Source organism: Berghia stephanieae, chromosome 11 (genome assembly GCF_034508935.2).
Source record: "Berghia stephanieae isolate SIO BIC M18660-M18661 chromosome 11, UCSD_Bste_1.3, whole genome shotgun sequence".
In the NCBI taxonomy this organism is placed as follows: domain Eukaryota; kingdom Metazoa; phylum Mollusca; class Gastropoda; order Nudibranchia; family Aeolidiidae; genus Berghia; species Berghia stephanieae.
In genome coordinates, this window is record NC_088370.1 from 25,560,129 (window position 1) to 25,632,217 (window position 72,089).

The 72,089-nt window shown below is 36.4% G+C and overlaps 2 protein-coding genes across 2 annotated transcripts; both read right to left on the reverse strand.

Moving 5' to 3' along the window:
- Positions 1 to 40,811: 40,811 nt before the first annotated feature.
- On the reverse strand, positions 40,812 to 59,040 carry LOC144957320 (uncharacterized). Its single transcript, XM_078888459.1, has 3 exons — positions 58,770 to 59,040; positions 48,977 to 49,133; positions 40,812 to 41,279 (listed from the first exon to the last, which is right to left on the reverse strand). The coding sequence occupies exons 1-3, from the start codon at positions 58,848 to 58,850 to the stop codon at positions 41,188 to 41,190; spliced, it is 330 nt and encodes a 109-aa protein (XP_078744585.1). The 5' UTR covers positions 58,851 to 59,040; the 3' UTR covers positions 40,812 to 41,187.
- An 8,128-nt stretch (positions 59,041 to 67,168) lies between these two features.
- Positions 67,169 to 67,495, reverse strand: LOC144956368 (uncharacterized). Its single transcript, XM_078886865.1, has one exon. The coding sequence runs from the start codon at positions 67,493 to 67,495 to the stop codon at positions 67,169 to 67,171; it is 327 nt and encodes a 108-aa protein (XP_078742991.1).
- Positions 67,496 to 72,089: the final 4,594 nt, after the last annotated feature.

Below are 72,089 nucleotides of genomic sequence, written 5' to 3' on the forward strand. Positions count from 1 at the left end.
AAAGAAGAAAAAGAACGTTGTTAGTCTATAGACAGTATGCGCTTGGATCTGAAGCTCACAACATTGTCATCCGGAAGTATAACGGACCAACACACAAAACTATGTGTAACCATGAACTTTTATAGTTTGGATCATACAGTTAAGTGAGAATTACTCATAAACGAGGATGGCAAAAAAAAAACAATATGAAAGATCCGAGTGAAGTCAACTTCATTCTCTCCATACACAACTATTTATGTGTTATAACTGTAAGCATTAGAACAGGGGGTATTTTATTTTTACACATACCAACAATAGTAAATCTGTCTCGTTTGCGATGTTTACCAATCATTTCCATTGTTTACCTAATGACGGTTCTCTACACGTCTACTGATTTGGTTTACAACAATGCTCTGCATGACAAGATTAAAAAAAAAAAACATCTCACAAAACAAGGCACAAAAACACAACATAAATTTACAAGCCACTGAAACATAATAACACACACACACATACACAAACTACATACATTCTACACACACACGCAACACACATGTAACTCACACTCCACACAGATACGCGACACACACTTCAAACACACGCAACACACATACACACTACACACACACACACACACTCCACACACACACGCAATACATACACACATTTCACACACAAGCAACAGGCAAACATCACAATTTGTACATAAAAACTTACTGGGAATTCCATTGCAAAAGTTAGCGAAGACACTCAGGTAGACTAGCCGGAGAACGAATACGTCAGCCATTGTTGATAGAGCTACAATCTTATCTCTCTTCCGGTAGAAAAAAACAACAAAACTTTTTATGGCAAGCATAAATAACAAATAATAAATAAAATACCCAATATATCAATATAATTGATGCTACGTATTTTGAAAAAAATACTCACAACATTGGCCAGGCGGATCTGAATTAACAACACACACAACTGTGTGTAACCTTAAACATTGGTAGTCCAAGATTGATATAAATCTAGTGAGATGTGACACCAAAATGGCTGTCTAAAAACAATAATAAAGAGGTCAGTGACGTCAATTTCGTTCCCTCTATATATAGTATGCGCTTGGCTAAGGATCTCAAAACATTGCCATCCGGAAGTAAAACAGACCCACACACAATATTATGTGTAATCTTGAACATTTACAAAGTCAGGTTAATACAGTTTAATGAGAATTACTCATAAACATTGATGGCAGAAAACAATAACAAAGACCTGAGGGACATCATCTTCATTCTACCTATAGATAGTTCAAAGATAACGTCACTCAGGTCTTTGTTATTGTTTTTTTTTGCCATCCGCGTTTATGAGTAATGCTCACTGAACTGTATTAACCTGACTATAAACGTTCATTGATACACACAGATTTGTGTGTTGGTTGAGCTTTATATATAGCGCAATATCCACTAAATGTGCTCAACACGTTTTGCGTTGGTTCGTTATACTTCCGGATGGCAATGTTATGAGCTTCTCACACACACGCACATACTGTACATCGCAGTGGTTCGGCAAATTGAAGTGTCTGGCCACTGCTGTGTCTGCACAGTTCGATATGTCGCCCAAGTGCTGCTCTAATCTGTCACCCAGCCTCTTTCCAGTCTCCCAACGTAAGCAATCCCACACAGGGAGCACGTAATGGCATAGACCAGATTACACTCAATGCAAGTAAACGGCTGCCTGATGTCCCAAATCTTGTCTGGAAAACTGACTCTGTCGGTGCCCACAAGTCTTGCATCGGGATCGCTTGCATGAATTGGCTTTAGGCCCATCCGTGGGTTTGGGCTCAAGGCGGCTTCTGACAAGGAGATCCCTCAGGTTACGATCCTGTCGGTATGCTACCAATAGGGGTTCTGAGAAAACTTTGTGAGGGTCTTCGCCCGCCTGGAGGATCCCATAATTTTCCTAACCTGATCAGAATGGGGATATTCCCGTGCCCTAAAGAAATCGAGCATTCGATCAAGTTGAAGCGCAAATTCTTCATATTCCTCACAAAGTCTCCGCAAGCGGAGTATCTGACTGAATGGGATGTGCGGCTATGTGGTCTAGTGGTAGGACACTCGGTTTCGGATCGGAAGGTCCTGGGTTCGAGCCTCGCACTCGGTGCATATTTGAGTCCTTAGAAAAGGCTCTTTACTCACATTCTCTCACCGTACTCAGGTGTAAAATGAGTACCTGGCCGTTAACAACAGTGTCTTTGTCCGAAAAATTGTAATATCGCCTTACAGGCGGCATGTCTCGTCCTACATGTTAAATGTTGCTGTTGACCATGGACCCCTTGTAAAGCGCTTTGAGCACATTTAGTGGATATCGCGCTATATAAAGCTCAATTTTATTAATTTATTTAATTTTATGGAGTCTTTACACTTCACCGGATGAGATGATTGATAGAGCAGGTAGCTGTGACTGTCCGTTTCCATGTTGTGTACAATGGTCCGCACTCCCGTGCTGCTCAATACAGCCTTGATGTCCAAAAAGACACTTCAGAGGTTGAAATCTCATGTGCACTCTATGGACGGGTGGAAGGAGTCCATGGCTAGGATGAACCCTTTCAACTGGCTGAGGGCCTAGGACGTAATGCCGAAACATTCGTCAATGTACCTTTTGAACAGCTCAGGTGCAGGTCCACTGTACTGACGGAAGAATGTTTCCTCAAGGTAGCCCATGAAGAGGTTAGCATATTAGGGACCCATCGCAACACCTGAGATCTGATGGAAGAATACATAATTGAACTCAAAAGTGTTGAGTGTGAGCACAAGTTCGGTGAGCCGCACAATGTTGTTGCTGGAGATGCCTGGTAAGGGATGACGATCGACAAAATGTCTGATGGCACGCAGTCCATCAGGATGCGGTATGGATGTGTACAGTGCCTTCACATCCATGGTGAAAATCAGCCGTGGACGTTCATCCTGGAAGCGAATTTCGTCAAGGACACCAAGAGCATGGTTAGTGTCCTTATTATACGATGGTAGGGTAAGAACTATACGCTGAAATACCGCATCGAGGAACTGCGATACCTTCTCGGTGGGGCACGACACAAAGGGCCTTCTAGGTGAAGTGTCAGACAATTCCCGGATCTTGTGTATCTTAGGGAGCATGTAAAAACATGGATTACCTAGGTCGCTGGGGGAGTGTTAAAGAACCTCTGCTCTACTAGGTTTACAACTAGTTCCCTGAGATACCAAAGATTGGATTGTCTGGTGGACTCTGGTGTTGTTAGCAAGTGTAGGGTCCGAAGCCACTTTCTCATAAAAGACCTGGTCACTCAATTGCCTGTGGCCCTCAGCTCTCTAGAGCTCGGCGTCCCAAACAACTACGGCCCCTCCTTTATCAGCCGCTTCGATTACTATGTCTCGACGTGATCTAAGTGATCGTACGGCAGCCCATTCAAGACGGGTGAGGTTAGACCTCTTGATAGGTATGGATTGTAGTGCCTTGATCTGCCTAAGACAGGTCTGGATAAACAGGTCGAGTGTTGGGGACTTGCCAGGACTAGGAGTCCAGTTTCTTTTATGTCATGAAAAAGTGGCAAACGGGTCCTCAGGGTCACGGTCATAGTCATGGTCACGTTCATCGTCTGAGAAGTGATACTTCATGCGTAAAATACGAATGAAATGACGTACATCCGACTCAATGCGGGCTGGTCGGACGTTCTTCATAGGTTTTTTGCATTATATTTCATTTGTTTTCCACGTTAATTTGTGTATTGTTGTGCTGACGAAGGATTTGCACCCGAAACGTCCATTGTCTGTTTTGTTCTCATACGAAGCCTCTCCATTTTCACTCTTTCGTTAGTATTTTACGATCACCGGCTTCAGGCAGCCCTACCATTTTCTACCTCAACATTTTTATCAATTTTATTTATGATATATGAGCTAAAACACTCACAACGTCCGGTAGCCGAATATAACGTATGTACAAGTAAAAGAACCGTAAAAGAACCCCACAAAAAAAAAACAACAAAAAAAAGCTATGTATGAGCTAAAACGTTTAGACTATATTATTCTGATTGATATAATTCAGTGAGAAGTAATCAGAAAAATGGCTGGCTGGCAACATTCAGAAAGAACTGAGTGACGTCAATGTCAACCTTTGTATAGATAGTATGCGCTTGGCTAAGAAGTTCACAACATTGCCATCCGGAAGTGTAACGGACCAACACACAAAACTATGTGTAATCATGAACGTTTATAGTCAAGTTAATACAGTTTAGTGAGAATTACTCACAAACGCGGATGGCAACGAGCAATAACAAAAACCTAAATGACGTCAACTTCATCTATAAGGGCTAACCCACACCGACGACCCGGTACTGCCGTCTTCTGCCTTCTTCCGGATAATGACGTCGAAAAAAGACGACAGAGGACGCTGGGTGCTTGGTACGTGTAAGTTTAGCGGCTCTTCTCTTTATTCTTAGTATTTTGTCTGTGCTGACTTCTTTATCCGGAAGCCGGCAGAGGACGGCAGCTTTGTTTTTGTTTGTTTGTTTTTAGGTGTTTAACGGCGCTTTCGACACTATTTAGGTCATTTAAGCGCCCGTTTCTGTCTTTTATCAATCTTTTATCGGCCCTGAGGGGCCATAGCTGATCAAAACGTGTACTGTTGTAATAAAATCTTTAGAAAATCATAATAGTTACATGTTTGTTAAGTAAAAATATCTATTTACAATTTCTGCAGGAGTTCACATTCCTGCAGATACTTTAAAATTGTAAGCGGATCGACCGACTGGAACAGAGACTTCAAGACGCCCTGCTGACGATATTCCATATTTTCCGACTGAGACAACGAGCACCTGAGTAAGAGACGAAATTTGCCAATAATAATAATAATATATAATAATAATAATAATAATAATATAAAATAATAATAATAATAATAATAATAATAATAATAATAATAATAAATAATAATAATAATAATAATAATAATAATGATAATAATAATAATAATAATAATAATAATAATAATAATAATAACAACAACAACAAATAATAAAATAATAATAATAATAATAATAATAATAATAATAATAATAATAATAATAATAATAATAATAATAATAATAATAATAATAATAATAATAGTCGCAAGTCGCAGTCCACAGTCACCTCCGGTTATTTCTTGATTTCTTGTTTGTAAAAATATGGATAGACGGTCGACTTCAAACTTTTAGGGGGGCAAAATTCTCATCAAGCGATGAGTTCCTTGAAAGCATCAAGGAATTAGAGGATGAAATTCATTGTTCTGTTGTTTTTTTTTTTATTTCGACGAAAACAGAAACGGACAAGACGCGAAAGCGGCCTATCGACAACAAGAAATCAGCAAGATATGAAGTGAGTAGAAAAGTGCCAGAAGACAATAGAGAATAAAAATTATTTTCGCGGCGGTGGTGGGGTTTGAACCTGCGACCTTATTGGTACGACAACTCCGCCTGGCAGGTGAGAGCGTGGCTCTACCGTGTGAGCTATCCACGAACACAAAATATTCGTTTCAAACCCAAAGTCATTTCTAGATCCCTCTCTCACCCACTTCTTGAGATCGCCGATTCGTTCGCCACCATCGCGAAGTAATTTTGACCAGCAGTTAAGCTTAATAGCCAATATTCTCATCACAAACATATAACATAGAAACGATTGAGACATTGAGTATGCTCCGGTGTATGGGGTGAATTTTTAATTCAGAAAAGTGAGTGGAGCAGGCACTTATGTTGGTAACAACAAGATATGAAGTGAGTAGAAAAGTGCCAGAAGACAATAGAGAATAAAAATTATTTTCGCGGCGGTGGTGGGGTTTGAACCTGCGACCTTATTGGTACGACAACTCCGCCTGGCAGGTGAGAGCGTGGCTCTACCGTGTGAGCTATCCACGAACACAAAATATTCGTTTCAAACCCAAAGTCATTTCTAGATCCCTCTCTCACCCACTTCTTGAGATCGCCGATTCGTTCGCCACCATCGCGAAGTAATTTTGACCAGCAGTTAAGCTTAATAGCCAATATTCTCATCACAAACATATAACATAGAAACGATTGAGACATTGAGTATGCTCCGGTGTATGGGGTGAATTTTTAATTCAGAAAAGTGAGTGGAGCAGGCACTTATGTTGGTAACAACAAGATATGAAGTGAGTAGAAAAGTGCCAGAAGACAATAGAGAATAAAAATTATTTTCGCGGCGGTGGTGGGGTTTGAACCTGCGACCTTATTGGTACGACAACTCCGCCTGGCAGGTGAGAGCGTGGCTCTACCGTGTGAGCTATCCACGAACACAAAATATTCGTTTCAAACCCAAAGTCATTTCTAGATCCCTCTCTCACCCACTTCTTGAGATCGCCGATTCGTTCGCCACCATCGCGAAGTAATTTTGACCAGCAGTTAAGCTTAATAGCCAATATTCTCATCACAAACATATAACATAGAAACGATTGAGACATTGAGTATGCTCCGGTGTATGGGGTGAATTTTTAATTCAGAAAAGTGAGTGGAGCAGGCACTTATGTTGGTAACAACAAGATATGAAGTGAGTAGAAAAGTGCCAGAAGACAATAGAGAATAAAAATTATTTTCGCGGCGGTGGTGGGGTTTGAACCTGCGACCTTATTGGTACGACAACTCCGCCTGGCAGGTGAGAGCGTGGCTCTACCGTGTGAGCTATCCACGAACACAAAATATTCGTTTCAAACCCAAAGTCATTTCTAGATCCCTCTCTCACCCACTTCTTGAGATCGCCGATTCGTTCGCAAGAAATCAGCAAGACTTCGAGGTTATTAAAAAAAAGAGTCAATGCAACCGGTGCCGTGAATTATAGGGAATAGCGTCTATATGTGGACGTTTTCAAATTAGATTCTCGATGGACGGAAGATCGGAAGAAATCAAATCATAAATTACACAAGCAATGCAAGCTTAGAGAAATTTACATAGTAACAACCCAATGCCTATGGTGTTGTATGACTGAAAGAGAAAATTTGGTGTTTGCGAAAAATGAAAATTCCAACACCGTACATAATACTCCCAAAGGGTCTCCCGAATGCTTAGATGCCTCTCAACAACAACAAAATGTTACAAGGAATTCAGGGTATTCTCTATTTGTTCTACTTTATTATCTTTATTCATCCCATAGGGGAAATTCGTCACAAGGATCTATTTCAAGGGAAGACTAGAATAACCCAGGCGTCAGGATGGGGTGGGGTGGGGTGTTGATGTGTCTCAACTGTGTAATCCTTGGTTCAATAGATAGCGGTAGGGGATAAGTGTGATCAATGTTTTCTTGCGCGAGAGTGCGTATGTGTATGTGCGTGTGTGTGTGTGTGTGTGTGTGTGTGTGTGTTTGTGACAGAAAGAAAGAAAGCAAGAGAGAGAGAGAGAGAGAGAGAGAGAGAGAGAGAGAGAGAGAGAGATGGTCTTGCACTTGATGGTTTGTGTGTATGCAAAGACGAACAATTGTAGAATTTTGTCAGCGCCCCCCCCCCCACCCACATCCAGAAAACAACAACAATATATTTTACGAAAAAAAATAATTCTATCCTGCTTGGGATGCCGAACTCGGGTGTCGAATTATCCTGTGACAAAATACACCCCAATTTCGGGTGTCGAGTTATCCTGTGACAAAATACGCCCTAAATTCGGGTGTCGAATTATACTGTGACAAAATACACCCCAAATTCGGGTGTCGAATTATCCTGTGACAAAATACACCCCATATTCGGGTGTCGAATCATCCTGTGACAAAATACAACCCATATTCGGGTGTCGAATTATCCTGTGACAAAATACACCCCAAATTCGGGTGTCGAATTATCCTGTGACAAAATACACCCCAAATTCGGGTGTCGAATTATCCTGTGACAAAATACACCCCAAATTCGGGTGTCGAATTATCCAGTGACAAAATACACCCGAAACTCGGGTGTCGAATTATCCTGTGACAAAATACACCCCATATTCGGGTGTCGAATTATCCTGTGACAAAATACACCCCAAATTCGGGTGTCGAATTATCCTGTGACAAAATACACCGCAAATTCGGGTGTCGAATTATCCAGTGACAAAATACACCCGAAACTCGGGTGTCGAATTATTCTGTGACAAAATACACCCAAAACTCGGGTGTCGAATTATCCTGTGACAGAATACACCCAAAACTCGGGTGTCGAATTATTCTGTGACAATATACACCCGAAAGTCGGGTGTCGAATGACGCTCTCTAATAATAATAATAATAATAATAATAATAATAATAATAATAATAATAATAATAATAATAATAATAATAATAATAATAATAATAATAATAATAATAATAATAATAATAATAATAATAATAATAATGATGATAACAAATTTTTCTCTCCTTTTTTTTCTATTATTTAAATCTTCATCAGAGGAATCTACGATGAAGAGAGAAAGTGTGTTGTTTACTTCGTGGCGCGTCTATCGATGCCGTTCCGTGGATGCTGTGCGTCGATTCCGGGTATCCTATGTGTCACAAAAGGTCCCCACAAAAGTATACTTTGAAATTATTAAACAAATCTCGTGGGAAGGTGTGTCAAATCCGATATGTGTCCTTTGAAATTTGGTGTTCCGCAGGGCTCGGTACTTGAACCAGTCCTTTTTACTACATATATATATATATATATATATTTATACATATATATATATATATATATATATATATATATATATATATATATATATATATATATATATATATATATATATTTATAAGATAAGATATACTTTATTCATTCAAAAAAATGGCAATTCATTTACAGTCGTCGCATGCATGGAAATGTATAAACATAAAGTTGAGAATCTAAGGCGACACTGTATATATATATATATATATATATATATATATATATATATATATATATATATATATTATATATATATGATATAATGCACAAAAATGTAAAAATATACAAACAAGAACCAATAGCAACACTTTATATATTAATTTGATAAATTGAGATAGGCCATACCTCTGGCCTTTAGTCCGAACTTGTGTGTGTATATTTAAAAGATAGTATTTAACACCATGTGGCAAACATGAATTAAGGTGACGTGTTGTCTTTGTTTTTATAGATATAAGGCGACGGCTCCTCATGTAAAACATAATATATTTGTGAAGGGGGTGATCGCCATCCTTCATAACTTTCTCCATTTTACTTAGACAAAATCACTTGAACAGTTCTTCCGCATTGGAAATTGGGTGAGTATAACTCCTGGCTTTATTAATTATCCGATCAATTTTCTTAATGTCGCAAATACTGGCCTTTCCACACCATACTGTAATACAAAAAGTAATAACGGTCTCCAAAACGGCTCTATAAAAAAGGGTGCATAACGTTTTGTCTATGTCAAATTATGAAAGTTTCCGAATAAAATACATTCTTTTGTTCAATTTAGAGATTATAGCATCGGTTTGTAAATGCAATTTATTGTCAATCAAGATACCCAAATATTTGTAAACCGAAACTTGCTCAACAGCTTGATTGTTAATTATGAGCGGACTGATGGACTCTGTGTTCTTTCTAAAATCAAAAATCGTTTCTTTCTTTTTTCCTACATTTAATTCCAGGGATTTATCTTCACACCAACCAACAAATCTGTCGATCTCAGATCTGTATGCCGTTTCATCATCTTTAAATATTAACCCTTGAAGGGCGGTGTCGTCAGAAAATTTTAAAATTGGGACCAAGTCTCTTGTTCAGTCATTTGTTTAAACCGTAAAGAGGCGAGGAGAGAGAACACGCCCTTGAGGGGCTCCTGTATTAGTAATTATCTTATGAGGATTGTTTCCATTAATTTCTACAAATTGTGCTCTCTCTAAAAGACAGTCTAGAACCCAGGAAATCACATGGGGATTTATATTCAAGCATTTCATCTTTTCAACAATTAAATGGGGCCGAATCGTGTTGAATGCTGAAGAAAAATCAATAAAAATAATTCCGCAATATGCCTTTGGTTTATCTAAATGACTGTAAATATCATTCAACAAAAGGTTAATGGCATCATCAACACTTCTATTTGGTTGATATGCAAATTGTAAGGGGTCAGATTGGGGACCAAACTGGAGATTAATCTTGTTCAGCACAAGTCGTTCGAAACATTTCATAACAATAGATGTCAGGGCGATAGGTCAGAGATCATTCATACAAGAGACCTTGTCTTTCTTGGGGACAGGAACAATTTTCGATATTTTCCGAATGGCCAGGATTGTTGGATTGACATATTTAAAATAATGGTAAAAATATAATACAATTGCTCGGCACACACTTTCAATTAATGGCCTCTAATGCTATCTGGCCCACACGCTTTCCGTATATGTAGTCTCTCAAACTCTCTCCTCACTCGCCGTTCATCAAACACAATCTCATCTTCTTCTGTCACGTCATTTAATAATGTTGATCTAATTCTATTAATTTCATTTTCAAAATTACCGTCATCAAAACGTGCTTAAAAATTGTTTAATTCATTGACGTCAACGTCACTCAATGAGTTTGACTTCCTTTATTGTTGTTATGGTTGACGATCGTCTTCATTCCCTTCCATGTACGAGTATCCTTAATATTTCCAAATCTTAAATCATTCTCTAATTTAACTTATAACTAGTCTTGCATCTCTTTATTTCTCTCTTTATTTCCTCTTGTTTCGTTTTCAAACCTTTCCTACCTCCCTTGGTGTATAAATACTTCTTTTCATTCAAAAGTAATTTCATTCTTTTTGTGACCCAGGGTTTGTTGATAGCATACATCATTATTTCTTTCTTTTCACAAACCTTCTGCACACAAAACTCAATATAATCTGATACACATTCATTCGATCCATTCACGTCACAGCATGTATCAACAAACACAAGAAATCAGTACATTCAAAACAACCCTGTAATTTATATATATATATTGCCAAATGTCAACTGTTATTAAGAAATTTAATCTTTATTAATCAAGTAGGTGATTCTCAAAAATTTAATTCTTCTCTTTCTGATGAAATTGAAAGTTTGTTTCGACAATTTGGGCCCTGTTTAAAGATTGGATGGGAAGAAACAAACTAATGTTGAATGATGAAAAGTTAGAAATTTTAATCCGTGGGAGGCAAAATAGCCTTAAAATAGCAAATGCTTTCTTTCGGGGATCACTTTATTTCTTTTTCTGTATGCATAAAAAACCTTCGAGTGTTGATTGACGCTGATCTTTCAATTTCTAGTCAGGTCATTAACATTATAAAAACAATGTCCCTTAAATCAGAAGAAGTAGTACAATTAGAAACCTTATCCCAAGAAAAGTAGCAGCCGTTTTTACAAATCCTTTGGTACTTTCAAAGTTAGATTACTTCAATTTTTAACTGGTAAATGTGACAAAAGAATAAAAAACCCAGATAGCCTTCAGGTAGTACAGAATAATGCCGCTAGGATTGTTTTAAAACAATTGAAACTCTTCTCATTCAAGAGCTTTATTATCTTCGTGTTGAGAAAAGATCGATGAAATTGCAACCCTGGTTTATAAATCTTTACACCCTGGTTCCTCGTTGTATATTAACAATATTTTAAAAGATTATACTCCAACAAGAACCTTCAGATCGAGTGATGATAAACCCAAATTGACGAGGCCAAAGACATTTCGTAAGGTTGCCACTTAATCGTTTCCATTTGCCACCAATCAATGTTGGATTCCCTACCAGCATATTTTAACCATCTCCTTACCGTGCACAGGAAAATCGTCACAAATGTTACGATGCAACCAACATTTATCTCATTCTAATTTATTTTGTGCATCACAAATTAGAAAGAAAATGATTTGTTATCGCTATGAAACTGGAATGTACTCGTACTTGTTGTTTTTCTGTCTGAGTAGGAAAATGTTTTTGTGTTGGATGGGTGGGGAATTTCAGGGACAAATCTGAAATTGGCAGGTAAGGAGAAGGTTAAGCCATTGTCATATGTAAAAAAAACTGAACTTAAAACCCACTTGTTTCAAATGTAATTAATTGATAATCTGTTTGTTTGTGTATTTGTATATTTAAATATTGATGTGAATGTAAAATTCTTGGTGCCTGTTTAGACAGGGTAAAGCGTTATAATATTTGCTAATTATTATTCTTATCATTATTATGATTCAATATGTAACCTTTTCATTATAAGTCATCCCAAGGACTGGTTACATACACATTTCCAAGGGTTGTGGAACCAAAATAATTAGAATGTGTTACGTCACGACTTTTCGTCCCTATTTACCTTGATAAAGGCTGTACCATTTTGATAGGTAAACAATAATATCATGAGGCTTTGTGGTCTTGTGTGGGATGACAGTCGCTTTCGGACCCGAAGGCCCAGATTTTGAGTCCCACGCTGAACGGCGCATAGATGTTGCATTGGAGATGGCTTTTTTATTAACATCCTCCACTGTATTCAGATGTAAAGTGAGTACCCGTCGTCAATAGTTTTCTCTCTCTCTCTCTCTCTCTCTCTCTCTCTCTCCCTCTCTCTCTCCCTCTCTCTCTCTCTCCCTCTCTCTCTCCCTCTCTCTCTCTCTCTCCCTCTCTTTTTCCCTCTCTCTCTCTCCCTCTCCCTCTCTCTCCCTCTCTCTCTCCCTTTCTCTCTCCCTCTCTCTCCCCCTCTCTCTCCCTCTCCCTCTCCCTCTCCCTCTCTCTCCATCTCTCTTTCCTTCTCTCTCTCCCCCTCTCTCTCCCTCTCTCTCTCTCTCACACATACACACTCTCTTTCTCTCTCTCTCTCTCTCTCTCTCTCTCTCTCTCTCTCTTTCTTTCTCTCTCTCCCCCTCTCTCTCCCTCTCTCTCTCCCTCTCCCTCTCTCTCCCTCTCTCTCTCCCTTTCTCTCTCCCTCTCTCTCTCCCTCTCTCTCCCCCTCTCTCTCCCTCTCCCTATCTCTCTCCCCCTCTCTCTCTCCTTCTCTCTCTCCTCCTCTCTCTCTCCCTCTCTCTCACACACATACACACTCTCTTTTTCTCTCTCTCTCTCTTTCTCTCTCTCTCTCTCTCTCTCTCTCTCTCTCTTTCTTTCTCTTTATCTCTCACTCTCTCTCCCCCACTCTCTCTGGGACAAAAGTGCAATATCGCTTAACAACACAGGTGTAAAATGAGATATTTGTCGTTAACAGCGTTGTCTCTATCCGAAAATAAGTGTGCTTTCGCCTAAAGGACGTTATGTGACGTCCATCATGTTAAGTGCTGTTAGCCAGGGACACTTGTATAGCGTATTGAACATGTTTAGTGGATATAATTCAAAGTTTGTATGTTTGTTGGGGGGGGGGGGGGGGGGGGTTATGGTATTTTTTGCATGAAGCTATAGGTGGTTAACTCTCTCCGTAGCAGCATTTTGAGGATTTTCCTCAAAACTTCACACTCAACTATCCCAACAATAGATGTTTTATCACTCAAACACAATAGCACTAAGTTCTAGCCATAAATAATTACTTTAGCAAAACATGCTCTACAGCAAACTGCTCATTTTCTTTACATTTTATGTTGTACAAGAGAAATTCGAATAAGAAAGATGTGCATCGCAACGAATGTGACGAGTTTCCTATCGTTGGTAAGGAGGTTAAGTTATGACCAGTTATTATTGACGCTCATTATAGTAAAGTATAGCCATCACGCCCATGTACAGGGACCTTATTCCGTTTTCTATTGCGTGAGACGGCAATTGCGCAATTCTCTTGGGATAATAGGTTATTATATTGCAAAGTACTTTCCATCAGATGTAACACATCCATCAACCTAATCCAATCATGGCTGGGTTGCGTGACGCATCGGAGGGGATCAGGTAGAAATTCTCTACTTCGCCAAGAATTGATCTCAGTACCTTGCCGACTGAACCAAGCGCTCTACCAACTGAGCTATCAGGATTTTCGATATAAATGTTTTAATGACTTAAAACATGAGTTTTTAAATGTGCTTACTTTAAAAAGAAACTGCTCATTGTCTTCAGTAAAAAAAATGTACTGATCTCAAGTTCCATTTTTACACCACAAATTCAATGTTTACATCCAGATCATCACCACACAACAATAAGAGCATTTGTATAGAGCAATTTCCACTAAATGCGCTCAAAGCGCTTTACAAACTGGTCCCTGACAAATAATAACACTCGAAATGGAGGACGAAAGTTAACGCCTTTTAAGTGATTTTACAATATTTGTTTCCAAACCGAGAAATAGCCATTAGCAACCAGGTACTCATTATGCGCAAAAGTACGATGAGCAATGATAGTAAATAGTCGAGATATTCCATAATATAGTGAAAATACACTGTTTAGTTCAAAATATTGAGATTTAATGTTAATTCATTGTGTCTCAAATGGAAGAGAAAAAAAACACGTATGTAACTCGTCAATCACTCAGATGTCAAATTTTAATGTTCTCGTTATTTTTACTTTGTATACAATATTCAAAATCTGTTTTATTAATTTCTGCTTAATACGGATTACACTGGTTAGTTGTCAAGACATTTGCTGGTGTCACGGTTAAACACTTCCTCGTCAATGGAACCAACTTGAAGATTTTTCCAGTCGATAAGATTTGGTGAGTTACCTGGAAATATTTCCTTTGACATTAAAGGATGATAGTTCTTGTCCAATGTCAAATGTAACGTCTCTCCTTTCACCGTGTATTTCCATGTCGTAACACCCTGCGTGAGGACACAAAACAAGGAATAAATGAGTTATATAAATTGATTGAAAAAATGATATAGTCATGTGCAAAAGTAAATTCACACGCATGTGAATCCTTGTAAGTTGGAGAACGAAACAGTTATTATCGACGTGCATTTATTTGCAGATCTAATTACCCAATTCCTTATGGGCTCATTCTTGTAATGGAAATCTCAAAAACTGACTCAATATGTTGTACATTACACAACGCATAATTGTGTTCGGATGTCAACCAAGCATATATGTAGTCGTCGATTAAAAGACAAAAGACGAATCTTTCCAAATTTGTAATTCCAAAATTCCAAGTTTTAAAAATAAAAATCTATAGAGATGGATAGATGTGTGCATTAACGGACAAGAAACTATTACATTGTTTTCTCTCTTTGTTTCTCCTGTTAAATAATACCGCAGTCTTAAGGACAACTATCATCATTATGGATTTTTTCTGATGACAATGAATCGTTTTTAATAAATGTGCATCAGGTTTGATAGTATAGTACGAGTTTCTTATTCTAGCTGATATAGAGATCAGTTATTTGACATTAATTTTGTCTTTAATCAAAACAAACTGGAAGATACTGAATGTGCCATATCACACTTGTTTATAGAGTGTCTGGTCCACATGAAAGTAAGTTACATGAAGTTTATCTAGATTTAAACCCAAAACCTTGACACGGATAACCGGAGTCGGAGATCCAATCTAAAATGAGGACAATCTCAGCAAACCTAAATAATTTTGATAGAATTGGAATACTGAACCACTAACGAAATCCAGTATTCACCAAGAGACATTTCTTTTGATAAATAGAAACAATCGGTGAGACATTTTTCATAAGCAAAATATTGTGTACAACCGTCATGTGTTCCCCTGGCTCAGTGATCTGCACACCTGCTCACCATTTCACTGCCGATGACGATGCCGATGCACACTCGTGTGCGAATCGTTCTATTTTGTATTGTTTATTGTATGTTTTGTTAAATTGAAAAGAAAATATAACATATTGTGCGGCTATATGGTCTTGTGGAATGACACCCACCGTCGGATCGGAAAGTCCCGGGTTCGAGCCTCGTTGAGCGCATAGATGAGTCCATGGAAAAGTCTCTTTATTCACATACTTTCACTGTACTCAAGTGTAAAATGACTACCTGACCGTTAATAGTGTTATCCCTGTCGGAAAAAATCGCAATATCACCTAACAGGCGACATGTCTCGTTCTACAAGTTGTATGTTGCTGTGGTCAAAGATCCTTTGTAAAGGGCTGTCAGCATGTTTAGTGGATACTGCGCTGTTTAAAAGCTCAGATTTTTGGTTTTATTTAATTGTGGGGACGATTGAATTCGATGACTTAGCAAGTTGTATTTATTTAAAAGCGACTATGAATGTCATCAATGATCTGTAAAACATGTTTGCTTGCTCTTATTGTTGTTGTTGTTGTTGTTGTTGTTGTTGTTGTTGTTGTGTGTTTGGGTTGGGTATTTTCTTGGAGGGTTGATTCATTCGATTTTTTGTGGGTTTTTTTGTCGTGGAAGGGGGGGGGGGTTACTTTGCTTGTATTGTTTTTCTTGTTGATGTTGTTAAATGTTCAATTTGCCTACCATTTGATTTTGGAATCTACTTGGATTCGCTTCTTGAGTAGCATTTGTAGGGATGCATTGATGATAGAATGAAAAAATTCTTTTACTCTGCTTGTCGCATGTAACATCATTATTAGTTTTACTAAACGTGTACTGATGATTCTTTTTAATAAGGACGTCAAACAATGTGGACTGCGAATAGACGCGATCATGCTTAAAATCAACTGTTGTTGTAGTGGTATAATCAGCTTTGTTAGTATAAACGCCTGTCACGTTGAACTGATCGGGCATGCAGATCTTCTTGGTGAGTTGGGCAACGGGCATAGATGCCATGATAGTTGCAACGACGACGACGACAACAAATTGCTGCATTTTCCCTCCTTTACTCTTGAGACTTGGAGATGGAGCTGTAAGAATTGTAAACAAAAAGGAAATGAATTGAGACATGGAGATGGAGCTGTAAGAATTGTAAACAAAATGTAATGTAAATGTTGCTGCTCGATGCTCGAGGAAATAGATAATAATGTGAAATTGAATGTAAGCTTCAATTTAATTACAAAAACATATCAAATGAAAGTTTCGGGTTTCCCCTTTATAAACAAAACAGGATGAATGAAACGCCACAGATGAATGAGATAATGTTGTAGTGGCGTAATTAAGATGAATAAACAAAACATTGGTTGGCAGGAAATAGTAGATCTATGCTCCTTTGTAAGGAAGCACGAATTAAAATAGAATGTTAGATATTTCTAAAAGGTACGCAATTAATTAAGTGAAAAGAGGGGAGGCGGGGAGGAACTGTGTAATGCAGTTTACAAAGTCAAATATAAAAACGTGTTGACTGATGTTGGAAAATAAATACAATGGGATTGAAAATAAATACAAAAAATAATAAATAAGGGATGTCGGTAATAATCATTAGTGACAGCAGCAGCAGCAGCATAATAAATATTAAGTACTTTTAACAGTAGTAGTAGTAGTAGTAGTAGTAGTCGTAGTAGTAGTAGTAGTAGTAGTAGTAGTAGTAGTAGTAGTAGTAGTAGTAGTAGTAGTAGTAGTAGTAGTAGTAGTAGAAGTAGTAGTAGTAGTAGGATGAGGAGGAGGAGGAGGAGGAGGAGGAGGAGGAGGAGGAGGAGGAGGAGGAGTAGTAGGAGTATTGGTAGTAGAAGTAGCAGTGGTAGTAGTTGTTGTAGTCAAGATAATTGATGCTCTTTTGTGAGTACGTCTCGTTAATATTCTAACACACACACACACACACACACATACACGCACACACAAATACACGCACATATATGCAAACAATTGCAATACCGCCCTCCACACACACACATACACACACACACACACACACACACACATAAAAGTAGGTCAAATTAAGTTAAATTAACTAGACCAATAAAATTTGATTCTGTATTTCGGATTTGTGCCGCCTTAAATACAATGTGACCAACCGCCCCTGAAACCTTTATCTGCTAAAATTAAATCTCCAAGGCTTAAAATTAAAAGTTTTAGTAATCCACAATTTTGTACAATGACATTATCCGAGACAGCCCCTGGATAAAGTTTAGAAATAAAATTTATCACACCATTTGACTCACACCAACAAGAGCTTTAACAGAATTCATGGACCTATAAGAAGAATAAGTTAACCGTTGTTTATCCATTTCTTTAGGAATAGCAATTTGGTCATCTGTACAATTTAGAAATATTAAAAATGATGATGGAGCTGATAGTTTATTTTTATGTCTAGAAGGGCATGTAACCTTCATTACATTTTCAAAGAGAAGCTTATGGCTTATGTAAAACATGAATAAAAGTTTGTATAATATTTGTTATAGTACTTTCACTAACGCTAAACAATTGTGAAATATGAAGGTTAGTGTAGTTCTGTCTAAGTTTCATAAGTGTAATGAACATTTTGTCTTTTAATGCAACTGTCTCTTCCTGAACTTCCCATCCACTATAATAAATAATGTTATCTCTAAAGCACTCAACTTATTGAACAATAATATTAAATATTTTAAAAGAATGTACACCTGTCTCCATTCGAAGAACTTTTTCTGTAAGGCTTGAAACAGTGTAAGTGCATTGGATCTACTAAGTTTTTTTTTAAGCTAGCTATTCCCTTATGTTTTGTCTATAATTTCTTGTTCTTGAATTAAATTTATTGTTCTATTTAAAATATCCTCACTTGTTCTACAATCTGTTTTTTTAAAGATGGAATCCTGTGATGATGGTGACGAGAGTTGAGATGATGATGAGGGAGAAGATAATGATGCTGAGGATGATGATGAGGAGGAAAATAATGATGATGAGGAATCTAGTTTTTTTAAAGGTGGGACTTTGTGATGATGATGAAGAGAGTTGAGCTGATGATGATGATGATAATGATGATGGTGGTGGTGGTGGTGGTGGTCTTCTTGATGTCGGTGCTAATTGAGATGGGGTGGAAATTCCTTGTGTCACTTTTCTTTTCTTTCTTTCTGGCTCTGATTGAAATAATTTATTTTTATTTCTGTCAAACAATTCAGGGAGGTTGGCTTTGTCACCATCTCTGAAGTGACAAAAACACACTCTTGATGATGATGTTGGATCTTTTGTCCTTTCTCCTGAAAAGAAAAGATTTTAAAAAAAACAATAATTCTGTTGGGCATATTGATAATATTTAATTTGATAAGTACTTTGTTTTAGACTATCTTGTTTGACACCAGCTCAATGCATGATAAATCAATGGTGTGCAAGAGACTAGGTTACTGGTGGGTCTCTTGCCTGTCTTTTATGAAATCGCACATTCAGCAAAATGTCGCCCTTCCTCATTACTTCTTTTGATGATTTTGACTAGGTATATAAAATATGAATTCTTAAATTTACACATTTAAAGTTGATCTTGGGGTTGAGTGGGGCAAGACTGGCGTTTTCTATTTATTTCAGTCAGTACTGTACTGGCCAGTGCGGTGATGAAAACGTTGGAGTGTCGACAATCGGGCATTGGTAAAGGAGAGAGGTCCCTGCCGCCATCTTGCTTTGTTCACACAGAGTTGCCACCTCGGCTGTCGGGGAGGGGAGGCATGGCAGAGAATCAGAGAAACTTTCCAAAAAAGAGGAAATTGTGTGTGTGTGTGTGTGTGTGTGTGTGTGTGTGAGAGAGAGAGAGAGAGAGAGAGAGAGAGAGAGAGAGAGAAATATCTGCGTGAGGGGGGGGGGGGGGTTTCCGTTATTTTATTTATTTATTTTCATTTTGCCATAAAGGTATCGAGTTTAAAGTAAGATTTTAACAAATATTTTCTTCTCTTTCTTCTATTTTTCTACTTTAAAAAAAATTATCACTTATCAGTAGAACTGAACTCTCATTCAGTTTATAGTTTATCTATCAGCCTCAGCATCAAAACGTGTAGATTGAGATATCATTTTTGCTTCAACTTCAATAAAAACCTAGTTTGGAATGTATTTTTATTTATAATTTTGTGCAATTGTACACTTTAATTATAAAATATAGGTCTACGTAAGCTAGAACTTGAACTAGATCTGGAGTACGAACTCTATCAAATGTTCGACGAGGCGTGCGTGCTTACCTGACTAAAGTGATCCACTTTTTCCTCAATTTTTTATCTGCCTCTCCATTTGGAAATCTGTAAAACTTGCAGGAGTGACTCTCTGACTGGTGCAGACAATCTGGTACAAAACACTGGACCATATTTAAGATAAACATTGTTTGTTGAGCGATTTTCCAATTATTCCTTTCCCGGACCAAGCACGGATTTTTTTTTTTGTTTAGAGCCAGCCGGTTCGTTGCTTGGCGGACGTGACGTCAGACTGTGGAATCCTATTATTAACTATCAGACATTTATAACTATCAGTACACATTACTGGTGAGTACAAACGAATGGGAATATGAAGCGCTTCCAATTTAATTTTGATTGCAAAAGTTTGAGAAATATCTTATGTTTATGACAAAGAGAATTACATAAATTTATGTAGACTGGTCAAAAGTAAAAATTCATCAATTATGAGACAGTGTCTCCACAAATATGTGTTCAACAATAACAACAACAACAACAACAACAACTACAATAATAACAACAACAACCAAGAAATACTGAACACATCAATCAGCAGACATCTGATGACGAGGATGATGAAAAGGAGAAATGAAACGACTACAGAAAGATTCCGAGCTTCACTCTATCCAATGAAATATAATTTTCCCTCTAGTTTGCGTAGGTTGGGACATGCCTATTCTCAGTCTACTCTTTATCATTTATTGCCTTGTTGGTGGGAGTAAATTTGGTGTTCCTCCTCTCAATCTTTCCCTTTACTTAGGCCCAATGACCATGATTGGATTGTGCTCACAGTGATAAGGGGGAAGTCGCGCAACCTCGTGTCAAAACTCCCTGATTAGACAGTCTGCTTTTAAAGTTTTTTCTTTTTTTTTTACGAAGGAGTATACTGAGCATTTGGATAAATGGTCAGAATATGTAGTACTGTCTGATTGAAACCATGAAATCATGTCAGCTTTTATATTTGCCAAACTTGGATCCTTAAAGTGACCATGGGCCAACGGATGGTAGCGTTGTCCAATACAATACAGCTGGGTGCTTCAATGGAGGGCAGCTAACGATATTTAGTCAGTCTTAAAACACATTTGCATTGATCCCAGAATAATATTCCAGATGATGCAGAAAAGAAAAAATGGCTTGGCATCCTTTTAAATATTCAGTATCATCACCACCTGAAAGAATAACAATGATTCTCTTTCCAGAACCCATGGGCCTTTTTCTGCTTGAATAATCAGACGTCCAATATTGTTTCGGATGTAAATTTACGCTTACCCATACATCTTTGTATGATATCCATATCAAAGTTATCTATGATCCTTTTCCTGCCACGTCGTTCTACACTGGTGATCTCTCTGTCGTATTTCGATAACGATCATCTCAAGGTTGATTGTGAAATTCCAAAACCATTGCCGTCCTGTTTAATAACTTATCGATAGATACAAGAAGACTTCTTTTCCGAGTTTACGAGAGTGGAACCCATACAGATCCGTATCGTATCGTGTTGTTTAAGAGCCTAATATGTTTTTAAAACCTTTAAAGGCCATGTGAAACATTCATGTATAGACAAAAATTTGTCAAAGTTATATTAACAGTGTTTGTTAATTTGACAATATTGAGTAAACAATCACTATTTCAAATGATTTAAAGCGAGATATTTCATATTCGCCTTTGGTAATTGCGACATGATGTAGATAATATGTCATAAATGATAAATTCAAAATTTAATGCACAATAAATAAGTGGTATGTTTATAACACTTAAAGCGAAATGTTATTATTTGGAAAGAAGTATGACGTGAACGTATAATCACTACGTCAGCACAAGATTTTTTGGAAATACGATAAATTCATTCATACTTTGTGGTGCGTAACTCGTTTTCATTTTTTACTGTGTAAAATCACTAATTTTATGCCAGCTGTTTTAAAGTAGTTTTTTATAGGTCATACAGAAGAAAACTTTTTAATTTGGCATCAATATGGTCCAAAATCTAGATTCAGTTAAGACAAATTGATTCTGAGGTTGTCACAAATTTTTACAACTTTTGATAGAGGGACAGCTGAGAAAAACCAGAAAAACATGCGCTATTAAAAAAAAATCTGACTATATATGTTTATGCATCTTACAAACGCCACTACCCCATTATCTCATTCGTCTGTAGTGTTTCATTCATCCTGTTTTGTTGATAAAGTCTGAAACGTCAATTTTATCTGTTTTCGAAGCTTTCATTCAATTTCGCGAGGTGACTTGCTCAAGGCCATACAGCGCAGTGATCGAACCTGGAACATTTCGGGAACGAAGCAAAGACCGTACCGCCGAGTAATGTATATGAGACGGGGGGATATATATAAATATATATATATATATATATATATAATTAAATTTTATAATTTTTTATATATAGTATATTATGTTTTCATCCTTTAATTTCCAACACTTCTTTTTGTGTCTTAATTCCACTTCTCGAATTCAATCACACTTCTTCAGTCGGCATAATCCATTCTCAGAATGGATTATGCCGACTGAAGAAGTGTGAATTAAAGGAAAAACACAGAAACGAGTCGTCTCGGCAAAAAATGTGAGTGAAATTTTACATTATATATTAGCTCTAACCACCATTATCGAGCACTTTCGTACCTACAAGTACCCACCAACACTCATAAATATATATACATATATATATATATATATATATATATATATATATATATGTGTGTGTGTGTGTGTGTGTGTGTTGGTAAGGGGGATGTATGTGTGTGAGTATGAGTGTGTGGTAGAGGTGTGTGTGTGTGTGTGTGTTTGTGTTTGTTTGGGAAGGAGGGATGTATGTGTGTCTGTATGTGTGTGTGGAAAGGGTACGTATGTGTGTTATTATGAGAGTGTGGAGGTGGGTGTATATGAGTGTGTGAAGGGGGTATGGATGTGGGTGTGAATATGAGTGGTTCAGAGAGCGGGATATATATGTGTGTGAGTATGGAAAGGGGATGTATGTGTGTGTGTGTGTGTGTGTCGGTATGTGTTTGTGTGGAAGAGGATGATGTGTTCTGTGTGTGAGTATGTGTGCATGGAAGGGGGATATGTGTGTGTGTGTGTGTGTGTGTGTGTGTGTGTATGCGTGTGTTGAACTGGGAATGTATGTGTGTGAGCAATTATTGTCATTTCAACAGAGTCATTGGAGTGGTTAACAGAAGATGGAATTGTCTCCATGACGAGCTCAGAATGACGCCTGACAGAGTCTTCAAGGTTATTTAAGTTTGCTTTTGGCTCCACAACTTTGCTGTTGATGCTGGCCTACCCAGAAAGTAACCGTAATGATGATGATGACAGCAATCATAACTTTTCTCCTATTGCGACTCAAGAAAGAGCATCTGAACGGAATAGTCTTGATGCTGGCAAGGCAACCAGGCTGGCCTTGATCAATTGTCATTTTAGAAATATAGTTGAACATCTCTAATCAGGAAATAAATGTAATCATTTATGAAGTACATCACCACAAGAATACTGTGTGCAGTATTCTTGTTGTGATGCACTACATAAATGTCACAATTTTTTTAAATTATTGTGCCATCTGGTCATATGGAAACAAATTTCTATATCATTACCTACAAGTCGTCTATCAGGCATTTATTACTCTTTTGATTATCCCATTTTACTCCTTTTTACTGGCGCTGATATGACTTAAATTGATCTGACTTAAATGCGTTGCAAGTGCTGTAAAACCATTAAAAACAAAAACAAGCCTCTTTTGCAATTTTAAATTTTATACCACTTGAAAAAAGAAGTATTGAAGTGCATTCACCGTATTTTTTCTGGAATGGGCCTGATATAAATTTGAAAACTGAATAGAAAACAAAGGCGCATTAAACGTTTTTTTTTTTAAGGTCATCAAAATTCTGAGTTGAGCAATCACATTTTTAACTGCCCTATTGTACGACAATTACATATTGTAAGGCCTTTTGTAAAAATCATATTAATAAAACTTTAAGGTACCATCCTATATTCGTCTCTCCTTCAAACTGTGGGAGCTATTCCCCTTCCTATTCTGTTCACCTCCGTTCCCTAACGATAATCTATCGGGACTAGTGACCTGGTGCACGAATGATACTGGATTAGTGCATGCGTGTTATTATCTTCCCAATTAAACCAATTGGACATTAAAAGTGACCCTACTGTCCTTGCACCATCAGACTTCAATTCGGCTTTAGTAAATAGTTTTTTGGATTAGTGTATGCGTGTTATTATCTTCCCAATTAAACCAATTGGACAATAAAAGTGACCCTACTGTCCTTGCACCATCAGACTTCAATTCGGCTTTAGTAAATAGTTTTTCCAAATAAATTTTATTTCTCCAAATGAATGACCCCACAGGAGGCAGTTCTAAGTTTGCCACATACGCGTGTTTTCTTTGGTGGTCTGTTGCCACGTCCTAAACTCTATCTGAAATTGTTCATCCTTCCATCTATCATTCCTCGGCATTGGTACCAAAAATTCTCCCCAATAGTTCTTGTTCATTCTTTTTTCTAATATCAGTGTTAACTCAATTTGAAATTTTCTGTCGGCCCATTTCTTTTTTCCAACAGCAGGCAGTATCATGTCCTGAATGCAAATTCTCAAAATAGAGAAGAAAAAATATTTGGCATAATAATTTATTCATTTGTTTATTTTTATTGAATTTAAAAGTAATTTCTCGATTATTAAATGTATTAGTTACGTATATATATAATTTTTTTTTCTAGAACTTTTTCTTTTTCACATGATGTCGTCAAGCATCATTCATAATTGTTGGGTATATTGCCTTTAATGGGTCCCTTTCCGAACCCATTGCTTCAACTACATTGTTTCTTCCTGACTTCAATGGATATTCTTCAGGTTCAGGCTTAGCTACACCCTGTCCAATTTTTTATCCAATTTGGTGCCCACTGCTTTAATTTATCTTTATATTTTAACCCAAGATAAGCCAAAATAACTCGTATTACTCCTAATGTTACAAGTCCCAGTATTTCTAACACGTCCAATTACTGCCATCTAACGATCCCAATGGTTTTGGGGAGTGAAGTTGTTTTATCATATCATCAATATGTAATTCCTTAATATTTTCTAGATTACTCACATTCCAAGTGTGGTTAAAAGAAGGTACTGCCTTGTATAAGGGGTACCATAAATTAAAAGTTTGCTTGTCAAATTCCTTAGAAAAATCTTCTACTTCTGTCTGAATTTTATGCATTGAGTTAATGTTGTAATGAGCTGGAATGGTAATGAACTCATTATTGGCCATACAGCCTTCATCTAATCTTATAACAAATCCAAAGGAGGTTGCAAAGCTACAGACTTCGTGCCAAATTGCCCTTTGTCACTGGTTTCACAAACTTAACTAAATGTCAATTGTTTTACTGTTGACACCGCCCATATTCCTTCTGATACAAATTTAGCTGATGGTAAAAGCTCGTTTGGTTTTACAATTGTTTCGCACAACTTTCTTATTTTTAAGTTATCATTCATAAAAAGGCTATTACGCAATACTTGCTTACATTTATAGGAAATATTGGACTTTTGAATTCACACTCAATTTAGTTTAAATTCCTGCACCTAATAGATTCCTCCTGATTTAATATAATGTATCTGGTTCTTTCAACATTAATCGCTATATTTCTTGATTCAATCATATATTCAGCTACCATATGCCGTCTGTGGTTTCGAATTTTTGCCGAAGCATTAACATACATTTCCGCATTTGGTAAGCGTAAATTAATTACGTCATAAACTTCCATGTGTCTTCTAAGATCCACTAACGGTACCTTTACTATCATATATATGTTATTTTCGTCAAATGTAGCAGAGCATTTCAAATATCTATAACATTTCCACAATTCTTGTGATGGATCAAAAGGTAATCTCAAGTGTGGTGGTAATTTAGATTTTATTTGGCCCAAAATACTCATTAACTTTTCCGTGTAAACAGCACTTTGAGGTAAATTTCCAGTACTAAGCATATCAATTTGTAACTGTAAGTCTTTAACAGGCTATAGGGTATCCTTAATTCATTAAAAAAATGTATTTAATTCATTGAAAAAGATAGATGATTTACTTGTTTTAGATACGCTGGTGCGCATTGCAATTTAATTCATTAATTTCATTAATTCTTGAGCATTATCTATAACAGGTTCAAGCTGAAGATAAAGATTCAAAATCTTTTTTATTTCTCCAATTTCTTTATTTGTGTGATTTTGAAATGCAGCAACACCAGCAAATAGTTCTCCTAATCCTGTATTTAAACGATTTATTCTATTTAGATTCTTTACTATTTGTTTATGTGACGTATTAATTATAGATAGTGATTTTTCTACCACATGACTTATTTTATTCTGGTTTTCTTCCAATGTCTTCATACCTTTACGAATACCAGATAAGTCCTTTTCAGTTGTCACCCCAAAAAGTGAACTTGCTATATCCCCAATAAATCCAAATGGGCTTCTCTTTGATCGCTTTCTCAATTTATCATACTTTTTAAACACCTTAGTAATTCTCTCCCTCGTATGATTTAACAAATGTACTTCATGCATTAACGCTCCAAATCTAGATAAGAACTAATTTGTATATTGTTTATGATATGCCTGAGCAGCATCCGCCACACCTTTTGTAACCCTTTCAATGTCAGTTAGAGATTTAGCAAGTAATGATTCGTAAGGTTGAAAGTCTATAACTAACGTAACTGTCCACGTACTTCTGGAAATAGATATGTCTCCAATTTAATTAAATACAACATTTTGCCTTATGATCAACGCGGAGGTCATGGTTAAAGAGCAAGTGAGTAAAAGGACCACTTCCAACGACAAAGCCATACCGACTCTATAGAGTAAATATCAACACAATAATTAAAATTAATTGAGTTAAAATCTAGGTTTAATATACATGTACGCATTCCTAAAGCGCAATTACATTAATTTATCATGCTCAAACAGCATAATGTAAATAAACATTCATCAATCGGGTTGCGTCACTCTTGATTGGGAAATTACCCACATTTTATAACTTGTGCGCTTGGACATCTTATTGCCCTACCCTTATCTTGGAGTCTTAATCTTACAGTAGATGCTTACAGCGCCACAGCAATGGCACTAAGTACTGACTTGATTTTGTCTTTGTTTTGATTTTGATTATCTCTTTCATCTTGACACTTACTATTATGTCTATTATTGCCCTTGGCTACGTGATTAATTTCCATGGGTTCAGAATCAATTTCATCTGAACTACTCTTATCCGCTTCATACGATGTAGTTCTAGCAAACTTTTGCCTTTCAAAAACAGGAGTTTCTTCTTCTATAGTGTCATCACTAGTTTTAATCTTTCTTTGTCTGTGTTCTAACCTATTTCTCACTTCATTTGGATCCTCTTCCGATAGCGAATCATCTTCGGACCTAAATTCAAGTTCATATTCATTTGGATCATAATTAATAGCTTCGTCACTATCACTGTCTTCAGCAGGGTTGTCCACTAATTGTGAATCCGACTCACTATCACTAGTGTTTATAGGTGATTCAGCATATTGAGTGCTTCGTAACCTTTTCCCTTTTTCTGTCGGAACCTCCCACTCTAAATTAGCTTACCTAAGGGAATTTGCATGCGCTTTCACTAACCTGCCACTTAATAAATTCTTAATTATAAATGATACTAGCAAGTTTTTCTTTAAAATAACATAATGGGTATGCCAATTTCTTTCAAATTTGTTACTTCTTGTATAATTTTTATAATATACACAATCTCCCACTTCCAATTCTTCCTTAAGTCTTGTTTCTGTTTTTTTTTTCATTTTGCTTACGCCTGGCTTCTCTTGTATTTTTAAGAAATAAAAGCTTTATGCTGTTTTTCTAGAATGGTCTCATAATAATCTGAACTGTAATTTTTCCTCCTTACAGCTAACAAATTATCTAAGGGTAACATGGGGAGTCGTAAAAATACATTGAAAAAGATAGATGATTTACTTGTTTTAGATACGCTGGTGCGCATTGCAAATAGTACTTGGTTTAAATGTAAATTCCATGAATCTGGATCATCCTTAATTTTCTTTGACATGATATCGTTTAACGTCCTATGGCTTCTTTCTACTTTGCTATTTGCTTCTGGATGGTAATACGAAGTGGTGATATGTTTAATGTTTAAATAGTTTAGAACTTTCTCAAATTTTGCAGAAGTCATTTCTTTTCCATTGTCAGTAACAAATTGCTCGCTGCAAGAATATCTGGTGATAAATTCTTCTAAAAATAAATTTATTATAGTTTCTGATGACTTATCTGGAATAGCAAAACCTTCTATCCAGCCTGAAAATGCGCAAACAAATGAACCAATATATTTATTGCCCGAAATAGTTCAAGGTAAAGGTCCTGCCACGTCACAGTGCACTACTTGAAAAGGGTAGCTGGGTAACGTCGCATTCACTAATGGTGCTTTCTGCATTTGTAAATTTCTTTCTTTACATTTAACACAATTATCAATATAATCATTTAATTCCTTATACAAATTTTTCCAATAGTATTTTTGTTTAATAGCACTAAACGTTTTGTCTAAACCCATATGTCCATTGTCATCATGATATTGGACAATTACCTCCTGTCTAAATTTCTTCGGTATAAACAAACGTAACACTGGGTCATCATCAATTTGTGATACATAATATAGAATTCCTTCCACAATCATGAATCTCTTATGTAAAGACTTATCTAAAATCTTATTATCTATTTTGTTTTTTATGTCTTTAATTTCATCATCTTGGTCTTGTTCCGTTTTGATATTAATATCATCAATTGTCGGTCTCTCTCCATCTCCCTGTAATTCTAATTCTATTAATTCATTTCCTGCATTCATGGGTGTTGATTCTATTCTATTAGTATTTATTGCGGCTAGCTGTATTGGTGAATCTTGAATAAAAATTTCATTATCAGAATCAATTTCATCTTCTTCCATTTCTTCTGTTGAAGGGCTTCGAGATAACATATCTGCCACTGTGTTTTCCTTACCCTTAATATACGTAATAGTGCATTTATAACTATCAATAAATAGCGCCCATTTTTGTATTCTTGTATTTTTTGTTCGGCAGTAAATAGATTGAGCTTTTTTTGAGCTTTATATAGCGCAATATCCACTAAAATGTGCTCAAAGCGCTTTACAAGGGGTCCCTGGTCAACAGCAACATTTAACATGTAGGACGGGACATGACGCCTGTTAGGCGATCTTACAATTTTTCGGACAAAGACAACGCTGTTAACGGCCAGGTACTCATTTTACACCTGAGTACGGTGTGAGAATGTGAGTAAAGAGCCTTTTACAAGGACTCAACTATGCGCCGAGCGCGAGGCTCGAACCCAGGACCTTCCGATCCGAAAGCGAGTGTCATACCACTAGACCACATAGCCGTACAAAGGAAAATGATCTGTTCTAATCTCAAATTCGCTAGCATAAAGATAATAGCGCAACTTTTGCAATGAATAAAATATAGCAAATAGTTCTTTTTTCAGAGGTCGAATAAGATTTAACTTGACTCGGAGATAATTTGTGACTAAGAAAGTGGATTGGATTTTCCTGACTATTCTCATCCAACTGAACCAACACACTCCCATTACAATTGTCTGAGCTATCAGTATACAAAATGTATGGTTTATTTAAATCGGGGTAAATAATAACGTCACGTAAAGGCTATCCTTTAAGTAATAAAAAGCTTTTTGACAATCGTCTGTCCATTTAAATCTACTATAATTTCGTGTTAAATTAACAAGAGGTTCTGATATTTGCGCAAAGTTTGGTATAAATCGGCGATACCATGACACCATACCTATAAATCCTCTTACTTGTCTGACATTCATAGGTGACTGTAATGATCTAATGGCTTCTACTTTGTCTTGTTTTACTCTAACACCACCCGTGTCCACAAAAAAAATCCTAAATAGTCTATCTGTTTCTTTGCAATTTCACATTTTGTCATTTTTAGTTTTAGATTGTTTTGTCTCAAACGGTTAAATACTAATTGCACTTTATCTAAATGATCTTGTAACGAACCTTTTGTAAATATTAATATATCATCTATGTATGCTGTTGTGAAATTTTCCATACCCGCTAATTGTTTACTTGCTAATCGCTGAAATGTAAATGGCGCAATTCCAAGACCAAATGGTAATCTATTATACTGATATTTTCCACAAAATAAAGAAAAACGTAAAATTTCTGATGTTTTTTCATCACAAAACACCTGATTAAACCCAGAGCGTAAATCAGTTAAAGTAAAATAAGTACATCCGTTCAATGAGGCCAACAAATCATCAATAAGCGGCAACGGAAAAGATCTCAATTTTATTCTTTCATTTAATTTCCTAAAGTCTACACAGATGCGTGGCTTAGGGCGAACTCCTGTTGAATCGGGCTTTTTCTCCACTATAACACATGGAAAGTTCCAGGGAGAAAATGACGGTCGTATTATATTAGCTTTTAACATTTCATCTATATTTTCTTTAACTGCCGATTGCTGCTTTAACGGTACTCTATAAGGCCTTAAATTGATTGGTGTCATATCTTCTACCTCAATTTCCGCTTTTACTTAACTTGTACCTGTCAGTTCTTCATCACTAAAAGCAAATACATATTTACTTTTCATGAGTATATCTTCAACTAACCTTTTATTCTCTGGTGCTACTTGTATAAGACTTTTAAACTCTTCGTCAGAAACATTTGCTGTATTATATTCTCCTTGTCTGCCTGATTTATCATACTGAACTGAATTTACCACCTTAACCTTTTTTAATGATCCTACTTTACATCCTTTTCTCAATTTAATTGTTTTATTTGAACAATTAGTAATTTGTACTGGAAATCGCCACTTATCTGTAAGTGTAATAAGACCCTGACTAATTTCTAGTTCTGGTTGAGACGAGACAAATCCTTGAGTTGCCGGTTGTAATTGTAACGTGTCCCTCTTATTGATATAAGGATTTTGTTTTATACTAGCCTGTACCATATATACTGTTTGTGGTTTCAACACTGTTGTTTTACTTATTCTTGAAATTCACGAAATAAACGCATTATTTTCTAACGAAACATAAGCACCTTTTAACCTTAATTTCCTTAAATCAAAAGAAATTCTTGCGTCATTCTTTTCTAAAAAAATCCCTACCTATTATCAGGTTACGATTCAGATTACTGGTAACAAAAAATTCATGGGTGAACTTGATTCCCCGTACTTTTATATCAAGGCTCGCTGTCCCTGCAACCTTCATCTGTGTACCATTTACTGATTGTAAATTAATGTGCTCTCTTTTTAATTGAGGCTTATATTTTAAATTATCATAAATTTTTTTGTTTATCAATGATACTTCCGCTCCTGTATCTACCAATCCCCTTAATTGTACTGATTGTAATTTTACAATTATACTATTGTACGCATTTCTATGTGTAAACGGCATTTCAAGAACACGACTATTGTTTCCTCTCACTGAGTGGACTCCATCATCCAGTGAGTGATTGAGTTTAAAGTATTACAGGAGGTATTGATACCATTATCGGCAAATTGTCTATAATTGTTTGCTCGTCCCCTCCCATTATTATTGCGTGGTTTGTCGCAGTCTCTAATCAGATGATGCGGACAATTGCAGTTATAGCATCTTCTACCACTCGTTCTAGTTCTATCAACTTCTGCCACCAATCTGTTTGGAGCCCTTCCTTGCTGATTATCCTCTTGTCTATTTAGGAACCACCCACTTCTTTTTGCCCTAACATGACTAGTATCCATAGGCTCGACATGCCTATTTTCTACTCCACCCTGACGACCTTCTCTCAGTTGAAATCTCTTCTCAACATTTTGATCCTTCTTGGCAATAGTTATGCATTCAGCTTATGTCCGCGGTTCTACTCTCTAATAATTCTATATTTCGGTCTTTGGCTTAGCAATCCATCCGTAAAATACATAATCAATTGTTTTTCAACAATTTCTCTAGCCTCTCTTTGCCTAGTGTCAGCTTGTCTGTATGCATCAGCTGCCAGTCCATATAACCTTTCGCCAAAAATACTGATCTGTTCACGTACTTTCTGTTTTATTGTTCGTAAAAGAACATGGGCGTGTTCACTGTCAGTAACCTGCGCAAATTTACCCGTTACCTCACTCTGCAACTCTTCAAATGTAATTTGTGGATTAGATTCCTTTCTTCTATGCAAAAAATCACTAACAGGTCCTCTCGCTGTTAACATCATTACCCTTATCTTCTTCCCGTCATCTAACTCATTCAATGGAGCATACTTGGAAATTGAGCGCATCCAATCTTTAAATTTATTCGGATCGCCATAAAAGGGTTCAATAAGAGAACCAATTACACTGGTGGCAATTGCATTAGAAAGCGCATCCATGGTATGCATGAGTCCCACTACAGCATTTTGGTCTGCCATTCTTATTTATTTATTTTGTTCAACTCTTTTGTTAACTATTTTTTAATTATTATTATTATTTATTATTATTATTATTATTATTATTATTATTATTTATTATTATTATTATTATTATTATTATTTATTATTTATTATTATTATTTATTTATCGTTATTATTATTCACCCTCAATTGCAGTAACAAATATGTATATATTAATCGTAACATAATTTCCAAAAAAATTATTTATCAAATATTAATTTTAAAAATATCCCCAAACCTGATTCTCCTAGAAGTCAGAATTTCACAATGCCATTAAACACAAGATCCTGGTCACGGCACCACTTAACTTTATATTAGACTGTTAGTCCTGAAGATGGCAAATTAAGCCTGAAACATTGATGTAGACTGCCCCAAACATTGTGGTAAATATTTTAAATAATAATAATAATAATATATATATATATATATATATATATATATATATATATATATATATATATATATATATATATATCACTGGCGGTCGGTCAATAGAGCGAAGTTGTTTTGTGCCGCCCTATATTTTCCGTAGATTAGCATGTCAACCAAACAAAAAACTTCAATTTTACAATTTTGATAAAATTAAAAATTTAGCACATACTGCTTTTTGTTTTGAATTTAGTATTTGATGACTCGTGCGTCGCACCGCGAAGGTAGCGTCAAATCGGCACGTTTCATCTTTCCCCCGTTGCCTGCGCGGGGTGACAATGAGCGGAGGGTGTGGTGTGGTGGGGAAGTTTTTTTTTTTATATGAGCCAGTCTTCGTTTGGCCGTCCTGTCCTTATCCTATACTCCGGCGTTGTACCTTGAAGAAAGTTAGTTACTACTCCCCAATATCCCTCCACCCTCCCTCCCCAACTAACTATTGTCTTTCACTGCTAAAATAATTAGGCCAAGACGGCCAATCTAGCGATGCACGCCCTGAGGTCCTACTTGGGATAAATTAAAACCATATCAGTTTTATCACTGAAAGAAGAGGCTTTGCTTCACTTAGATATACGGATGAAGAGAATGGCAATAAATATATATTTTATCATTGTTTGTTTTGCTTAAATATATATTAAATATAAAAAAGAACAGTAAACAAAGTATGCACCGAGAAGAGCCCCATGGTACTATAAATAAAAATCCCTGACCCCACGGAGTCCTTCATCCCCGCACATTCCCAACGATCCCTACCGAGGCGACCAAAAGAGATAGGCAGGGCCACCGCGCATGACCCACTTTCTCTGCTGGGCTTAGTTCTGCGCACAGACCACCGCTCGAACCAACTCTCTATCTCGTGTCTATTAGTTGTTTGCCCATCTCTCTCTCTCTCTCTCTCTCTCTCTCTCTCTCTCTCTCTCTCTCTCTCTCTTCGCAGTCTTTTATAGTTCATCTCCCCCTCTATCTTTCATTTAGTTATGCCGGACCAAAAAAAAAAGCAAATGGAAAGAAGAAGAGGGGGTGGGGGGGGGGAGGGGAGGAGGAGGACGAGGCGGAGAAAGTAAGGAGGCAAGTGATATTTCAATATTTTCACTTCATAACGGTAATACAGTCTTTGCCGATTAATTTGATGATGAAAAAATGAATGATGCAACTTTGATTAATACCGTGATTAAATGAATGGTTAGAATTTTGGAGGGGGGTATCTGATGATGATGATGATGATGATGATGATGATGATGATGATGATGATGATGATGATGATGATGATGATGATGATGATGATGATGATGATGATGGTGATGAGGTGAAGGGGATGGAGGTTGATGAAAAGGAGGAGATGAGAGGAGAATTGTATTGATGGTGTTAAATATGGTAACTTACAATTTCTAGCAAGATGATGTTGATGTTGATTGAGAGGTGAGCTTTTTTAAAGAATTAAGATAAAAAGACAGAGACGCCAATTAAATTTGGCTCACAGGAGTTTCAGACACCACTCGTAGGAATTTCAATGCCGAAAGAGGAATTTCCGCACACAAGAAAAGGAATTGGAATGGTATTTGGCATTGTATTTGTGTTTTGTATAGTTCTAAATAGATAACTGATTAGAATTATACTATGATACATAAACACATTGCCAAATACAATCCCAAAGTTTCCTTATTTCAAATGAAGTAAAGCACCAAAATCAAATGGTAGAGATTGTAGTACTGGTGGTAGTGAGGATGATGTGGTATTGGTGGTTGTAGAAATAGTGGTAGTGATGATGAAGATGTGATAGTGGTTGTTGTTGTAGTAGTAGTGGTAGTAATGAGGATGTGGTGGTGGTGGTGGTGGTTGTAGTAGCAGTGGTAGTGATGATGATGTGGTGGTGGTGGTAGTGATGAAGATGAGGTGGTGGTTGTAGTAGTGGTGGTAGTGATGATGTGGTAGTGATGATGATGTGGTAGCTGTTGTAGTAGTATTAGTGGTAGAGATGATGATGTGGTGGTTGGAGTAGTAGTGGTAGTGATGATGTGGTGGTAGTGGTTGTAGTAGTAGTGTTAGTAATGATGTGGTGGTAGTGGTTGTAGTAGTAGTTGTAATGATGATGTGGTGGTGGTGCTTGTAGTGGTAGTGGTTATGATGACGTGGTGGTGATGGTTGTAGTAGTAGTGGTAATGATGTGGTGGTGGTGGTTGTGGTATTGTGGTAGTGATGATGTGGTGGTGGTGGTTGTAGTAGTAGTGGTAGTGATGATGATGTGCTAGTGGTGGTTGTAATAGTAGTGGTAGTTGCAGTGATGATGATGTAGTGGTGGTGGTTGTTGCAGTAGTAGTGGTAGTGATGATGTGGTGGTGGTGGTTGTAGTAGTAGTGGTAATGATGATATGGTGGTGGTGGTGGTTGTAGTAGTAGTAGTGGTAGTGATGATGTGGTGTTGGTGGTAGTTGTAGTAGTAGTGGTAGTGATGATGATGTGGTGGTGGTGATTGTAGTAGTAGTGGTAGTGATGATGATGTGGCGGTGGTGGGGTAGTAGTAGTGGTAGTGATAATGTGGTGTCGTGGTTGTAGTAGTAGAGGTAGTGATGATGATGTGGTGGTGGTTGTTGTAGTAGTGATGATGATGTGGTGGTGGTGGTTGTAGTAGTGATGATGATGTGGTGGTGGTGGTTGTAATAGTGATGGTAGTTGTGGTAGTGGTAGTGATGATGATGTGGTGGTGGTTGCAGTAGTAGTGGTAGTGATGATGATGATGTGGTGGTGGTTGCAGTAGTAGTGGTAGTGATGATGGTTATAATTCTAGTGGCAGTGATGATGATGTGGTGGTTGGAAGGGGGGGGGGGTGTCCTTCGAAGAATTTGACCTCACCGGAATTTGACGGAAGTTGCCCGGAACCTGGAATTTTTTGCTCAAGACCAGAGTTTTTTCAGGTGAAACCGGAGTTTTGGCATCACTGAATAGAATATCAATGACAATTTCATTTTGATGTGTACAAGTACAAGATCATCCGGTTTTGTTTTGACTCAAGGCAACAGTTCAAGGTTTCGCTCGACGGCAGATGATGTCTTCGATGACACTATAGTTTTTAAATTACCTTTAAATTATTTTTCAATTGCTAAATTAGATTTTAAAAGATACACACAACAAACATCATGGTGGGATTGGCAATCACAATGAATATATATCCATGAACAGAAATAATAACAAACGACGCGACAAATTCATTGTATCAACAGGTAATCCAGCGTAACTGTGGTGTGTAATGTGTACACACAATGCATACACTTTGTTGACAATCAAATATCGCGGGGTTTTAAATTTTAAGCCCAGCAGAGAACTCGCGCAATTCGGTTGGACAGGCCCGATACTATATTTAGAAGGCCCTGATCCCTACTCAACTTGTATTGTGTGCATTGTCTAATAATAGTATAATTATAAAGATGTCGCTGATTGTGTGTGAAGTTAACAAGTGCTTTGCGTTTGGAATTAAATGTGGATTTTTAAATTCTATTATTCTAAAGTTGTCTGTCATACCGTTAGTCGTTAGTATTCAGAGAAAAGTATTATCGCTATTGTCATTGTTTATGAAACCTACCTGTTTTTATCTTGAATTATTTTATTTTAAAAAGTTATTTCTGTAATTTGTAACCAATCATGAATCATGTTGATTTTTTAATTGATAATCAATTCCGACACGTTATCCCCTCAAGAGAAAATAGTGGTGAAAGATTTAGGTCCACACAAACCAGTGAATTTTAACTTAGTTTCTAACACTCCGAGGAGACAGCGCCGATTGAATAATGATTATTTTTAAAATGTTGAATGGCTTACTGCCAGTGAAAGCCGTAAAACGCTTCATTGTTTTTATTGCTTGATTTTTGGTGATGTATGCTATAACGGACAACAGGAGGATTCAGTGATATTGCGCACATCTCTCAGGCACTGAAGAAACATTCTGAATCAAATAGCCATGTCACAGATGCTGTAAAATATAAACTTTTCAACGTTGTAGATATAAGAAATCAGTTGGAAACAGGACATGCTGCGTCTGTGAGTCGTTATAATGAACAGGTGAAAGTTACCAGACAAGTTTTGTCCAAGATAATTGATGCTCTTTTGTGAGTACGTCTCGTTAATATTCTAACACACACACACACCACACACACATACACGCACACACAAATACACGCACATATATGCAAACAATTGCAATACCGCCCTCCACACACACACATACACACACACACACACACACATACAAAGTAGGTCAAATTAGGTTAAATTAACTAGACCAATAAAATTTGATTCTGTATTTCGGATTTGTGCCGCCTTAAATACAATGTGACCAACCGCCCCTGATATATATATATATATATATATATATATATATATATATAATATATATATATATATATATATATATATATATATATATAAGTTTTATTACGATCATATAGCTTCATACTTAGTTGTGTTGGAATTTTAAAAATTCACTCAAGAAACTAGATTCTTGAAATCCTGCAAGTTTATTCTACATTACTTATATAAATACTCAATAGTGTAATCTTTGAACATTTCGCTATCACATTACGGCCTTCATCTTCTTTATAATTAAATTATCCTGGTCTAATCAATTGGACTTTTATTTCCTTAAATTAGATTTCTTTTATCATAGTTCTCTTTTTTAGTTTTTAGCTCGACAGTTTGATAAACTAACTTCATACATTCGACTCGAATTGTCTCTCCCTGCCATGGCTCAACATAGAGTCACTCAACTGTCTAGTCGCCTGTAGAGTCCCCCTCTCTCTCTCTGTTTTTCTTCATATTTACTCCTTCTTTTATAACTAACAACTGTGAGCAAAACATAACTTGAAAAATGCCCCTGCCAGGCCAAGTAGTAATCCCTGCAGACAACACTAACTTTTCACTCAAATCCTCCGGTATTCATCAACCACGCTGTGGTTCATCAACCTGTAAAACCCTTTTTAGCCATAATGTCCAACATCTATCAAGTCAACAGGTAAGATAAAGGCCAACCTTCTTATATCCCCCTCCCCCAACCAAAAATCCCTACTGATACTAAACCCAACAAAATAATAATAATAATAGATATAATAATAATATTAGATCATCTTTCCTTTTATAGCCTTCCCTTGAATTGATTTCTAATTAGTGAATACTTTTCGTTCTACATTCTATCATGTAGCCACTTATTATAAAAGCTGATAGGTCTAACATTCTACACTCAATTCTCTCTACAATCTATGCCTGACGGCCAGCCGCTCCATTCCTCATACATCGATATATTTGAAGATTTTTATCTTTTGGTACTTTGTGGATATTTTTATCTCGACCATCAAGACGCCGGAGCTTTTACCTTTGAAAGTGCAGTCTTCGACACATCAAGGATCAAACGTGAGCCCGCTGTCGAAGAAATAGATAATTCATCCCTTCTCAACTGCCTGGAAGTGGAACCTTACAAACCTGAGCCCGCCATCGGAGGAATAGATAATCCGTCCCTTTCAACTGCCTGGAAGTGGAACCTAACAAACCTGATATTATATCATCATAAGTTACGTAAAATCTTTACATTTATATTTGTAACTGACACAAACACTATTCATCTCATTGAATTAGATTTCATCTTTCTTTTTATTTCATCTTAAACAAATTGTAAATTCTGGGGCCTTATTCTACATATTTTTATGCATTGTCGAGTAGCTCTTTATTCACTTGACACCATGACAGATGCCCCCATACATAGCCTTTATGTTGCCACTGTCCGACGCTTGCTGGATGTTGTCCGACAACTGAAGCCAGTAGTTGTTGGCGCAACGTCATGCTGTTTGCTGTGCTTTGCTACGTGCAGCTCGCAACGCCTGCAGGTTCCTCTGACTTGGTTCACGTTTATAGCTGACAAGTGCGCTGCGCTTGGCATCAATGACTGGCTCCATCTCAGTAATACTGGCTTCAAACCAATCATTGTTCTTGAGCTCCTTTTGCCGTATGTCAGAACTGCAGTGCTGTAAATGGCATTTCTAAGAGAGTTCCAGCTGTCCTCTGCGTTTTGTTCTGCTTTTCTATGAGCTGTGTTGAGAGTCTTCTCAAGTTGCTCGTTGAACTCTGTCTTGCCGATGTTGATCCTGGGCTGGCCCTTTCTCTTTGAGTGATGAAGTTTCCTTGGTCTCAGTTTCACCCTTGTGGCAACCAAGGAGTGATCGGTGTCGCAATCAGCGCTTTGATAGAACCTGGTGTTGCAAACATTGTTTAGAGAATCACGCTTAGTGATGATCATGTCCAACTGATGCCAGTGTTTTGACCCTGGATGTCTTCATGACACCTTGTGACATGCCGTGTTCTGAAAGTAGGTGTTCGTCACGCATAGTTTGCGATAGCAGCAGAGTTCAAGAAGCCTCTGTCCGTTCTCATTCATCTTTCCTATGCCGTGGTGCCCCAAAACGGTTGGCCATGAATCTCTGTCGGCACCGACTCGCGCGTTGAAGTCGCCAAGAAGGTAGATGTGCTCCACTTCTGGGATCTTGTTGACAATGGCGTCTAATGACTCATGAAATTGGTCTTTTACTTCAACCAAAGTTTACAGTGTTGGGGCATAGACGCAAACAAGGTTCACCGAGCCCTGCATGGATGACAGGCGCAGCTTTAAAATTCTCTCTGTGCCGCTTGTTGGCGGTTCGATCATGCGAACCAGTGTATGGCGTACTGCAAATCCAACTCCGTGCCAATAATAATAATAATAATAATAATAATAATAATAATAATAATAATAATAATAATAATAATAATAATAATAATAATAATAATAGTAACAAAGACCCGAGTGGCGTCAACTTCGTTCTCTCTATAGTTATTCAAAAGTACCGTCAATACGGGTAACCTCTTTGGTGTTATTGGTAACACGTCTGACGAGTAACCAAGAGATCAAGGTTCGATCCTGAGTCAAGGCAGGCTATTTTTTATGAGTTTTTTTTCTTCTATTTTTCCTTCTTACTTTGTCTGGTACCTTTTCAAACACATTTTATCAGATAATAATCTTACACCTGTGCCTGCTCCCTAATTTTGCAACTTGCGGTCTGGTCACTTCAGTGTTAAATAAAACAGAGCCTTATGTTATTTATTTTGTATGTAGTTTATATAATATCAGTGTGTAAGACTTGTCACTTACGATAATGTGTGATATTCACGATGATATTTTTACTTTGCACAATTACTATTGGACGTCCCGATAACTCAGTTGGTAGAGCTCTCGCTTTACACTCAAAGGGACCAAGATCGATCCTGGGTGAAGTCAAGATGTTTCCTGATCCCCCTAACCACCCACTACTGAATGGATAGATGAGTGTGTTATATTTTGTAGAAATCACTTAGCGATAGACTAACATCCTATCTAAAGGATAGCAACTATTGCTATTGTCCGCTTCACGCTATAGAAACTGGGATAAACTCCGGCTCTATGTGCCGAATGGCCCTGAAGGATACTATTTAAAAAGTATATTTTGTATGTATTGTATTCAATATTGTATGTAAGACTTGTTGTCGCTTACGATAATATATGATGAAATCAATGATGATCTCTATACTTTGCACTGTATACGATTCTTACACTCTTTTTGGAATACCGGGCGTGTTCCCAACAGCTGCACGACCTTGCTAATGCGCGTTGGGAACAAAGTTCGAATTCCACGCAAGAGTGTAAGAAATCTTTAATTCTATCGTTCAATCCATTTGGATTACGTTAGTTCTGAGTAAAAGACATTTTTAAAACTATTTTAAATCATATAGACGTCTACTTATTTCCCCCCCCCCCCCACCCCCCCCCAAAAAAATTGTTCAATTCAATTCATAAGTTTATTCAGTGAAATTCAACGTTTGACAATCTGACGTCACAAATTATTTTTGTAAAATTGATATCATTAAGCATTACTATTTAGGGAGAGGGGTGGAATAATTTACGATTATGAACAAAGACATAATTTGACTCATGATTTTAACATTCTGGTTTACATAGTACATATGTACAAGAGAATTCTGGGTGAAATATTAATCAATTTCTCAAAATCAGGAAAGAAAACTGAATTAAGGAGTTTTCGAAAAGCACTTGCCTTTCATTTACATTATTGAATATTGGGTGTAAAAGTCTGAATTTTAAAAGTAGAAATGCTGTATGTATTATTGAATTAAAAATGCCTTTGTAGGAAACTGTTTGATTTAAAATAAAAATATTATGACATGAAAGTTGAGTAATGTACAATGTGAATTCATTGCGTCTCAAATGGAAGAAAAAGAAATGTATGTAACTCGTCAATCACTCAGATGTCAAATTTTAATGTTCTCGTTATTTTAACTTTTTGTACAATTTTCAAAATCTTTTTTAGTAATTTCTGCTTAATACGGATTACACTGGTAAGGTTAAGTTCCCTTAGCACAGTGTGAGGTATTACGGTTGAATAGGCTCGTGTCAATGAAACCAACTTTAAGGCTACTCCAGGCGAACGCGTATGTGGTAGATGGTTCAATTTCTTTTGAAAATAAAGGAAGATTGCTCTGGTCCAATGTCAATTCTATTGTCTTGGATCTCGCTTTGTAACGCCATGTCGTAACACCCTGATGAAAACACAAAACAAGGAATAAATGGGTTAAATAGATTGATTGAAAAAATGATATAGTCATGTAAATTCACACTCATGTGAATCCTTGTAAGTTGGAAAACAAAACAGTTATTATCGATATGCATTTATTTGCAGGTCTGATAACCCAATTCCTTATGGACATTGTTGTGACGAAAATCTCAAAGAGAATGGCGCAAAATAGTGTCCAAAATAACTTGTTAAACTAGGCCCATAAGTGGGTTCGGATGTTAGACCTCTATATATTTAAACGTAAGATATTTTAATCTATACATCAATAAAATGTATAATCCCAATGCCCTCTATACAATGATATGGAATGTTTAAGATGTGAAACAAAAAAAATGGAGAACTAGGGAGCAGGCACCGGTGTAAGATAGAGATCTAAACAAGTATGTAGAAAGGTGTCAGACAAAGCAAGAATGAAAAATACAAGAAAGAAACCATCTCAAAAAAATCAGTCTACCTCGACTGGGGATCGCACCTCGTACCTCATGATTGCTGTCAGACGTGCTATCATAAATGGTAATGTAATGGTCACACCTCTCACCTGTAATCAGATGGGATGGGATGGGTTTTTATTTCCTTGTATATTTCTTTCTTGCATTGTCTGGCTTCATTCATACACACTTATCTTTATACCACACGGTTTCGAATGGACAAAGTGAATCGTTCAATAAAATCTGTTGCGGTATCTTCCAGGACATCTTCGAGAAGCTCGTTTAGATCATATCCGTTTTTATAAGGACGAGGAAAATGTATTTTTATTTCTTCATACTATCTCACGGGTTTTGAATTGGATTAATGTCAGGACTGATTGATGACAACGCCCTTATCTAAAATGATTGTTCTCTTTAAAAGCCTTGCGTATTTCGAGCCATTTGCGATGTTCCGTCGTCATGTATGAAAATTGTTGCGATGAAATTAATTGTCTCTAATGTAGCTGTCAGATGACAACCTGCTATTTATTCTCAAACTCAAACGGATGTCTTTTGGCCAAACTACCAAAGAACTATACACCTGGTTTCTGAGTTGGTTGGTATTTTCTTGCATAAAATATTCACAATTTTCCCTGTACCTCTATTAACCTGTAAATGTCTTTTCGTGATATACCAAACCTATGTGAATATTCTTCAACACCGTGAACATGCCCAAGCAATCAGGCATGGTTCTCAACACTTTATCTTGGTATGATATTTGTCAGCGACAGTATATCTAGTGGTAAAGGGTGCAAAAGACTTATATGGTTAATATTTTATATTTCAAATAATGTGAAGCTAATTTCAATAAGTTTTATTGAATTTCAAAATTGGTGTAAAATTCCTGTAATTTAATTTCCTTCTGTTGCCCGCAGCATGTTTTGCTTAGAATTCTTATCTGCGTACATTTTTTTACAAATTCGAAATTTCTGTGTCTCAAATTCTAAACATTGTATCTATTGACTAAATGTAAAAATAAGAATATAATTACATTCATTGGATTGATTAATTAACCCTTAAGATAATAAATAACAATAAATAATGCTTTGTTTAAGTAAAAAGATATAAAGGAAGAAATGAAATGAATGTGAACTAATTTTGCACTTGGCTATAATAAGTTTGATAAATTAAATATATAAATAAATGATTTAATATCTTGTGTGGCGCGTCTAACAGGCAGCTGTGTTTGAACGAGCTGTGATTATTCGTAATTTTTGTACTGGATTTATTCTGCTTTCTAAATTAGTTTAATAATATTCTTAACAGTCAAGCTTTGTATAAACTGAAATTTAAGAACGGATTCTACAACATTTGCCAATTTATCTATGCTTTATAATTTGTTCTGGGTGCCATTTGTAAGCAATGCATCTATTTTTTAAAACAAGAAGACGTGGTGGATGAGCTGGATAGACAAAAGAAAACGATTAGTGTTCAACTAGGCCGTGGACCACCACATCACAATAAGTCAGTGAGACCACCATCTCCACTCATAGATGTTGTTAAATTTGTGAATGGCTCTAATAAAAGCAATGGTGACGGAGAGAAGGTCGAAACATTGCCGTGTTTGTAGAAACAACCCATGATCATTCACTCACAGAAATGTCTTAACTCACTCAATCCTAGAGATTTTTTCCACTTTTCAAAAATGGGAAAAATGTATTAAAAATAAGCATGTGTATAGATAGTTTTTTTTCAACTACAATTAACATGTAAAAATTAAGAATATTAGCTTTGACACTACGCTTGTAATTTGTCTAATAAAAATGTAATAAATAGGTATAAAAAAGCAACCCGGGTTAATTATGGATAAAGTCGGTGTTAGGGTTAAGTGAGTTAAAGCGGCAGTTTTAAATGCTCGATGAGTGTGTAACAAAACAACTCTGATACAAGACCACATAATTGAAAACGAATTCGACGCTCTATTCTGGAGAGCTGGTTGAATACAAACAATTTACTAGTTGTGCTAAATGAACTTGTCCCACCGGGTTTTCTTACCTTAAGTGTGACAGAGAAAAACAGCGGAGCGGTGACATTTTTGTTATTCATAAGAGTATTTTGAATTTTATTCATGTGAAACATTCATTTTTTAACTCTTTTGAGTCTTTTTATATTAAATTACTTTATGAAAACATCTATTTAAATATAATCACTCTGTACAAACCACCATCATCCAAACATAGTGATTTTTACATGACTTTGAACCACTCATCAGCAGCAAAGCACTGCTTTGGAAATCTGCTTGTTGTTGGGGATTTTAATATTCATATGGACGAGATGAACAACGGGAAAACTAATTCTCTGAATAATATAATCAAATCCCTAAATCTAACTCAAAGTGTGCAGTCCCCGACCCATGACAAATGACATGTTATTGACCTCATCATACATAGGATGTCTGACAATTATATCAAAGAGATATAATATGTAATTCAAAATAATTTTTCATATCACAACACTACTTTTTAACCTCTCTTCATCAAAACCGTCCCATGGACAAAATACAATTACGTACCGAAAATAGAAGTCATTATGTCGCGATGATTTCATCAAAGACCTGAGATACACACTTCTTTATGACCTTGTAGAGGAAAAACAAATGTAGCTGACAAGCTAAATGTATTTGAAACAACAATTCTAGACATTCTTGAAAAGCATGCGCCACTACAAACACGAATGATTTTACTTGGCCAAAATATGCATTGATTTCCGAAGAAACAAGAACGTCAAAAAAGAAAAGAAGATAAGATCAAAGGATATGGAGGAAAACAAAAACAATTAACAATAAAGAGCTGTACATTTCCATCAAAAATTAAACAAATAGTTTGCTGGAAGAGGCCAAACGCGATCACATCAAGAAAACGGTCTCATCCAAGAAATAATGACTCAAAATAGCTTTTTAAAATCGTAAACGTTGTCCGGAAAGACACTGCTTTGAAGAAATGCCGTCCATCAAACACAAATGGATTTGAGTTAGCACAGCGTTTTGAGAAATATTTCAGAGACAAAGTAGGTGAAATACGTTCCGCTTTCGACAAAGAACATTGCAACATCATAGACATAACTAAAACCTTTGAGAAAACTGACAACACTCTACCTCTTTCATCTTTTGAACTAATAAAACTCGTTCAGAATAGCCCAAATAAAATCATGCCAACTCGATTCAATACCAACGTGGGTTATAAAATCGTACATTAATGAACTTGCGATCTCCATAACATCAAGTATCTACTGATATAATGCGAATTCTGACTTCCCCACAAACCTAAATATGGCTCACGTTACGTCCTTGATAAAGAAGCTATCCCTTGACAAAGACAATCTAAAAAATTATCGACCAATATCCAACCTTCATTTTAAATCCAAGTTGATCGAAAAGACTGCAAGATCACATGGTAAGGAGCAATTCATCGATCCCTTTCCACTGAGACAGCACTCCTTAGGATCCACAACAATATGATTGAAAAGCTAGACACAGACAGTAATGTCACCCTCCTCTTGCTTTATCTCAATGCTGCCTTTGATACTGTTGACCACGCCATTTAGTTGGCAAGACTAAACGAAAACTTTGCCATCGAAGGACCTGCTTTGAACTGGTTTGCTGAGTACATCAATAATTGGCAACAAGTTGTTATAGATTAACCGCAGCGCTCTCCATCACTGCTCAAATTTGGCGTTCCTCAGGGATCGGTCCAAGGACTGCTCTTTACAACATCCACCTCTCCACTAAAAGACATTCTCCCGACATCTGTTGTTAACTACCACCCTTACGCCGATGGCACGCAAATTTATGTTCCCGTTTCACATAATTCCAGAGAGGCTGTCTTAGAAACCATTGGACACTGCACACAAGTGGTCATACTATGGATGGATACAAACAAGCCCAAATCAAATAAAGAAAAAATCTCGCTCACTTTTGTTGAAAACATCAATATCCTTGATAACATTATCAACAACATGCCATCCGTCAAAAACTTTGGCATCTACTTTGATGAAAATCGTGACATGACCACGTATATCACCAAAGTCTGTCAGTCAGTAAACTAACACCTGAGAAACATCAATCGAATTAGAGATCTGCTCGACACTGAGACGGCTAAAATAATCACCCATGACCTGGTGACAAGTCGTATTGACAATTGCAATGGCCTCTTATCTGGTTTACCCGCTAAAACAACTAGGGCTATGCAAATGGCTCAAAACAACGCCGCTAGAGTCATATCCAGGACCAGAGGATATGAGAGAATAACCCCAGTTCTGAAATCACAACATTGGCTTCCAATTGCCAAACGAATTAAATTCAAAGCAGCTTGCATCACCTACAATTGCTTACAACGACAAGCACCTGACTAATCAAATCTCTCTTTAACGTCAATATACCATCAAGAAAACTTCGATCCTCCATCTCCATTCAACACGAAACTAGAACGTCTACATCAAGAACAACATTTTCCAACAGATCTTTCTCTCTTATGCAGCTCCAAAAATCTGGAATTCTCAGTCCCCTACAAACAGAAACTCTCCATAGTTTAACTCTTTCAAGCCCAATTTAAAGACTGAACAGTTTAAAATAGCCTTGACTAAATTTAGTTTATAATTCTATAAACTAATTAGTTTATAGTTCTTTAAACTAAGCTTTCAGTGCTGTAGTTTTCATTTAATTTTCCCTTTGTGATTTTATGTTTTATTGTAAAGCGCCTTAGAGCGTGAATTCATGGAAATTGCGCGCTATATATAAGTGATTTGTTATCATTATATTATTAATATTTAAAGTTTGAAAAGTATAGAAATTGATGATTTAAAAGATATGGTTTAATAAATGAATGATTAATTGTTTAAATAGATAACATATTGAGTTAATGGATTAGGTATAATAGATAAGTAAATATGATTTGAGATATGAAGTTTAATATATACAGATTGAATTGATTTAATATAACTCCTCCCATACCAATTAGTGAAAAAAAGCGAAAAACATAGGTGTTTAATAGATACTTGTATTTTACATGTGACATAACATAAATATAAAACATATTCATACGCTGACGTTTTTTACACTTAGCAGTTGGATAAAAAATCACGTGTACTAATTTGCACGTCTGACAACCCAATTTATTATGAGCTCATTGTTGTAATAGAGATCTAAAAAAGACTGAAGTAAAATAGTGTCCATTACAACAATCTTAATTTAGGCCCATAGTTTCATTCAGATGTACACGTCGATAAAAAGACAAAAGACGGGGTTTCCAAAATTCTATATCAGAAATTCCAATTTAAAAAAATGAAAATCCGTAGGCTTGGATAGAAGTGTACATTCATATTCACTATTTTATTCTCCTCGATTTTGTTAAAAAATACCTCAGTCTTAAGGACAATTATCATCATTATTGATATTTTCGGATGACATTGAATCGGTTTCTAAAAAAATTTGTATCAGGTTTGATGGTATAGTACGAGTTTCTTATTCAAACTGATAGATAGATTAACTATTTCACATTATTTTTGTCTATATTCAAAACAAAATGGAAGATACTGAATGGGCCATATCACACTTGTTTATAGAATTTCTAGTCCACATGAAAGATCAAAACGTAAGTTACCCGCGGTTTATCTAGATTTAAACCCAAAACATCGACACGGATAACCGGATTCGGAAATCCAATCTAAAATGAGGACAATCTCAGCAAACCTAAATAATTTTGATAGAATTGGAATACTGAACCACTAACGAAATCCAGTACTCACCAAGAGACATTTCTTATGATAAATAGAAACAATCGGTGAGACATTTTTCATAAGCAAAATACTGTGTACAACCGTCATGTGTTCCCCTGGCTCAGTGATCTGCACACCTGCTCACCATTTCACTGCCGGAGGTAGCAGCTTTTAACGGTGCTCACACTACTATTTTATGACGATCGACCCAATCAGCAAATTCCTTGCTTCACTTGTTCACCTTCGCAAACCTGTTCGGAAGTTCGTCACAGCACAACGTTCAACGAGATGCTCTGTGGTTTTGGGTTCTTTCCCACATCGGGTACATGTTGCACAGGTGGAAAGTCCCCACTGATTAAGTGATTTTGCCGTTAGTCAGGTTCTCGACTAAAGCCGATTCGCTACCACCCAGTGTCTCCTCTTACTGGTGGCGAAGCCTGGTAAATTCTGACCTGCTTTCGAGGAGTGTGTATGTCTCCACAGCCCCCTCGACAGATTGAATTCGTCTAAATTGATATACATCTCTGTCCGTAGTCAGGGAATCTGCGTACGAGAGTTGTCGGGAGATATTTCGGCTCGAAACTGGGGCACAGGCAACTCCTTGTCGTGACTTTTTGGTTTAATTGTTTATACATGTTTTGTCTCAATTGAGAAGAAAATTTGTTCAAACAAATTTTGAGGCTATGTGGTCTTGTCTTATGACATTCGCTTTCGGATCAGAAGATCCTGTACTCAAGCCGTTCTCGGCGAATAGCGAGTCCTCGGAAAATAATCTTTACTTACGTTCTTACACTGTACTCGAGTGTAAAATGAATAATGTTGTTATGTTACCTAACAGGCGTCATGTTTTGTTCTACACGTTACATGATCCTGTTTGTCAGGGACTTTGAACACGTTTAGTGGATATAGCTCTATATAAAAGCTCATGTTTTTTTTTTTTTTTTTTAAATTTAGTGCGGTCTTTTTTAGGTAATAATTTTTATAATGTTTGGATTCTATTACTTTGCAGATTCTTTTATTCTTTATCTTTATTTTGTCTGCAAAGCGGCTATGAATGTAAACACTGATCCTTAACCTTGTTTGCTTGTTGTTGTTTGTGTGTTTGTGCGTATGTGTGTGTGTGTTTTTTTTTTTTTTGGAGGGTAGATTTATTCAATTTGTTGGTGTGTGTTTGTGTGTGTGTGCGTGTGTGTGTGGGTGTGTGTGTGAATGTTTAGTTTTTAGTTTGTTTCGTTTCGTGGATGTTTTTAAATGTACAATTTGCCTACCTGTTTGTTGTATTTGCTTGGATTACCTATTTTTGTAGCATTTGTAGGGATGCATGGAAAATAGTATGTCATCCCCTCGATTGGCTTCCATCGGCAGGTACCGTCATTCTTAAACTCGTATAACCTCATCTTATTCTTATCAAGAAGGAAGTCATATTTGGCATCGGCATATATGAAGTTACTCTTAAAATCAACTGTTACATTGCATTTTATACCCGTCGTGCTCGTTCCAGACACCGTGAACTGATCGGGCATACATTTCTTCTGGGTGAGTTGGGCAACGGGCATACATGCCATGATAGTTGCAACGACGACGACGACAACAAATTGCTGCATTTTTTCCTCCTTTACTCTTGAGACTTGGAGATGGAGCTGTAAGAATTGTAAACAAAATGGAAATGAATTGAGACGTAGCTGTCAGAATTGTAAACAAATTGAAAATGAATTGAGACCTAGACATGCAGCTGTAAGAATTGTAAACCAAATGGAAATGAATTGAAACTTGGATATGGAGCTGTAAGAATTGTATAAAAATGGAAATAAAGCGGGACCTGGAGATGGAGCTGTAAGAATTGTAAACAAAAGGGAAATGAATAGAGATTTGGAGATGGAGCTGTAAGAATTGTAAACAAAATGGCAATGAACTGAAACTTGGAGATGGAGCTGTAAAACTTGTGTAAACATAATGGAAATGAATAGTAAATGGGACCTGCTCATTAATTTGATTTTTTGGCTACATGAACAAGGTGGAAACGGAAATCAATAGTTAAAGAGATGAAGATGACGATGATTATAATGTGATTATTATTATTGTTATTATTATTATTATTATTATTATTATTATTATTATTATTATTATTATTATTATTATTATTATTATTATTATTATTATTATATTGTCACAGTAAAGGTTGTTCACAATTATCTTATTAAATTTTATTTTATTAAGAACTGAATTCATCTCACTCCAGTTATATTTCGGTAGGCTTAGATAAACTTTACCTTCTAATATTAGATCGTCTTTCCTTTTATAGCCTTCCCTCGAATTAATTTCTAATTAGTGAATACTTTTCGTTCTACATTCTGTCACGTAGCCACTTATTATAAAAGCTGATAGGTCTTACATTCGACACTCACTTTCTCTCCACAATCTATACCGGACGGCCAGTCGCTCTATTCCTAGATATATACTGGAAGATTTTTATCTTTTGGGACTTTGTAGATATTATATCTACACCATTAAGACGCCGGAGCTTTTAACTTTGATTGTATAATCTTCAAGGATCAAACCCAAGCCCGCTGTCAAAGGACTACACAATAACTTCTTATCAATTGCCTGGAAGTGAAATTTTACGAGTCCAATCCTGTTATCAGAGGAATAGATCATCCAAGCCCATCAACTGCCTGGAAACGTAAACTTACGAATCTGACATATTATCATAAGTTACGTAAAATATTCATATCTCTATTTGTAACTGCCACGATCACTGTTTATCTCTTTTAATTAAATTTCATCATTATTTTTATTTCATTGTAAACAAATCGTTAATTGTTTTTCATTTACAGTAACTAGTAAATTCTGGGGCCTCATTCTACATATATCTTTATGCATAGTCGAGTAGCTCTTTACTCACTTGAGACCATGACATTTTGGAGGGGACACATATAAAGAATTGAATTTATTTAGTTACTTATATCTATTTCATCTAACTTTAAAGTTTAAATTGTAAAACTCTTAATTGCCCCACTTGATCATATTTTAATTGAACTCCCTATTTACAGGATTAATTTTTTTTTCTTTTTCATTTCTTCATTTAAATGGAATCGCAATTTATCCATTCATTCTTTCATTCAAATTGAATAGCATTTTATTGATTCATTCCTTCATTCATTTATTCATTTATAAATTATTCATTCATTCATTGTTCATTCATTTATTTATTCATTCATTCATTCATCCATTCATTCGTTTATTCACTCATTTATCCAATCATTCATACATTTATTCCTCCCTTCATTCTTTCATTCATACATTATCCATTCATTCATTCATCTATTCACTCAGTTTTTCATTCATTCATTCATTCCTTGTCCACTTTGTTATTATATCACTCATTTCATTTTGTTGTTTGCCTCATTCATGAATTGTTTTCAATATGTTTACATTCCATAACGATTCATTCACCTATCATCCAATCACTCATTGTTGTGAACACATTTTGTAACTATTGTAAATCTTACGATATTTTATTGTTTTGTATTTCAGACATCACTGTTAAACACTCTTCAATACCTAATTACAATTGTTGAACAACCATTGAACAAGAGAGAGGTCCCAGCCACGAACTGAGTTGGTAAATATATCCTTCATTATTCTCTTTTACATGAGTTGGGCATCACATAGTAACTATAGACATCGTGATTTGTTTTGCATAGTGATTTGTTTTAAATGCATTTTTGGCATATTACTGTTACCGAAAACCAGTTATATATTATGTTCTGAAAAGTGAGTCTTTAAAAACTAAATAATAATAAAAGGAGTCTACTAGCCGTCGTGTTATATTTAGTGATAGATAACTTGGGATTATTTTGGCATCCTATTATTGTTATCACACTCTAGTATATTATTAATTCAGAAAAGTGAGTGGAGCAGGCACTTATGTTGGTAACAACAAGATATGAAGTGAATAGAAAAGTGCCAGAAGACAGTAGAGAATAAAAATTATTCGCGGCGGTGGTGGGGTTTGAACCTGCGACCTTATTGGTACGACAACTCCGCCTGGCAGGTGAGAGCGTGGCTCTACCGTGTGAGCTATCCACGAACACAAAATATTCGTTTCAAACTCAAAGTCATTACTAGATCCCTCTCTCACCCACTTCTTGAGACCGCCGATTCGTTCGTACACCACCATCGCGAATAATTTTGACCAGCAGTTAAGCTTAATAGCCAATATTCTCAACACAAACATATAACATAGAAACGATTGAGACATTGAGTATGCTCCGGTGTATGGGGTGAATTTTTAATTCAGAAAAGTGAGTGGAGCAGGCACTTATGTTGGTAACAACAAGATATGAAGTGAATAGAAAAGTGCCAGAAGACAGTAGAGAATAAAAATTTTTCGCGGCGGTGGTGGGGTTTGAACCTGCGACCTTATTGGTACGACAACTCCGCCTGGCAGGTGAGAGCGTGGCTCTACCGTGTGAGCTATCCACGAACACAAAAATATTCGTTTCAAACTCAAAGTCATTACTAGATCCCTCTCTCACCCACTTCTTGAGACCGCCGATTCGTTCGTACACCACCATCGCGAATAATTTTGACCAGCAGTTAAGCTTAATAGCCAATATTCTCAACACAAACATATAACATAGAAACGATTGAGACATTGAGTATGCTCCGGTGTATGGGGTGAATTTTTAATTCAGAAAAGTGAGTGGAGCAGGCACTTATGTTGGTAACAACAAGATATGAAGTGAATAGAAAAGTGCCAGAAGACAGTAGAGAATAAAAATTTTTATTCTCTACTGTCTTCTGGCACTTTTCTATTCACTTCATATCTTGTTGTTACCAACATAAGTGCCTGCTCCACTCACTTTTCTGAATTAAAAATTCACCCCATACACCGGAGCATACTCAATGTCTCAATCGTTTCTATGTTATATGTTTGTGTTGAGAATATTGGCTATTAAGCTTAACTGCTGGTCAAAATTATTCGCGATGGTGGTGTACGAACGAATCGGCGGTCTCAAGAAGTGGGTGAGAGAGGGATCTAGTAATGACTTTGAGTTTGAAACGAATATTTTTGTGTTCGTGGATAGCTCACACGGTAGAGCCACGCTCTCACCTGCCAGGCGGAGTTGTCGTACCAATAAGGTCGCAGGTTCAAACCCCACCACCGCCGCGAAAAATTTTTATTCTCTACTGTCTTCTGGCACTTTTCTATTCACTTCATATCTTCTAGTATATTAGCGTCATTGCGAATAATTGTACACAAACTAACGACGAGTCACACACATTGGTGATACATTTTTCGTAGTAACATAGTTTAGAGTACACGCGATTGACACATTGTTATTGACAAGTCATAATAACTCCGCATTGTATTGACACATTGCTTTATAAGATATAACGATAAAAGGCATCAAATTCAACATACATAATAAGTTGAAATAAGAGAGAGAGATTTCTAAAAATAGAACAGTTCATTCCAGTAAGTGTAAATAAATAAAACAGTCACTAACAGTATCCTGTCAATATAATATATATAAAACATCGTAACTAATTTATTGCAACATGGAAGCATATAAAAGATACTTAAGTCTCGCAAAGGACTTAGAAATACCCCAGGAAAGAATATTTTCATGGTGCGAAGAGAAAGTAAAAGAAGAAAAAGAACACGAAGAAAGAATTCGTAGAGAAGAAAATGAAGAAAGAATTCGTAGAGAAGAAAAAGAACATGAAGAAAGAATACGTAGAGAAGAAAAAGAACATGAAGAAAGAATACGTAGAGAAGAACGAGAAGAAAGAGTCCAAGAACGGGAACTAAAAAGACAAATAGCTTTAGCAGAAGAAGAAACCAAAAGGACCCAAATGATGCTGGAAATTGAAAAAACAAAAACCGGTCATGAAAGAAAACATAATAATAGTGATGAATTTTTCGTGAAACTTCCACGCATGCCAACATACGATGAACGCTCAGACTGTTTAGAATCCTTCTTACACCGATTCGAAGTTCAGGCTAAAGGTTATCGTTGGCCAGAAAGCAAATGGGCCACAGCCTTGATTAACTGCTTATCTGGAGAACCGCTAAAAGTTTTCTATACCTTAACAACTGAAGATGCAGATGATTATGGTAAAATTAAAGATGCTCTACTAAAAAGATTTAGATTAACAGAAGATGGTTACCAGGAAAGGTTTCACACTGCAAAACCGGAAAGTGGAGAAGACTTTAATACATTCGTGAACCGAATTACTCAATTTCTAAATCGGTGGCTTGAGTTGGCAAACGTAAAACAAGACGACTTTGCAGGCCTTTACTATCTCACGCTGAAGAATCGAATCTATCAAGCTTGCAACCCAGATTTAGTCGCATTCTTTAAAGAGAGAAAGCCAGAAAACTTGGACAAATTAAAAATCTACGCAGAAAACTTTAACAGCGCACATCCATTGACACCCCTTAGCAGAACATTGAAGGAACCATACTACGCTGCTGCTGCTCAGAGTCCAGGTACACCTAAAGTTCAGTACTCAAATAGAACGAGCCGATCAATCACTCGGAACACGCAAGTGAAACAGGATGACCATAGTAACAAACCATGGAACAAACAGTTCAATAGAGACCATAGCCGACCCTATCAAAACAAAACAAGAAATAGCACTGACAATAATACTGAGTATAAGAAAACCAACAAACCTATAATTAAATGTCAATATTGTGGAATGAAAGGCCACACAGCAGACAAATGTTACAAAATCGTGGGATATCCAAAAGAAACTGCAAATGCATCACTCCAAACAAGTGTAAACAATCAGACACGAGTAATGTCAGGAGAAAATATAAATGTGTATTGCGTGAAAGGTATGTCACTTTTAACACAAACTCACAAATCAGGATCGCTATTTTTTTGTGAAGGCAAAGCTAATGGAACTGATTGCAAAATATTGAGAGACACAGGATGCAGTACAGTAGGAATAAAAGCATCTTTGATCAATGACGAAGACAAAACTGGAAAAACGGTACAATGCATCACATTCAGTGGCACAGTCGAAACCTTTGAAACAGCTAACGTGTACATAGAAACCCCATACTATACAGGAATAGTGGAATGCTGTATACTTCCCAACCCCGTCGCTGATGTTATTGTTGGCAATATAAAAGGTCTTAAAGACAACCCAACAGATGTAAAAGAATGGTCATTAACCCAAGAAACAGCTTGTCTAGCAGAAACAAGAAAGATGACTAAGACAACAGAGAAGCCAATGACTATTTCTCTGAACCACAACAATTTGACAGGAACACGTTCATTGAAGAACAGAAAAAGGACCCGACTTTAACATCATTTTTCAATATCGCAAACAAAGGGACGAAATCAAAGTTGAATACATCATTGAAAAAGATATTCTGTTCAGGTTACATAGGAAAAGAAACAAAATAGCTAAACAACTGGTCACGCCGAGTATTTACAGAAACAAAATCCTTGGAATAGCGCACGATTCAATAACTTCTGGACATCTTGGGAGCTCTTCCACATTGAAGAGAATATCCGAGAATTTCACATGGCCTGGAATTACTAAAGACGTCCGAGAATATGTGAAATCTTGTGACACATGCCAAAGAAGAGTCGCAAAAGGCAGAATACCGAGATTGCCATTAGAGACAACCCCAGTTATTGAAAAAGTTTTTCAAAAAGTTGCAATTGACATTATAGGCCCTTTAACAAAATCAGATAGAAACCATACACACATACTAACACTAGTCGATTACGCAACCAGGTGGCCAGAAGCAATAGCATTGAAATCAACTACATCGGATCACATAGCTGAAGCATTGATGACAATTTTTACTAGAATAGGCATACCAAATGAGATACTGTCGGACAATGGACCCCAATTTACATCACATATGATGCATGAAACCATGAAACTCATGGGAATCCAACACTCATTCACAACTCCCTACCACCCCCAAGCAAATGGTCTTTGTGAAAGATTTAATGGCACTCTAAAGAATATGTTAAGAAAAGTGTCAGCAGAAAAAGCAGATGATTGGGACAGATACTTACCAGCAATCCTATTTGCATATAGAGAAATACCCCAAGAATCTACAGGCTACTCCCCATTTGAGTTGATGTTTGGACGATCACCTCGCGGCCCGATCAATATAGTAGCCGACATTTGTAAAGGGAATGAGGAGGACAATAACGAAATTATGTTTGCTTACGAATATGTAAGAAACCTGAAAGACAAAATAGAGGATACATGTAAGCTAGCACAGGAATCCGTCACTAAAAAAGCAGAGAAATACAAGGAATACTCCGATCGAAAAAGCAAGTCAAGAAAATTTGAGATTGGTGACAAAGTACTAATACTCTTACCCGATGACTCGAGTAAACTTTTAGCTACATGGAAAGGACCATTCAAAATAACAGCAGTAAAATCTAATGTTAATTACGAGATTAAAATTAACAACACAACAAAGACATTCCATGCAAATATGCTAAAAAAATATTTTGATAGAGACACAGTGTCGCAACCTATGTTTACTAATATCGAAGCTTCAAATGCAGGATCAATCATACCGTTGGTCATGGGACACAGACACCCGAGACAGAAAAACAAACAAAAATCGCACAATTGCAACCACCTAAGACAAAAAAAAAAGAAGTACGCAAAGTACTTGGGCTCCTAAATTTTTACAGGAAATACATTTACAACTTCGCGCACATCGCGACACCGCTAACAAATCTGACAAAGAATGGGTCACCGAACAAAATTGTTTGGACAGAAGCGTGTCAGAATAGCTTTAACCAATTAAAGGCATTACTCTGTTCAGAACCAATTCTTAAATTACCCGACATATCAAAAGAATTTGTTGTAAGAACTGACGCGTCTGATAAGGGCATCGCAGGTGTACTATTACAGGAACATGAGGGAACTCTAATGCCTTGCTTATATGCAAGCAGAAAATTATTGGACAGAGAATCACGATACTCTGTAATAGAGCGTGAGGGACTGGCCATCGTCTTTGCTTTAAAGACATTCAGCAGATATCTACTGCTAAAAGAGTTTGTGGTCGAAACGGACCATAAACCACTCACGTACATAAGAAATAACAAAATGAATAATAGTAGAGTACTAAGGTGGAGTCTATTTTTGCAAAATTACACTTTCAGTATCTCTCACATACCAGGCTGTGAAAATATTCACGCCGACCTACTTTCTCGATTAGTGTAAACACGTGAGAAGGGTATAACTTAACCTCCCATGCATACTGTTAGTTACCTCGCAAATTATGCCAAATCAGAACGCACAATTTCGATAATTTATTTGTAAACATGATGACCCAACTTAATGTAACATTGAGTATTGTTTGGATATATATACCATACCCATTCATGATTTGGGAAATCTTCTCTTTATCTATTATTGTTATGAATTTTCACTCATTTATGATTAATAATTGAAATGTCAATATTCCATTTACATTTTCATTCATTTCATTCAGTAAATTACCTTCATATCATCGACTTAAACCATGCTTCATTGCCATCACTATTGTTTATCACAATGATTTGTAATCACATTGCCATCATGTTGTTCATCACAATGATTTGTAATCACAATCTTTCATTGTTATTGTCACCCATTCATATACCTACGTTAATATAAACATTTCCATGTCTAGTTAATAAATAATTTAATTGTAGCACAAATCATAACAATGGATTAATGCTAGAGTATCATGATAGTAAATTTACTTCCGTTTGTAAAATCTATCTTTCCCATAATGGTTAAAGAGTATATTTTAAACGTGGGTGGGGGGTGTCACAGTAAAGGTTGTTCACAATTATCTTATTAAATTTTATTTTATTAAGAACTGAATTCATCTCACTCCAGTTATATTTCGGTAGGCTTAGATAAACTTTACCTTCTAATATTAGATCGTCTTTCCTTTTATAGCCTTCCCTCAATTAATTTCTAATTAGTGAATACTTTTCGTTCTACATTCTGTCACGTAGCCACTTATTATAAAAGCTGATAGGTCTAACATTCGACACTCACTTTCTCTCCACAATCTATGCCGGACGGCCAGTCGTTCTATTCCTAGAGAAATACTGGAAGATTTTTATCTTTTGGGACTTTGTAGATATTATATCTACACCATTAAGACGCCGGAGCTTTTAACTTTGATTGTATAATCTTCAAGGATCAAACCCAAGCCCGCTGTCAAAGGACTACACAATAACTTCTTATCAATTGCCTGGAAGTGAAATTTTACGAGTCCAATCCTGTTATCAGAGGAATAGATCATCCAAGCCCATCAACTGCCTGGAAACGTAAACTTACGAATCTGACATATTATCATAAGTTACGTAAAATATTCATATCTCTATTTGTAACTGCCACGATCACTGTTTATCTCTTTTAATTAAATTTCATCATTATTTTTATTTCATTGTAAACAAATCGTTAATTGTTTTTCATTTACAGTAACTAGTAAATTCTGGGGCCTCATTCTACATATATCTTTATGCATAGTCGAGTAGCTCTTTACTCACTTGAGACCATGACAATTATTATTATTATTATTATTATTATTATTATTATTTATTATTATTATTATTATTATTATTATTATTATTATTTATTATTATTATTATATTATTATTATTATTATTATTATTATTATTATTATTATATTATTATATATAATATAATAAATAATAAATAATAATAATAATAATAATAATAATAATAATAATAATAATAATAATAATAATAATAATAATAATACGGGCATTTTGCATGGTGGTCTTTTGCAAAATAAATTCATAAATTTTGCACGTAAAAAAAGTTCAACAATTGGGAAATAAATGCGGTTGATGATTTTCATAAAAACTGACGTTAAGTTAACAAAAGAGAAAAGTGCCGTGGGCCTGAATAAGAAGGAAAGAGAGAGAGAGAGAGAGAGAGAGAGAGAGAGAGAGAGAGAGAGAGAGAGAGAGAGAGAGAGAGAGATTAATTAAAAAATGATCATTTCTAAAAGCTAATAAGATTTTATAAAATTTCCTCCCAACAAAGCTGTTGACGGGATTCGTGCCTACCATCAATCTCGAATTTAAAGGACATTCTATGGATAATTCATGGTTTAGCCAGTGCAGTGTGAGATTTAAAAATCAGACATTACAACAATGGACGGAGGAAACTCGTCATACATTGGAAGGAAAAGAATAACATTCAAATAAATATTGAAAAAAAAATAAAGAAAAACATTGTTATCTTACCTTCTTCAACGAAATGACGATGTCCGAACTGGAGAGAGATGTGTCCATGTACGAAGCGACAGAATAGAATGAACAATACATCGGATGTGCTAATTTATAGATAGAATGCGCTTGGCCAAGGAGTTCACAACATTGCCATCCGGAAGTATAACGGACCAACACACAAACTCTGTGTAACCATGAACTTTTATAGTCTGGTTAATACAGTTTAGTGAGAACAACTCAGAAACGCGGATGGCAAAAACAATAACAAAGGCCTGAGTGACGTCATCTGCATACTATCTATAAAAGCGTGAGCACATCTCTATATTTGATTTTCGCAAATCCAAACAAATATTTGAAATTGGAAAAACAAAGTTACGTCACAAACTTGCGTCATTAAGTGCAAACAGTACAACTCTGTACAACCGCAGTTCGATTCTGCTTATATTAGCATCATGATTTATTACTTCATTTTCAAATAGAGTAACAATGGCGATGCGACTTGAGCTTTTCATGATGAAGCAAAATTTGTATCTCTGCTTATTTGGTACTTGGTGAAAAGTACTTGGGTTTTTTGCTCTAATAAAATCGTCAAAACAGATAATTATAAATAGAAAGAAATTGTGTCTCGCCATTAAAGAGTTAAGACATCGTAAACAGTACAGCCATATATCATTAATTTAATAAAATAGACGTAGACAAAACCTGTTACATTAAATATTTTACAATAATTATAAACGTAAAATAATGATGACTAGAAACAGCACATTAAGTCCCTGGTCGTTTTCGTGTGGCGTGTATCTCCATCGTGTCATTCTAAGCAATATTTTATCGGTTTTTTATGTTACCAATAGGTTTCAAAAGGCATATATCACTTGCGCCCAGCAACAGCTTGATTCTAAACAAAGAAAATCAGTACTTTTTATTCTTCATGCTGGCGAGAACTTTTTTCATAAGTTATGTGATCACAATGTATAAAAGTCAAAACATGATCAGTGTTAAAATTATTTTATCCTCTGGATACGCTTTTATGCTTGTCAGAGAAGTATTTTATAATGGCGACCGCTATTGTTCCGATAGTTAAGAACCAGTTACTAATTTACTATGCGTCATTACAAGGGAAGTGACGTCGCAATTTTGAAGTCTATGATAGTTCCACAGCATAGCAGGTGTATAATATTCAACATTGAATGATAAAAGGAAAGAAGGATCTATACATTATTAATGCCTCTTTCACACACCCCCCCCTCCCCCCTAAAAAAATTCAATAAAACAAACCTGAAAAATATAACCCAATCAAACTAGTATATATAATGTTATGTAATAACGAGAGAATAAATTTTCTAATGTGTTTTCTAGTCTTGGTTTTATACAGAATCATTCTATAACAAGTCATTTTTTTTTAAAAACAGACCATAGAATTACCGTACTCTGACTATGAATGAAGTCCCAGGTTTGAGAGATTTTCGCAAGATAAGGTTCATTGTACTCAATCAGTATAGGACGAGTTTTCTGGCCTAAATTCTAATACGTGTGTTTGTGAGAGTACAACAGAATATAGAGCAATCTATTGAATGGCAGTCCAGACCCAATATATCCTATTTGTAGTCTTTGAAAAAAGACCCTAATTGGTAAGAAATTAATGTAATCTTCTAAACTGTCACCTACATTTGCTTTAATGAGAAATCAACTCAAAAACGGTGTATAATTAAAGAAAAAAAAACAACAACAACAAAAGTATCGTCACCAACACGAGGGCATTATCAACAACAAAAGTAACTAGAAACAACAACAAACAGCAAACAAACCAACATTACTATTGAACAATACAAATGTCACATATACTGGCTTGATAAAGACGAAATTATGTCCAGTTAAATTGAAAGAAGTTACTGTATATTATCAACGAACATAAAACGGGGTTTATAAAAACTAGTATTAACTACTAAAGTTTAATGATTTTAAAATTCTGCCTGTCACCTGTTGCAGGTTTTCAAACATACGCATGTTGCCTCGTGTTTACTGGGAACCAACAGTTCAAGGAACACATCAGCTTCTAATGGTTCTCACACTACACACTATGTTATGACGATTTATCCAGGACATCAACTCATGTAATGTAATCGAAAATTTATATAGCGCCCTTATCCATTTCCAATGCCCAATAGCGCTTCATAATGGCAATAACAATCATTAAGTAAACACATTAGTAATATATACACATACATACACACAAACACAGTCACATCTACAAACATATATAAATATATATATATATATATATATATATATATATATATATATATATATATATATATATATATATATATATAAAATATGATATATATATATATATATATATATATATATATATATATATATATATATATATATATATATATCAAGGAATTTACCCAATGGAAACCGTACGGTGCTCTTATTGGCTGACCAACCAGCGGCCTCGATGAGAAAAATATCCGCCATTTTGATGTTGGCTGGGAATCGCGTTACTATAGTAAACAAGCGCTGATCGGCCGTTCATGAAAACAAGTTGCTGCTCTCTCGTTTAACTCAAAATTATTCAAAACGATCTCTCTAAAATGATATAGATGTGACTTCTTAAGGTTTTCTTCACGGTCAAAACCACACAACATTCTATTAATGATTACGTCCGAGGCAAAAAGGAATATTGACAGGTCGACCGAGAGTTGAACTCGTGAGACGACAAACATCAATGCGAAGTGTAGCGAGAGTCAAGCTATTGTTTGTCTTGTCCTATTCTATATAGAGAAAAGGATAAATAGTATAGCCTCGTGTGTGAGTGGTTGCGTGTCATAGTCTTGTTTTTAAATTGTTTCTGTTGTTTATGTGTGTAGTGATGACTCTCTCACACTCAATTTCAATGCCGAAAGAGGAATTCCCGCACACAAGAAAGGGGAATTGGGGTGGTATTTGGCATACATATTGTATTTTTTTTTGTTTGTTTGTTGCTTTAGGTCTCTTCCAACACAATTGAGGTTATATGAGAGACCGCTGAAACAAAAAAAAACAAGCAATCTAACAAAAATAGTACAAATGTAATTCAAAATCATAACCTAAAGATATAATAAGCTAAATTATAAATAACCAAGAACAAACAGACAGAAGATTTACAGAAAAAAAAATCCCCTGTCAAAAATACAATCACAAACCAAAAAAGCAGGATAGGCTAGTAAAGAGAAGAAGAAACGACATCACTATCGGATCGTACACCCATGTGAACATCATAGGTATATGATTCAAGGGTGATGCTCCCATCCAACCACCCGCACATATTGTATAGTATCTAGTTCTAAATAGATAACTGATTAGAATTATATTATGATATATAAACACAATGCCAAATACAATTCCGAAGTTTCCTTATTTCAAATGAAGTAAAGCTCCAAAACCTAATGGTAGTGATTGTAGTACTGAGTGTTAGTGAGGTGATGTAGTGTTGGTGGTGGTTGTAGTTGTAGTAGTAATAGTGATGATGATGTGGTGGTGGTGATGATTGTAGTTGTAGTAGTAGTGGTAGTGATGATGATGTGGTGGTGGTTGTAGTAGTAGTGGTAATTGTAATGATATGGTGGTGGTGGTGGTTGTAGTAGTAGTGGTCGTGATGATGATGTGGTGGTGGTGTTTGTAGTAGTAGTGGTAATGATGCGGCTATGTGGTCTAGTAGTATGACACTCGCTTCCGGATCGGAAGGTCCTGGGTTCGAGCCTCGCGCTCGGCGCATAGTTGAGTCCTTGGAAAAGGCTCTTTACTCACATTCTCTCACCGTACTCATGTGTAAAATGAGTACCTGGCCGTTAACAGAGTTGTCTTTGTCCGAAAAATTGTAATATCGCCTAACAGGCGTCATGTCCCGTCCTACATGTTAAATGTTGACCAGGGACCCCTTGTAAAGCGCTTTGAGCACATTTAGTAGATATTGCACTATATAAAGCTCAATTTAAAAAAAATATTTCAATGATGATGATATGGTGGTTGCAGTAGTAGTAGTGGTAGTGATGATAATGTGGTGGTGGTTGTAGTTGTAGTAGTAGTGATAGTGATGATGATGTGGTGGTGGTTGTAGTAGTAGTGGTATTGATGATGATGTGGTTGTGGTGGTTGTAGTAGTATTGGTCGTGATGACAATGTGGTTGTGGTGGCTGCCGTAGTAGTGGTAATGACAATGATATGGTGGTGGTGGTGGTTGTAGTTGTAGTGGTAATGGTAATGATATGGTGGTGGTTGTAGTAGTAGTGGTCGTGATGACAATGTGGTTGTGGTGGTTGTAGTAGTAGTGGTAGTGATGCTATTGTGGTGGTGGTTGTAGTAGTTGAGGTAGCGATGTGGTGGTGGTTGTAGTAGTAGTGGTGGTGGTGGTTGTGGTAGTTGTGGTAATGATGATGATATGGTGGTGGTGTTGCAGTAGTAGTGGTAGTGATGACGATGGGGTGTTGGTGATTGTAGTAGTGGTAGTGATGATGATGTGCTGGTGGTGGTGTAGTAGTAGTGGTAGTGATAATGATGTGGGGCTGGTGGTTGTAGTAGTAGTGTTAGTGATGATATTGTGGTGGTGGTTGTAGTAGTAGATGATGTGGTGGTTGGAAAACACATTACAGGTTATTATAATACATGATTACACACATTCTCTAACTTCATTTTTTGACAGCTTCGTTGTGCCATAAATATACGCAACAGTTCTGAAACATTTTATTGTGGATTTTGATATTGTTTGTTGTTTTTCTTGTGTCGTTATGTAGACATAGATACAGAATGAATGGTAATTACTACAGTCTCAGCCAACAACAAAATGGCGCTGAATGCTTTCATTGGTGGACACTTTTTAGGCTTCGTACGTATTCTCATTCGTTTAATTCTATGATATATATATATTGTTTTGCATTAGCTCTCATCAGGAAGTGAAAGTGAAAGTACTTTCAATTCCACTTCTTTATGAGTGCTAATGCTCCAAACGATATTGTAGATGTTGATCATAATTATACTTGAAATAATTTATAAATAGCTCCCTTTTTCAAAAAGTTGAGAATTATAGTTTTGAATGATTTCGATGTCACAATAATCTCCTAATATATGATAATGTGTGTGTGTGTGGGGGGGGAGGGGTGTGTATGTGTATGTGTGTGTGTGTGTGGTGTGGGTGTGTATGTGTGTGTGTGTAGAAGGGGGGGGGGTATATATGTAGGTGTGTGTGGGTGTGTGTGTGTATGTGGAAAGGGAGATGTATGCGTGTGTGTGGAAGGGGGATGTATGTGTGTGTGTATGTGTGTGTGTGTGTGTGTAAGTGGGGATGTATGTCTGTGTGTGTGGAAAAAGGGGGGGGGGGGAATGCATGTGTGTATGTGTGTGGAAGGAGGGATGTATGTGTGTGTTAATATGAGTGTGTGAAGGCGGATGCTTGTGTGTGTGGGGGGGGGGGCGGGGATGGGATGAATGTGTGTGTATGTGTGTAAGTGTGTGTGTGTGTGTGTGTGTGTGTATGTGTGGAAGGGGAGATGTATGTGCGTTTGAGTATGAAAGTACTTTCACTTGATGATCTTGTCTGGCTATGTCGTCTAGTGGTATGACACTCGCTTTCGGATCGGGAGGTCCTGTGTTCGAGCCTCATTCGGCGCATAGTTGAGTCCTTGGAAAAGACTCTTTACTCACATTCTCTCACTGTACTCAGGTGTACAATAAGTACCCGACCGTTTACAGCGTTGTCTCTGTCCGAAAAAAATTGTAACATCGCTTTACAGGCGCCATGTCCAGATCTAAATGTTAAATGTTGCTGTAGGCCAGGGATCCCCTGCAGAGCGCTTGGAACACAGAGGATATTGTGCTATATAAAAGTTCAATTCTGTCATGAAAGCGAATGCTCGAAACAAATATTGTAAAAATTGATCATGATTATACCTGAAATATTTTGTAAAATGGTCCTTTTTTGTTTAAAAGTTGAGCGCTAATATTTCAGGGTTTTTGTTTTTTTAATATCTGATATAATATACACATAATATATACACGAAGAAAGACAAATGTGCATATGCAAACACAGACATAAGATATATTCAAATACACACACGATCACTTATATACACACATATAAATCAACGATTCATTTGATGGTAGATCTAAAATATTGATTTTTGAGGGATTTTTACATGTCACGGCAATCGTGCACCGTCACATACCCGCCCGGAAGATTCGTCTCAACTGGAGTCTCTTGACCACACAGGGTACATGGACGATCACCTACAGGCCCTAATAGGACGTTTAGAGTTTAACAACACATTGAAATCCACACTTATTGAATCTCTGATGATTTTTCAATCTTCATAGAATTGTTGTGAATGATTTCTATTGTCACATCAATCATCTAATATGTGATTATGTGTGTGTGTGTGTGTGTGTGTGTGTGTGTGAGAGAGAGAGAGGAGGGATGTATGTTTGTGTGTGGGTGGGGGGAGGGGGGATATATGTGTGTACGAGTGTGTGGGGGAAGTGTGTATGTGTATATGTGTGGAAGGGGGGATATATATATATATATATATATATATATATATATATATATATATATATATATATATGTGTGTGTATGAGTGTGTGGGAATGGTGGTGTATGCGTGTGTGTGTGTGTGTGTGTGTGTGTGCGTGTGGCAGGGGAATGTATGTGTGTGTGGACGGGGGGATTTATGTGTGTTTCATTATGTGTGTGTGGAAGGAGGGATGTAATGTTTGTGAGTATGTGCGTGTGGAAGGTGGGATGTATGTGTTTGTGGAAGGGGGGATATATATGTGGGTGTGTGTGCGTGTCTTTGTGTGTGTGTATGTGTGTGTGTGTGTGTGTATGTGTGTGTGGAAGGGGAGATGTATACATGTGTGGAAGAGGGATGTGCATGTGTGTGGGAGAGGGGATTTATGTGTTTAATGTATTATTATTATTATTATTATTATTATTATTATTATTATTATTATTATTATTATTATTATTATTATTATTATTATTATTATTATTATTATTATTATTATTATTATTATTATTATTATTATTACACGAGCTATGTGCAAGATTAATAATAATAATAAATAATGCTGAAAACTTATATAGCGCTATAACTCCGAGACACCAGACTCTAAGCGCTTAAATTACAAATTACTTTGGCTGAAACATACTCATTCACACACACAAGCACACACACACACACATACACACACACAACACAACACACAACACAAACCAAACCTATCTTGCTTCTCATACCATCTACTAAAATCGAAACAAATATGTTTTAAGCGAACGTTTAAAAATAGACAAAGATTCTTTTTCACGAATGCTCTGCGGTAAGGCGTTCCAAATAGAGGGTCCGAAATGAGAAAAGGATCTCATTCCAGCATTTTTCCGAATTCGAGGGACAACTAGTTTTGTGGAATCACTGGCCGAACGTAAGGGGCGGGGTTTTGAATATCTTTCAATTAGTTCTGAAAGGTAGGAAGGGGCAGTACCTTCAAGACAACGATACACTAAAACACAAGCTTTGAATTTAATTCTTTTCTCAACAGGCAGCCAATGCAGGTCATGAAGTAGAGGTCCGGCAGAGTCGCACCTACGCTTCATAAATACTAGTCTGGCAGCGCTGTTTTGGACAATCTGAAGACGTTTCAGATTGTATTGCGAAACGCCAAACAACAGAGCATTACAATAATCCAATTTCGATAGTACGAGGGACACAACCAGGTGCTTGGTCACATCCTCAGATATGAACCGTCTAATGGAAGCAATCTTTTTTAGTTGGAAAAAGAGAGATCTAACCAAATTATTAACCTGATGCTCCATCGACAGTCCAGAGTCTAAGAATGTGCCAAGGTTTTTCACTTTGTCAACAATTTGAATAGAGGCATCCCCCAACTTCAAATCTGTTTCACTTTTCCACTTCCTGTTCCCCACATACAGCACCTCCGTCTTATCATCATTCAGTTTCAGTCTGTTCTCATTCATCCATTTCTTAACACTTTGGATACAATTTTTACTATTGGCTGATACTTCTTGTAAATTTCTCATATTGGAAACGCAGTACAATTGCGTATCATCAGCGTATTGATGGTAAGACAGACCAAAACTTCTGATGATTTTAGACAGAGGGCCAACGTACAAAACAAAAAGAACGGGTCCAAGTACTGAACCCTGGGGAACCCCACAATCAAGAAAGATTTCCTCCGATCTATATTCATCCACCGTAATAATCTGTTTACGATTAAACAAATATGACCTAAACCAATCAAGCGCTGCACCAGCGATTACATTTGATTACATTAAAACTATCTCTCTCCATACGTCGATAAGCATAAAATAATGATGGACTGACCTGACCGGTTCGCTTTCTGTGGAATTTAATGTTGGGCACTCAACCTTCTTCTCCTTTTGGAAAGAAGAGCACATAATGCAATGGATCAAAGTGAGGATGTGTTTCACTGATACGCAAAATTGACTGTTGGTTTGGATGGTCATCTGATTTGCGGTATAATACAATATCCCTCGGGTTACTACAGTTGATAGCGTTATTTGGGAGTAAAACAGCAACTTCTGAAGCAGTCGGTAAATTATATCTACGTGGATCTTTTGATGAATCTGCTCGCAGCACCATTCTAATATCCTTCCCTTGATCTCCAGCATCTTCAATAGCTGCAGCGGCGTGCTTATATAATTCAACAAAGGGACTAACAGTAGCCATGATGGTAGATATAGTTGTTAAGATATCAGCATAAAGACTTCTATTCCAAAAAAGCCTATTTTGAATTTCGTGTTCAGTGTCATAAATGTAAAGTTGGGCAAAGTTTGGTCTATCATTATCACTGTTGGGTTGAATATGACCTATTCTATGGTAGACGGTACCACTAATTCGGAAACAGTATATCCCAGGAGGCAAGAAATCTTCGTGTACATCCAAGGAGGCGAATGCAAACATAGAATTGTAAGCACGGATGTGTTCTCGAAAATGCTTAGAATTTGTGTCGTTACCCGTGTAAAGACTCTTTATATTATCCGGAAGGGGTGGTAAAGTTGCCAGTGATACTTCCCCGTTGGCACAGCATAGAGAGGTTGATTCACCGGGCTATAGTTTTGATGAACAAAAACGACAAACTTTGTTCATGCGTCCTGTGTTGTGTGGTGAGATAAGAGGTATTGTAGTTGTATCCTGTTCTTGATCTGCAGCTGATGTAATTTCCACTGTTTGAGCTACATTTTGTTGAGGAGCAGATTCTGTATTATGAGTATTAGTAGTAGAAGTAGCCGAAGTAGTAGTCGTAGTAGTATTAGTAGATCTAGTTCTGGTTCGAGTTTGAAGTGGAGAAAAGACATGAGTTTCTTCCTCTTGACCTGGAATGTGAACTACTTCTACGTCGATACTGTGTGGTTCTTCAGTTTGGCGTACACATCGGCCTGAATCATTTTCTTGATTAGCCTCATTACGATTAGATGCATATTTTAATCGACTTGCTTGTTGTCGCTGCCATGCTTTATTCGGCATGCTTTTGGTTTATCAGTCAGTAGATATCTATATCATTACGTCCCAAGTCTTTACCACGCTTTAGAGATGTCTTCCGAAAGCCCCAACAAAGGGAAACAACTTTAATAATATATTACCTCAACTAACCCCAAGAAAAATTAAACCTAGTACCTTTAATTAACCCTAATAGGAAAGACAAACACCCTAGCACTTTAATACGACTTTTGACTAACCCTAATAGAAAAAAAATCCTCCGATCTCGAGCTAACCTAATAGAAAAAAAAACCCTCGGACTGCTTTGCACTACATGGCAGCCGAAAATCAAAACAATGGTCAAATTAGGAAAATTAAAACTTTCACAAATCTATCAAGGTTTGTTCTAGAGTGACAAATTGAATAAATAAACGCCTGACAAAAGATCAACGGTGAAAATACAAATTTAAAGAATACTGGGGACGTAGGAGCTTTCGGAATGTCTCCCCTTTACTTAACTTATGGAAAAACAAACATCCTAGCACGTTTACTAAGACTTATGACTAACCCTAATAGAATAAAAAACCCTCCGATCTCGAGCTAACCCTAATAGTAAAAAAGAATCAAAATGGCAACTGAAAATCAAAACAATGGTCAAAATCCATCTGTCAACTTTTGGTTGTTCTTCCTGTCGTAAAAACGCCGAACTGACAACATTTTACAGTGACGAAATGGGTAGATTTTGAGAGTGTTAGTGTCGTCGGTACGTATTTTATGATATTGGTGTGACTCAACGAACTTTCAAACTGACTTTAAATTATAAAAGGAAATCAAGTTATCTGTTTATCTATCTGTAAAAATAAATTTCTAATTTTAAAATCTTTCAGTAGAGTTGTGCGCCGTATTATTTTTTTTATTGACTCAAATAAGCACAATGTTCTCCACAATGCTATATATTTTAAAGAAAGGATATAACTCTATTTTACGACATAGGGCATCCCGTGCAAATAAATGACTTAGGTAACCCAGTAGTATATCTCATCTGTGACTGTTAGTTGAAGAAATAAAGCTTTCCTGAGCAAGCAACAATGACATTTATTGACCATCAGGAGTCATTTACAAATCGTTCCATTTATGAAAGAAATTTAACCGGATGACCCATTTTTATCTAAACGAATTCACTCAATTTGGCCATCTTCAAAATTGAACTCCTTTAAAACTTACTTATGTCTCCCGACAAAATTAAGAAATCTTGTGACATAGGTAATTATTGGTGGCTGGAGACATGTGGCCTACTAAATAAATATCAGGCAAGCTTAAGGATAGGGCAAAGAACAGAAGATCAATTGTTTAGATTAAGTCAAAAAATAATTGATGGCTTTCAAGATGGAAAACATACAGTTGCGGTTTTTGTTGATCTCCAACAAGCCTATGACAAAGTATGGAGGAAAGGGTTGTTATAAAATATGATGGACTACGAAATTGATGGAAATCTCTATTTATGGATTAAACAATTTCTAAGTAACAGAACAATCCAAACAAAAATTAATAACGGACTGTCAAACAGAGAAGTATTAGAGGAAGGTCTCCCACAAGGATCCTGCCTCAGATGTACTCTCTTTCTTATTTTCATAAATGATCTACCAGAAGTATTACGGACAGAAAAGGCCCTATATGCTGACGATTTAGTTATGTGGAATACTACAAAACACCTACCAATAGCCTCCAATAGAATAAATGAAGATTTAGAAAGCTTAAACACCTTCTGTGGTAAATGGAAGTTAAAGGTAAATTGCAATAAAACAGTCTACTCTATATTTAATAAGGGCCATTCTGTTTCCAAGAAAGAAATAACACTCTCCATCTATGGCCATCGACTCGCGAAATAAGAAAACCCCGCATATTTAGGCATACAGCTAGACAGACACCTATCTCTGAACAAACATACTCAGAATGTAAAAATCAAAGCCACAAAGAGACTCCAGTTCCTAAAACGACTAGCCAGTACTAACTGGGGAGCAGACAAAAACTCGCTTCGACAACTCTATTTAGGCTATGTGCGTTCCGTCATGGACTACAATTTAGCCCTCCAAAATGTAGGTAGTAAAAACACACATAAAACCTTGGACAGAGTACAAAACCAAGCCCTTCGCTTCATCTCGGGTGCCTTGAGATCGACACGCACAGCAGCATGTGAAATACATACTAATGTGGAACCACTTGGACTTCGCAGAGAATCAGCAGTGCTTGAAATGGTACTTGACATGTAGAACGAGACATGACTTCTGTTAGGCGATTTTACATTTTTTTTTTGGTGACAGAGACAACGCTGTCAACTGCCAGGTAATCATTTTACTCCTGAGTACGGTGAGAGAATATAAGTAAAGAATCTTTTCCAAGGACTCAATAACTATACGCCGAGCAAGGCTCGAACCCAGGACCTTCCTATCCAAAAGCGATTGTCATACTACAAGACCACATAGCCGCTCGGTGCGAAGAGTGTTCTGAGTAAATTGATTGGATAATGGGAATGAGATTAGCGGAAGAGTAGCGTCCCTTGATTGCACGTCACCCATAGTCTGTGACGTCACTGGCGGAAAAGTTATTAGAGAGAGAATGTCATGTTGGTTGTGCGCATGCATTTATGTTTTCATTGTTTGCTTTTTATTGTTGTTGGCCGAAGAAGAGGTTTGATACCTATATTAGTTCTTGTTTATTATTTTATAAAATATAAAATATCCCTTTATCTTTGCTTTCATTGAGTAAACAACGTCCTGATGGTCGTGTGATGAAACAAACTGTGAGACACATACACACACGCAAACACACACACACACACACACACATACACACACACGTGTGTAAACATCCACAAACAGACAAACCCCCACTCTCTCTCTCTCTCTCACGCAAACAAACACAAAGAAAAAAATGGTGCGTTTTGGTACACAGAATTACATCCGTACTAAGAAAGTGATTGGATGATGATTTAAAAATTCTCAATTATCGTTGTATCTGGATTCACCCATAGCACACGGCAAACACGCACACATACACACACAAACACAAACAAAACAAATAAACAAACACGGTTGCGCTTATTGTTGACATTCAATGCCGCTTTTCAACATAGAAAAAAAAAGGATAGAATCCGCACGTATATATATATATATATATATATATATATATATATATATATATATATATATATATATATATATAAGGATTAATCCGGCAATATGTCGACTCCATCAAAAACAGTCCCTAAGATGACCAGTGCTATATTTGTTACGTTTGGAAATATCTTAGATGTAAAAAAATTTTGTGCTAATTTTATGCTTTCAAGAAGGCTTTAGGGTTTGAATCCGACATTTAAAAAACCCCAAAGATATATGTTTTTAGTGGTCGCCATAAATTTTCTAAGGATTTGAACGCTCTTAGGGCAACCATGGGTGGGGTCAACTGAAGGTAGCATATTCATCTATCAAAATTTGACGCTTTAAGTCGACATCAAAAACTGTATGAATTTTTTGCATATTGTGAGATACGGTCGCCACAAGGTACTTATTCAATTTTATAATCAAAATGGGATTAAAAATCACGGAGAAATTAGTTTTTTCATACTATTAAATAGGATGCAATATCGCTCAGTGACTTTTGATCCGAAGGTCGGGGCTTTGAATCTCAGTAAGGGCTTGCCGGATTTTTTCCTCCCGATTTTTCGAAGGCATGTCCCCAACAACATACTCAGGTGTAAAACGAGTCCCAGGTCAATAACAGATTTGTATTTGTCCACTACCTACAATTGTAAAACGCCTAACAGGCGGTTGCCTAGTCCCATATG

Excerpts from the sequence above, each read along its gene's own strand:
- LOC144957320 (XM_078888459.1), bottom strand. The coding sequence starts at position 58,850 with ATGTATTGTTCATTCTATTCTGTCGCTTCGTACATGGACACATCTCTC. Across the intron at positions 49,134-58,769 it reads TCGTCATTTCGTTGAAGAAG|CTCCATCTCCAAGTCTCAAG; the intron begins GTAAGATAACAA and ends CAATTCTTACAG. Across the intron at positions 41,280-48,976 it reads GTCTGGAACGAGCACGACGG|GGTGTTACGACATGGCGTTA; the intron begins GTATAAAATGCA and ends TGTTTTCATCAG.
- LOC144956368 (XM_078886865.1), bottom strand. The coding sequence starts at position 67,495 with ATGGCTACTGTTAGTCCCTTTGTTGAATTATATAAGCACGCCGCTGCA.